Source organism: Dermacentor variabilis, unplaced genomic scaffold, assembly GCF_050947875.1.
Source record: "Dermacentor variabilis isolate Ectoservices unplaced genomic scaffold, ASM5094787v1 scaffold_17, whole genome shotgun sequence".
Classification (NCBI taxonomy): domain Eukaryota; kingdom Metazoa; phylum Arthropoda; class Arachnida; order Ixodida; family Ixodidae; genus Dermacentor; species Dermacentor variabilis.
In genome coordinates, this window is record NW_027460335.1 from 3,262,177 (window position 1) to 3,334,265 (window position 72,089).

General features: G+C 45.5%; 1 protein-coding gene across 1 annotated transcript; it reads left to right on the forward strand.

Annotated features, from left to right (window-relative positions):
- Positions 1 to 13,406: 13,406 nt before the first annotated feature.
- On the forward strand, positions 13,407 to 54,210 carry LOC142568174 (uncharacterized). The gene is made up of 2 exons (XM_075678234.1): positions 13,407 to 13,663; positions 53,977 to 54,210. Exons 1-2 carry the CDS (start codon positions 13,421 to 13,423, stop codon positions 54,208 to 54,210), a joined length of 477 nt encoding a protein of 158 aa, XP_075534349.1. The 5' UTR covers positions 13,407 to 13,420.
- Positions 54,211 to 72,089: the final 17,879 nt, after the last annotated feature.

Sequence of the window (72,089 nt, forward strand, 5' to 3'; positions counted from 1 at the left end):
CCTGATAACCAGGATTATAGCACGCCTGTGGAGCTGGTGGCGGAGACAGATCCGTCAGCCTAAACGTGCTATATTTGTCCACATGTCTCGATTATAATGCCAATATATTTGATAGAGAGGGTGTTGGATGGCTGATCTTTTTCGGAATTCTTGTAATGTTGAGGTGTACGTTAGGCTGTCGTAGGCACGCCAGGTGTAACGTTCGTTTTCCTGATAGTGTAAAGTCCGATGGGAGGAAGCCCTGATGTGTCAGAATAAGTTTTTAAAATGTGACTATAAGTTGCAAAGGCAAGGCATCGATACTGTGTATAGGGACGCGACAGAAATGTCGAATGTGGACTCTGAAGTTGTCACCTGTGATGTATGTACGAATCAGATGGTCTCTACGCGTCAATATTGTTGCATGAGTTGAGGCAGACCGCGGTAGCCGAAGACACCTGCGTACAGCCTGGCCTTGCTAACTTTAGAGAGTGTGGATATTTGTTTTGCGTGTGTTAACTAAAACCAGCAAGCTGTACCTTAAAAAATGCAATGTTCTGCACAGTTTGAGCGTGGACCGTACCTTAAAAAGAGCAATGTTCTGCACAGTTTGAGCGTGGACCGTACCGGTGTGCCGCAGGTTTTCCCGCGCAGGAACTTAATATATGCACAATCACAATTAGTCTCCAATTTAGGTAGATGCAGCGAGGACTCCATGAACTTTCATGCAACGTCGAGTATAAAGTGATAACTGAAGTATGTAGCTTCATGCTGAAAACTGCTGGATGAATATTTCTCTCTTTTACTGAACCTTCCGCCACCTTGCGGGCTTCCACATATTTCATGTGTCAATTTCATTGTCTCAGTGCTTCAAGTTGTCGATTAATTAGCCCTCGCTCTAGGATCTGTCAACGTCATAGCTTGCTCTAATAGTAGAGCGATCGCCCTGGAAAGGCACTGACCCCGGGTTTGGTCCAGCGACAAGAATAATGTTTCTTCAACTGTAAACCTTTTTTCTGAAGAACCCGTATTGTTTTCCTTTACATTCATGCAATAGTTGGGTGGCCGACAATTTCCCCTCACGAACCTTCTTCCTCATTTGGAGCTGTGGAAGAAGTGGTTTGTCACCTTCAGTATAAAGCAACACTATGCCTTCCAGGGCTCCATCTGCCTTGAGCCCAAGCACCTCGTCCAGCAAACTGTATCTTCAATTCGTACTCATTGTCTGCATAAATGGCCACAGCAATGCACGGTTTGAGTAAATGTGCAGCCTTGCGAGTGCAACCGGCACAATGAATGTTAGCAGCAGCAGCAAAACATTTGTAACGAGACGGATCACGCCGGTGCAATGCATATTGCTTAGGCGTCTAGGCAACAGTAAGCGTCTTTTGCTATTTCTTGGATTGTTCATTGTGCTTATGCAGCTCTGGTGGAATCAAACATGCAATAGGTGAATTTCACGTATACGATTTCACATATAAAATTTAGTTGAATTTTGACTAAATTTGTTTCAACTGACCTGTAAATGATGGGCCCTTTTTCTTAATATGTTTAATACTTATTCTACCCAAGCGGCTTCTGGTAGACAAAGTGACCTGGTCTTTGTTCACCCGAAGCGCCGAGCATGTGTTTCGTTTTTTTTCTGCGGCGTTTTGCGTTCTTTTGAAAGCCCCGCGGTATTCAGTCCCAAATTTTTGCTGCGCAATATCTAAAATCCTTTTATAGACAGGCTTATTTTACAGTTGGTGCGACAGCGGAACTAAGAGAACTAGCATAACTGTTTCGCAAACAAGCTTTACGGATAAGCGAGAACTATTATATTGTGATAGTAAAATGCTTACGTCCACGATTGTGCATCGTTATGACAAGTAATCATGATTCAAGCTGTTGGTCATTGACATCTCGCAAAAAAAAAAATATAGATCATGCTTCTTGATGTCAGGAGCCGTCGCTCGACTGATATCCATTTGTTTTGGGCTACGGTGTAAGAAATGTGGAATTCTGCACTGCTCATTGTCAGTAACAAAATGAATCCGGCTGCCAAAAATGCCACGGGGAATTCTACAAGGAGGTGGAACCTTTCAGTGTTGTAAATCATGACTGCGCAGCCGCCTAGCAGACTAAGACAAATGCGTTCAAAGCCAAACAACCGCTAAACTCCCCTGTCTTAGAGCATTCACGCCATATGTCAAGTTGCTTCACATATTAAAAGTGAACGAATACGAGCCACACACCGATAGCAAAAAAAAGTGTATGTTCCCGAATCGTTTATATAGTTTTCCTTCTTAGGGCCCGCAACTGTTCGAAATGACAAGCGCTGTCAAAAATTGTTCCATGTTATGCATATTACTGTGTCGCCGAAGCGGCTTGACGCTAAGCGGGAGCGGTTGTGGGGTATTGCGAAACTTTTGGTAACGAGGAACCTACTTTAGCAGTACTCTTCTATGGCTAGAAAAAATACTTACTTAGCTTCTTAATTACTTACAGCCTGGCTCTGCATGTTAGCTTTAGCGAGTTAAAATGTGCACTACCATATTTGTGCATATCAATCCATGTAGGCTTTGTTGATAGACAACTATTTCACTAGCCTTCTGCGTAGACTGCACCATATAAATATCAGAATCATATAACGCCAGCACCAGACAAATTTCCTGTTCCCGACTTCATCATTGGTAAGTGGTTGTTCGCTTCGGAGTGCAAGTCTGAGCTTTGTTTATGCTCATCTTTGCGCGTTGAAATTTGTCGTTGATCTCATGATTATATCTTGGGTCAACAATCTTCCATATTACTCGTAAAATAGATCACGTGGTGCGTTCATCAGTTAAAGACGTGGTACTCTTGAGTCCGCTTTGAAAACACCCTACAGCAATGTAGTTGATAGCTGGGGCAGTGAAGCATTGTTATAAAACCACGTGACCAGAACAGACACAAAGAAGAAAGCACCCAGCAAGCTCAGGCAGACTGCGCTCGCCAGTCCTCTTCTTTCCCTGTGTCCCGTCTGGTGTTTGGAATAAAATCTCCTAAAGAACATTTCTCCCGCGTAGAAACTCATACTTCGACTTCCGAACTGCTTGAAAACCCACACTGTCTCTGAGACTACTAGGATTTTATGTGGCACTAGTTGTCTCACTCGATGCGTCCATGTGGTGACGAGAGCTTCCTTGCATCCTCCAGGGAGGCTAATTGGCGCTTGCGGAAATGCCTTTCACCCTGGCAACATGGTGTGAGGCAGCCAAGCCAGCGCCCAGAGCCAAGGTTATCGTGATCAAGCGACTCCCTTCCGAAAGAAAAGAAATATGACACGAATAACGTCACCGCCCGCCGCGCCATTTAAAGATGGATTGGCCAATTCTTCGAATAGAGAGGCACCAACAATGCGCCCAGTCAATTTGGTGGGCTCTTAAGGCTGTTCGACAGCTTTATGTCAACTATTCGGCAGCTTTTTGGCAACTATGTACGACATGTAAAATTATGTAACTATGTGCGCCTCTTTTTCATCATATTCCAGACTCCGTGTTTATTGCCCTCAGAAATCCGAACGTTGGTCTCGGCCGTGAAGTTCAAATCAAATCAAATCAATCTTTATTTTTCAGTAAAAGAAACAGAAACTGGGTGGTCTTCTTGGGCTAAAAGCTACGAGAGTAGCTTGACGGGGCCCAAAAGACCTTACATGTCAACATCAACTTGGCACACGATCAAATACTGTAGTAGATACATACATATATGTGAAGCAAAAGAACATAATAGTCATGACTGCATTATAAATAATTATTCCATAGTGCACCGTAGTAATGACAGAAAATGCATATAGTTCGAAGAAAGACTCAGATTTCAACATTTGGTGGCAGCTTCAGGGACTCTAAATGAAAAGAAGGCGCACAAATATTGGATGTAGGTGAGACAGAAATGGGCGCGGATAACCTACGTGTCGATCTCATCAAAGATCGCTTGGCAGCGGTGCAGGCCTCTTAGCAGTGGTAGTGAAATAATTTTTCTTTTAGGCTGAAATAAAGGGTGAGGGCATGAGGGCATTTTGTTAGGGAGAGATACAAGAGGGTGGTATGTGGCTGATTCTGTATGAGAAAAGAGACCTGTTTTTTCATCGCCACTAATACCACTTTAGGGAACTGAGATCCTCAAGGGAGCTGAACGGGCGCAGTGTAGAACAGAAGCAAGCAAATTTGGACAACACAATCGTGGTCGCACTGAAGCCCTCTGTTTTCTGCTCAGGACACCTGCCAAACATTTATGTACAGTACGGACTTTTTCTGGAAGTAAAATATTTCAGACGGTCCCAAACTACAACAGTTCCCATTTGTCTTCCTTATTTTCTCTTGTTTCGCTTAACATCCCCTGCATTCGCTCTTGGTGCCGGCGGACAGCTTTACTTGAAGAAAAGCATGCTTGGTGCGATGCAAAAAATTGTGGAGAGTTATCTGGTTTGTGTGAACTTTAAAAGCGCAGTGAAAGACACCTTCATCGGAGTTGATTTTTTGCGTGGGGTAACCAATCAGTTCAACCTTATATTTTACTACCATTGTCATGATCCTTCCGCGCAGATTCCACTGCAAAATCGTGCAAGAATAAAGTGGCTTTGCTAAAGAGAGAACTGCCCGTTCCGAAGCACGAACAATACGTTTATAGCGGGCTTAACCAATCATAGCAGCAGTTCTCGCTTATTTGTTTCAGAAGGGAGGTGAGGCAGAGACAAGCGACTAATGGAGAGGTGACTAAACCCTCTCGCACCTTTTAAAGGTGCTTCTGTCGCTGTGAGTTTAACCTTTGGTGACCACATCGGTAATCGCGGTGCTTGATCGCAGCTTCATACAAAATCGAATTCCAGTTTTCCGATGCTGATACCTGGGTCGTGTGGACTAGGTTAAACAAAAGTCTCTACTGGCGTCGTACATGCTGCGTCCCCTCCTTGAGAAACAGGCTCTGTCGCAGGCAAGGATGAACAAATTCTGCTCTCCATGGTCAATTTTATTTTGCAATTTATTTATTTTTTAGGCCCACAGGCGGAAGGCATGAAAAAGTGGAGGGGTTACAACTAAAACATAAGAAAAACATTAGCGAAAGTACAGTGAAATAAAAAAAAAATAGGGCACGAAGGCGTCTGATAAATAATTTAGCGTTTTTTCACAATATACAAAATAATTTGTAGCAAAAAGTCGCAGTTTCGCCTAAAGGCGAAGCACCAATTGCGATAGCCAATTAGTGTATCGCTGTGCGAAGTAAGGATGGGTGCTTTAGCAGCCGTATATAAACTTGTGAACGTACGCTTACCAACTAATTTAACAATGCTAGAATGTGTAAGAGTGACTGAACAATGACGCAGGGACTGAGCATACACACAGACATAGCGCTGTCTTTGTCGGTCCGCTTCTTTCTACGTCCTTGTTCAGTCACGCTTACACATTCTATCATAGATTCAAACCAACAAGCCTACGAACGCGTTTTAACTAAATTGACAAACATGGTGCCACGCGCGTACAAGTAAACATGTACACGCCTCGCTCGATGAGGGCGGAAATTTGCAGTCGAAACGCTGGAGTGAGGAATCGCGGCAGCAGCGAGCGAATTGACCTTCGTGCATCCCTCGCTTCAACGCGAACAGAATGTCGAAAGCACAGCGCATACGAAGCTACCGGCACTACACGCACTCTGCAAACATCGCAGATCGCTTTGAAGGTAAGGCCCGTGCGGACGCGCACTTTGGCCACGTCGCAGATGATAGTGATCTAAAGAAACGAAAGACGCTTATCACTTTCAAGACACATAAGCGCCGGTAACGTGTCCCTACGGCATCCGCCAAAGGCGTATACTACGGCGTCAGCGATACGGCAGGCTAACGCCGTAGAAGACGCGGCGGTTGTTTCCACTCTCTACGGAGCGGTCGGCGAGGAGAACATCGAGGCACCCTAGCAGCCGCAGGAGAAGAACGCCCCTCCTCCCTAGCCAGACCTCCCTGCCTCGTGCGCGACAAGAGGGGGCACGCTTTCCAGCCGCGTTGCTCGCTCGCGCACGCCAGATTGAACCGCGTTCGCCGGCTCACCGACGCATGCTTTCACTCCCGCATACAGCATACGGTACGCGGCGACTGTTTTACCACCCTTGGGCTTTATACGAAATCTCACGGCGACGGCCACGGTGACGCCGACCGCAGTAATGCGCCTGGAGTATCCATATAAGAATTATCGTAATAAACGTACACTCTATATACACATTTGCAGTTGGTTATCTTAGAAAAAAAGAACAAGTTTGACTAGACTTTGCTGGCTAAAGCTACGCGAAGCAATCAGTTATCATTCAGAGATACTTCTTCAGAAATTTAAAATTTCATCGCTCCGTTTGTTCTTTTTGATGCAAAAGCATCAAATGGTCAACGGGCCGTTTGATGCAACGGGCCATTTGATAATGAGCTGGCGTCTGTAGCAGAGAAACGACTCCTCCATTCCAATTGGCTGCGACGCCACGTCAGGTGCGCGCCTCGACGGAATCAAGCAGGTGAAATGGTGTACCTGCTGCGGCGCTGGCGCGCCCCGTCCTGTGGGAGCGGAGAGGGCATCGCCGAGATTCCACCTCAGCCTCGCTCTCACAAGCCTGTGTGAGAGCGAGGCTGTGAGAGCGAGGCTGAAGCCTGAGCGAGGCTAAGCGAGGCTGTGAGCCTCGCAAACTCTCGCCTGCATTCAAATTTCGGTTCTGTAATCGCTATCAAGAAAGTAGTGTATAAAAAAACACAATAAATTCAAAAGGAAAAACTTTGGTTTCGAAACTACCACCCTGTGCTCAGAGGCCGAGTGCCTACGCCCTTGGCTAAACCAGCGCCTCCTTGATATCATGCCTGTGCCCTGTGCTTCCTGGCGAAATTCTACATGGACCGAAATTTCCATTGCCAACCTCGGCGTGACAAACGTGGTGAAATCAAAATCCCCGCGGCTTACTCTGGAGCGTCCCCGTTAGACTCGTTGGCAGTCGGGTAAAGTAGCATGACGTCACGGATCGAAATGCTATCGAAGTGCCTTGTGCTATCTGGGAGGCATTGGCCAAGCGTCTCAAGCGCTCGCTTGCCCACGAGGAATTCATAACTGAAAGGAAGGTCAGTGGCTTTCAATTGGACGTTATTGCTTTCGCATTCACAATTCATAAGAAGTGCTTAGGTTGGATCGGATTTTAACCTTTTGATCATGAACCAACTGGCTCAGCTTAGAACTGTTTAGCGAGCAAATGGCTCACGCCTAAGCAATGGCAATGGTAGAAGGTTTCAAGAAGGTCTCGTAGTCAGCAGTAAGTGATCTGTTATGGCTGTGTAAAGCTGAGATAACAGACACGTGTAATGAGTTCAAGCATAAGATTCCACACAATAACCCCATGTTAGCGAACGATTTTGGCTGAAGGCAATGGTACCTGCTTTCCTGCGCCCGATCTAAAGAGAGCGTGCATTACCTAAAAAATTTAACGCTCTAAATATTTAGTGTGGGGACAAGCACAGATAACCAGTTGGAAATAGTTAATAAGGAAGTGCTCGTAACTGACGTTTTCTAGACTACTTGAGACACTGCCGAAGAAACAAAAAAAGCTGCGGACGGTGGCTTCCTCTCGTAAATAAAAGGAATTGCTTTCCTGTAAAGAAATCCGCCAACATGTGATTCGCAGTCTTCATTGCAGGGTGTTTAATTTATAAGCAGCATGTGTCATAAAAGGTGTGATCGTAGCGAAGGTGACGGTATTGTAGAAGAGTTCCTAGGCGAGGTTGACATATTTTCTGGCTAATCACGTTCCTTTAACTATACTAATTAAAAGATTCAGTGTCATTCCACCCTTTGAAGGTCAATGACCATGAAGCTGTGCATGTGGTGATTGACAACAGTAACTTCATCATCATCATCAGCCTGGTTACGCCCACTGCAGGGCAAAGACCTCTCCCATACTTCTCCAACAACCCCGGTCATGTACTAATTGTGGCCATGCCATGCCTGCAAACTTCTTAATCTCATCCGCCCACCTAACTTTCTGCCGCCCCCTGCTACGCTTCCCTTCCCTTGGGATCCAGTCCGTAACCCTTAATGACCATCGGTTATCTTCCCTCCTCATTACATGTCCTGCCCATGCCCATTTCTTTTTCTTGATTTCAACTAAGATGTCATTAACTCGCGTTTGTTCCCTCACCCAATCCGCTCTTTTCTTATCCCTTAACGTTACACCTATCATTCTTCTTTCCATAGCTCGTTGCGTCGTCCTCAATTTGAGTAGAACCCTTTTCGTAAGCCTCCAGGTTTCTGCCCCGTAGGTGAGTACTGGTAAGACACAGCTATTAAATACTTTTCTCTTGAGGGATAATGGCAACCTGCTGTTCATGATCTGAGAATGCCTGCCAAACGCACCGCAGACCACTCTTATTCTTCTGATTATTTCCGTCTCATGATCCGGATCCGCCGTCACTACCTGCCCTAAGTAGATGTATTCCCTTACGACTTCCAGTGCCTCGCTGCCTATTGTAAATTGCTGTTCTCTTCCGAGAGTGTTAAGCATTACTTTAGTTTTCTGCAGATTAATTTATATACCCACTCTTCTGCTTTGCCTCTCCAGGTCAGTGAGCATGCATTGCAAGTGGTCCCCTGAGTTACTAAGCAAGGCAATATCACCAGCGAATCGCAAGTTACTAAGGTATTCTCCATTAACTTTTATCCCCAATTCTTCCCAATCCAGGTCTCTGAATACCTCCTGTAAATACGCTGTGTATAGCATTGGAGATATCGTATCTCCCTGCCTGACGCCTTTCTTTATTGGGATTTTGTTGCTTGCTTTATGGAGGACTACGGTGGCTGTGGAGCCGATATAGATATCTTTCAGTATTTTTACATACGGCTCGTCTACACCCTGATTCCGTAATGCCTCTATGACTGCTGAGGTTTCGAAAGAATCAAACGCTTTCTCCTAATCAATGAAAGCTATATATAAGGGTTGGTTATATTCCGCACATTTCTCTATCACCTGATTGATAGTGTGAATATGATCTATTGTTGAGTAGCCTTTACGGAATCCTGCCTGGTCCTTTGCTTGACAGAAGTCTAAGGTGTTCCTGATTCTATTTGCGATTACCTTAGTAAATAGTTTGTAGGCGACGGACAGTAAGCTGATCGGTCTATAATTTTTCAAGTCTTTGGCGTCCCCTTTCTTATGGATTAGGATTATGTTAGCGTTCTTCCAAGATTCCGGTACGCTCGAGGTCATTAGGCATTGTGTATACAGGGTGGCCAGTTTCTCTAGAACAATCTGTCCACCATCCTTCAACAAATCTGTTGTTACCTGATCCTCCCCAGCTGCCTTCCCCCTTTGCATATCTCCCAAGGCTTTCTTTACTTCTTCCGGCATTACCTTTGGGATTTCGAATGCCTCTGGACCAATTTCTCTTCCATTATCGTCGAGGGAGCCACTGGTACTGTATAAATCTCTATAGGAATCCTCAGCCACTTGAACTATCTCATCCATATTAGTAATGATATTGCCGGCTTTGTCTCTTGACGCATACATCTGATTCTTGCCAATTCCTAGTTTCTTCTTCACTGTTTTTAGGCTTCCTCCGTTCCTGAGAGCATGTTCAATTCTATCCATATTATACTTCCTTATGTCAGCTGTCTTACGCTTGTTGATTAACTTCGAAAGTTCTGCCAGTTCTATTCTAGCTGTAGGGTTAGATGCTTTGATACATTGGCGTTTCTTGATCAGATCTTTCGTCTCCTGCGATAGATTGCTGGTATTCTGCCTAACGGAGTTACCACCGACTTCCATTGCACACTCCTTAATGATGCCCACAAGATTGTCGTTCATTGCTTCAACACTAAGGTCCTCTTCTGGAGTTAAAGCCGAATACCTGTTCTGTAGCTTGACCTGGAATTCCTCTATTTTCCCTCTTACCGCTAACTCATTAATCGGCTTCTTATGTACCAGTTTCTTCCGTTCCCTCCTCAGGTCTAGGCTAATTCGAGTTCTTACCGTCCTGTGGTCACTGCAGCGCACCTTGGCGAGCACGTCCACATCTTGTATGATGCCAGGGTTAGCGCAGAGTATGAAGTCTATTTCATTTCTAGCCTCGCCGTTCGGGCTCCTCCAGGTCCACTTTCGGCTGTCCCGCTTGCGGAAGAAGGTATTCATTATCCTCATATTATTCTGTTCCGCAAACTCTACTAATAACTCTCCCCTGCTATTCCTAGTGCCTATGCCATATTCCCCCACTGCCTTGTCTCCAGCCTGCTTCTTGCCTACCTTGGCATTGAAGTCGCCCATTAGTATGGTGTATTTAGTTTTCACTCTACCTATCGCCGATTGCACGTCTTCATAGAAGCTTTCGACTTCCTGGTCATCATGACTGGATGGAGGGGCGTAGACCTGTACAATCTTCATTTTGTACCTCTTATTAAGTTTCACAACAAGACCTGCCACCCTCTCGTTAATGCTATAGAATTCCTGTATGTTACCGGCTATATTCTTATTAATCAGGAATCCGACTCCTAGTTCTCTTCTCTCCGCTAAGCCCCGGTAGCACAGGACGTGCCCGCTTTTTAGCACTGTATAGGCTTCTTTCGGCCTGCTACCTTCACTGAGCCTTATTATATCCCATTTACTGCCCTCTAATTCCTCCAATAGCACTTCTAGACTCGCCTCACTAGATAACGTTCTCCGGACAGGCCGCCATGGGAATATGAACCTGGTAACGTTTAACGCTAGAACAGTAACTTAATATAAGGTTATTCCTATATTGACTGAATATAGCCACATACGCGTGACTTCATGATTTTCTGCCGTCTTCTATTTTATTTTTTAGCAAGAGTAGGTTAGGAGAGTAACCGACGTGTCATACAACAGCAATACATCGACACCAATTGGTATAACCTAACACGAACAGACGTGCAGCACAATGCCGAAGACAAAGATTGGGTGTGGACGTCTGTATGCACACGTAATTTTTCGGAAATGTTACTACGTCTTTATAATAGCCCTTACAGGGTACTTCGCCGGTTAAGTTGTTTAAATTACGAGGTAATTTGTAGAGGTAAAGTGTGCTTCGCGACGCAGGACTCTCCCAGATGTCATACACGTAGTACGAATGAAACGTTCCTATGGAAGGCATTGCGTAACAGAACGACGAAACTGAGTTCTGTTATTGGTCTCTGCAGGCCTTCCCTATCGGTACGAAGTTTCATCGGGGGGCGGCAAATGCCGCCAGCAGTTGTAGAACCAAAAGAAACCCGCCGCGTCTTGTGTCCCAAAGAGACGTACTACTACAGGCACCAAGCAAGGTACCGGAAAGCGATGCTGGGCAGCGCGTGCCACCATACCACATGCTTCAGGTTCGGCACCTTGTGCGCGACATCCAGACGACTATATATAAACGTGATCTAGACGAGGTTCACGTTCTCGTGACGCCGGCGGCAAAAAGGACGTTCGACGTCCGCTGCCAAGGTCTGTGAGTGGCGGCGCTGGCTAACTCTCCCAGGGTTCTACGAGGACGATAAATACCCAAGAAAGAGGATGGGGAAACCGCGCCGTCGGTAGCTCAATTGGTAAAGCATCGCACGCGAACTGCGAAGGTTGTGGGTTCGGTTTCCACCTGCAGCAGGTTGTTTCTTCATCCACTTTAATTTCCATTATTTTATCGTTGCTTTATTTCATTTATTAAGCACAAGTAATTTCCCCTATATTGTCCTTGGTGTCAGTGTTTGTTGGTTTCTTATGATATAACTATATATATACATATATATATATATATATGTATATATATATATATATGTGTGTGTGTGTGTGTGTGTGTGTGTGTGTGTGTGTGTGTGCGTGTGCGTGCGTGCGTGCATGCGTGCGTACCTTGGCCTGTAGGCAATGAACGGTGTGCTTTAATAATGGTAACCTCCTGCAAATCCGAATATATACACACTACAACCAACTGCATACCGTGCTGGCTCGCTGAAATTCTTTAGCCCCAGGTTTGTCAATTCACTGCGGCCGCCACCGCTGCATTGTAGGACTGCTTAATGCAGAAGCGACAACCTATTTTGCCGGTGGTTCGCTGCAGCTGTAACATGCCTAAGACGAAAAAAAAAAACATTTGCCTCATTATAAAGTTATTCAGCCTAAATTGCGATACAAAGTTTTATTTGCCTCTGATAAGGGACTGTGCTGTATGTAGACAGGTTCCTGTGTCCCGCAGTTTGCGGCCTCTAAAGCAAGAAAATTGCATGGTGGGATTTGAGCCAGAAAACCCTAACAGTGAAACAATGTCATGTTTAACCTATTAGGCCTCAAGCGCATTTCTTGCACTACATTATCACAACCCTATTATACTTCCTCTAACGTGCAGCTACCGCTTTGAGTGTGAGGCGTCACACAGCGACATGTTTCTTCCTATGATCTAGCGCGTGCTGGTTTCCCCAATTCTTGCATTTGAGGCACTATTCTTGCAGTTAGCACTATGAGATAATTTATGTCATTTCAGCACCTTAGGAACTGTCTATTTTACACATTGCAATTCCTTAAGAATCGTTGCTCGTCGTTACAGTACAGACTTTAAAATGCCCCTTCCGGAGTAAAATAACGACGCCGTCATGTCATCCTTTTCACTGTCTTTCTAAAGCCATCATCATCAATATTGTCATGCTGTCGCTGCCCGATTGTCATCACACAGGCGAGACGAGCAGGATGGTTCACTTGATGATGAGGGTCGCTCTTGGCAACCCCTTCGAAACAGTGCGGCGACAAATACTCGCCCACCTGCTTGAGCTAATCAATTATTATGCGCATGCGTAGCAGTCTAGCATTTTGCCTATCTGTCCTTGATATTTCTCGCCTAATTAAAACCTATTGTCTATATTTTACAGCTACCTATAATTCCAGCGACTCCGGTTATATCAATTTCTTCTTTCTTTCCCCCAATGCACTAAATGTATTTTGCTTATCTGGACTGCTGACTAGTTAATGCTTCGATTCACTGCGCGGCGAAGTTGCGCCAACTGCTGGCACACTGCAGAATCGCAAGCTATGCTATAGACATCTAGTTACACACGAAATGCTTCCCGTAACATTGATCCCCAAGGTGCGTGCAATCTTCATAATTTCTTGCATTCAGATTATTAATAAGAATGATGTTTTCAGAACCGAAGTCATTCTTTATCGAGCTACTAATGTGTAATATGTAACTGAAGATACAGAAATAAGTTCCAGAGCAGAAAGCTGTAAGGGGACCTCCCGTCAGGTAGCAGAAAAATTAACATTATTAGGCTGCGTGGTAGAAATAACATTAAAAATAAATAATGAACGAAAAAAGTGAACCATGTGAAAGAATATCGTTCACACAGATATAATACAATATATTACCAACAAAGCAAACTTTGGGAGCGGCGGCACCAACACGACAATGTCGTATAGACACGTTTGGATTGCCTTACAGATGCTGCCGCTAATCGCCAGTGCCGTATCAACCAGCAACGACAGTCCACTTCAGCCCGATTCATCATGGCTTCAAGCAGGCGATGGTGACGTTCTCGGGATGAGCCAATGGAACCTTCCAGGCGGGAGCACGTCATCGACCGGCACCGAGCATATAAGGCACAACCCGTACATGACTGCCTTCAGTGGGAGCGGCGGCACCACAACGACAATGTCGTTTAGACACGTTTGGATTGCCTTGCAGGTTCGTTACTACTCCTATGTTTCGCAGTTACGATCAAACTGTTTGTGCCTTGTTGTGCTGCCGCTCCCAGTGAAGTGGCGTGATGTTTTGCACGTGCTATGGTCGCACCTGGAACTTCTTTTGGCCGGGGACATAGAAAGCAACCCGGGTCCTCCTATTGAAGAAATGCTTCAAAAAATCTTGGAAAAACAAACGCTACTAGAAGCACGGCTGACGCATGTTGAAGGGAAGCTTGATTTACTTGCCGAGCAAGGTGTGAAATTGGCAAATATCGAGGCTGCTGTTAAAACTCTCGAAAGCACTGTTCAGCGTCAACAACAAAAAATTTGAGATATTGAAGACAGAGCCTGGCGTAACAATATGATTGTGTTTGGTGTAAAGGAAAGTGTTAACGAGACGCGAGAAGACTTAGAACATAAGGTCATCAGGGACATATTTTTCACACGGCTTGGTGTCAAACCGACGTCTGTCGAAAGAATTCACAGACTTGGTAAAAGAAAAGATGACCGTGATTGACCCGTTATTTTACGCTTGTACGACTACAATGAAAAAAAAACAGCTATCTTCAAAAACTGTAAGAAACTGAAAGGCACGAGGATAAGCATCGCTGACGACTACTCGTACGAAACGCTTCAAAAAAGAAAGTTGCTCTGGCAGTCGGCTAAAACTGATAAAAATGAAGGATCTAAGGTAAGGCTTGTTCATGACAAGCTTTTCATTAACTAAATCCTCTACACATGGGACGCCCAGTCTAACTGTAGGGTGAGGATGCGCAGTAACGCCGAAGCGGGCCCCCGTGGCCAAGACTGACAAAGAAAGGAGCATGAACTCAGGCTGATAAACGTAAATGCTCGCAGCATTGTGAAAAAGGTTGACGAACTTGAATGCGTGTCGCTATTAGATGATCCACATATATTAGCAATAACTGAAACCTGGCTGCATGAGGGTATCGCGGACGATGAAGTTTTTCCCGGCGCATCTAACGTCCTGCGTACAGATAGGGCGTCGAGAGGCGGGAGCGTTGCACTGTTAGTTAAAAAATCACTTAGATATGTAGTTCTGCCATCAATTTATGCGCATGAAAGCGTGTGGTGTAAGTTCTTTTTTCATCATTTTGCGTTGGCTATCGGTGTAATTTATAGACCCCCGGGAAGCCTTATTGAGTTCGTTGAGAAGATTGATCAGCATTTAACAACAATAACTACAGATAGAAGTAAAGTTATTTTGATGGTTGATTTCAACTTACCGGGAGTAAATTGGGATGCAAGAATCCCTGGGACACTTGAGAGGCCACGTGCGGAACTTATGCTGGAAGTCATGGTGAAACATGGCTTGGTTAGAGTGGTCGAGAAACCTACGCGATTTCAAGGAAATTCCAGCGCCCTTTTAGACCTCTTATTCGTATCGGAGAGTATATTTGAATATAATACTGAAGTGGGGGGTGGACGGAATCTCGGACCATAAGGTGGTTGTAGCCACTCTAAAGAATATAAAATGTTTAAATAAAAACCGGATAGCTCATGTCTATAATTTTAACCGAGCCGATGATACGGCCGTCTTAGATTATTTAGAATTGGCTTTAGACCGTATGCCGGAAGAAAATGATGTAGATAAATTATGGAGGTATTTTACAGAAGTGGTGACCCGTTTATCATCTCTCTTTGTCCCAAAAAGAGCTAAGCGTTTACATAAAAGCAATCCATGGGTTTCTCGTGAGTTAATACATTTAAAACGTCAGCTACGTCGTGCGCGGCAACGAAAACCGAAAAATCCCGAGAGAATATCGGCCCTTAGCACTCAAGTTCGTCAGAAATTAAGAGCGTCTAAAACGTCGTTTTTTGCTACAACACTGACTAATTACCTTAAAACATCACCTCAAAAATTTTGGCGTTACGTTGCCCGATCAAAGCCTTCAATCAATGAAATAGTTGTTAATGATACCGTGTGCAACAATCCGCAAATTATTGCCCAAGAATTCAACACTTTTTTCGGTTCTGTATTCAGCCGAAGAGATGAGAGTGCTGCAATAGATTTAGAATGCGAGGACCATACTAATGATAGCATTTTTATCTCTAAAGAAGGTATAGTCGACATGTTGCTAAAATTGGACGTAGAAAAGTCTCCTGGTCCTGACAAAATACCGAATGAGTATTTAAAGCGATACTGTGAATGGATTGCATGCTTCTTGGTTAAAATCTTTTCTCTGTCATTAATAAATGGTGCATTACCAAGTCAATGGTTATTAGCGAGGATTGTGCCTGTTTATAAGGCTGGAGACAGGCTAGACATTAGGAACTACCGTCCGATTTCCATAACCTGTACGGCTTGCAAAATCTTAGAACACATAATTAGTAAACAGTTAGTAGAATATATTGAAAACAATAACATCTTTTACAACAAACAACATGGTTTTCGAAGGCGTCTGTCAACTGTCACGCAATTATTTGAAACGATACACAGTTTTGCAGAAGCCCTTAATTGTCGCGAACAAATTGATGTCATCGCTCTGGATTTATCAAAGGCATTTGATAGGGTTAGCCATAGCAACCTAATTGAAAAGCTTTATGGGTATAATGTAAATTCAAAAATTATTAAGTGGATTCAGGCCTACTTACACAACAGACAACAGTTTGTTGAAATAGATGGCGAGTGCTCCTCTTTCCTTCCTGTATCATCAGGTGTACCTCAGGGCTCGGTCTTGGGTCCAATTTTGTTCCTACTGTATATTAATGATATAGCAGCTGATGTACATCCTATGATTGAAGTGTGGTTGTTTGCCGATGACTGCCTCTTGTTTTGTCGCGTTAAACGTGTTTCTGATCAAGAACGACTAAATGATGCTTTATGTCGAATTTATAACTGGTGTGAAAAATGGCATATGCAAATCAATTTTGATAAATTTGTTTGCATGACAGTTACGAATAAGAAAACTCCGTTGATGTTTTCGTATGCTGTAAATAACAATGTCATTAAGCGTTCCACAAAGCTGAAATATCTTGGCGCAACTATCACTAGTAACCTCAACTGGAATGAACACGTCGAAAAAATATGTGGATCAGCCCAGCGCAAGCTTGGTTTGTTACGGCGTAAATTGAGAGATGCTGCACCAGATATTAAACTTAAGGCATACACTACCATTGTTAGACCAAATTTAGAGTATGCTTGCATAATTTGGGACCCTCATCAACAATACATAACAGATAAATTAGAGTGCATTCAGCGAATGGCGGTTAGGTTTATTTTTTCTGATTACGACAAAACGCACTCAGTAACCTCCATGCTCGCCAGGGCTGGTCTCATTACGTTGGCTGTGCGCAGGAAAATCGCGCGCCTTAAGTTTTTATATCAGCTCTATCACAATAAGCTGAACCTGAATTTTAGTTTGTATTTGAAGCCTCCTGGAAGGGTTTCACCACGAACTAACCACAATCACGCTATAATGCCTTATGTGCCGAGAGTTGATGTCTTTAAGCACTCTTTCATTGTCAAGACAATTGTTGAGTGGAATAAATTGAATTCTTGTGTGTTTCCGAGCAATAACAGGGTTGACTGTGTTGAAGAAAACTTCACTGCGTTCTTTGCGTGGGCTTTGTGCTCTGTATTCCCACCCTGTAACAGCCCGGCAGGGCTCACCAGTATTGGAAATAAAATAAATAAATAAAATAAGTGTCTTAAGAGTTATCTCTCACGTAGACCGGCACGTGTACCCGACTGACACGTGGTGATACCATTCCAGAGCTCGCGCAGAAGAGGTCAGTGCTCCCTTCAGTTTATTGTCGGCGTTCGTGTTGTCCACTTCTCTACTCTTGTGTCTTGTCTGCACGCCTCACCTTTTTTGCATAATAGATAACGTCATTCCAGTTCGCGAACTGGATTGTTCAGAAAGGCTGCCATTAATTTCAAGACAAGTCGAAACACGTATTCACATAGTCAAGAATATCAGTAATTACCTTTCCAATTAATTGCTTTACGGCACTATTAGATTAACGAGCTTTAGTCGATAAGCTCAAAAGGCGTATCCACTTGTATTGAATATCCAGTATAACACCAGTTTGCAGATAAGCGTCGTCACAATCGCTCTAAATATTCACTGCTGTTCCAGTTACTTTTTAAGCAAACTCTTGTTTTGTTCTTGGGGGGGGGGGGGGGGCTGAAGTACAGAAGTAACTGGAACACCCATGCTTTTCCGCAACACTCGAAACAGGTGTCACTCTGGAGCATAAATTCAAGTGAAAAATTCTTGCAAGCTCACTGCCTACAATTCGTAAATTGCAATCTGCCGTAAAGTAAATATTCAAAGTTAATTAGCAAATTCTTGTAAATTAGTTGAATATGTGTTTCGATTTCACGGGCTACTCGCGTCCGATTCTTTCAATAATCCACCTGAATAACAAGAATTATGCTACCTGCCAAAGAAAAGTTTTAAAAATTCCGAGTCACTTAAAAGTATCACCCTGCAGTGTATAATATTATAGCCAAGTGCACGATGTTGCGATGAGGGAGCTTCACTGAAAAGCTTCTTACTTTTGCGTCGTTTTATTTATGGCCTGTCTGTAGATAGGATTTCTTCCTTATATCGATCGTCATTGGTAACACTGTAAGCGTGTAATCATGTGCTATCGCTGTAATTTACACTCTTGATAATATAAATAGCATGAGTCATGAAATATTTGCTGCAAGGACGTAAGGAGACTGCTAGAACTCAGAATCAGACCCATAGCGTCTGCTAAAATTATCAGCCAGATACTCGATGCGTGTGAGCATGATGCTTCGCGTAGAAAATGTGTTTAAGATATTTCATCGCAAATAAATCAAAATGTAACATGCTAGGCTGAATTTCGTCTGCAAGGGCAAGTCAACCAGCTGGTTTTATAACCAACGTGGCTTTTATTATGTCGTTGGCATTCAGAAAATTTTGTTTTTTGTGTTTAGAAGAAAATTTTGCGTATAGAAGAAAATGTGCAACAGTAATACAAACATCCGTATCATTCGCCACTCTTTCGGCGATATCATTATTCAGACAAACAAAGCTGTCACAGCGTTAAAGGCATGGTGGGGCATTAAAGACAATATTTACATAAAATACATAAATGAATGCTTAAGTGTTATTATTTCTTGTTCACACGTTTGAAACAAAAACAGGAAACGGCAGTCTTTTTAATACAGTTTAGTAAATGACTTACTTTCATCAATAAGGCGAGGCGGCTCACTGTTGCATTATTAAGTATTTATTTTCTGAGTCAGAAGGAGCCCTTCACATCCCATTATCATTCTCACACCCTGCCATATCAGCCATCAACTATGTCTAAACTGCGTCTTCTAGGTTGTGGTCACTTCAACATAAAAAACATAATTCACGGCAGTTATCTAGCCCTGGCCATAATGCTCCTGTAACGGACTTTTTGTTTAGTATACCTTATCATTTACAATTTAAATATGCAAGAAATGTTATTTGCGCACAACTTGAAACGAGGACTAGGAAATAACAGATACAAGTGCACGTGTGTGGTATGTGTGCTTTATGGTTGGAATAATGCTTGCAAAAATTGCAGCGCAGCTAGAGTGCTTTAGATTGCTGTTTAGTGGCCGGTGTTCTTTGTGTGTGCGTGTGTGTGCCTGCGTCAAGAACTATCGAAGTATGTAGAAGCAATGTCGAGGTTTGCTTGAGTTACGGCTATACAGCCCTTTCAAATGTCTCTTTAGCAAAGAAGATGTGAATTTAGTCTGCAAAGCAAGTGGCCAAAAGCGTTTCTGTCGGCAATTTGCGAGGGCCTCGTTCTAGACAATGAAGTCTGTTCTTTCATCTGAAAGGGCCCTCGCCTATACGGGCCTAACGGTTATGACGAGGGGGGGGGGCGGTTGTAGGTTTTGAGTCTGTTCCTATGAAAGCAGTTACGAAAGCAGAATTTTAATGTTTCTTAAAGCAAATATTATAAAAAGTTATTGATGGTTCGCCCTGGAACTGCGCGTTCGTCAGCCTAATAGAGGTTAGCGTTAATTGTGTGTTTAGACTACACAATTATTTTGTAGTGTAGCACCCTCACGATACTTTTCTCAGTTTGGTCTAACTTTAAGTTTTAAAGGTGTGCGCAAGTGTTGCATTGTTTCCTTAAGAAACCAGATAAAAATTTTCAATATTAAACGTGAAGGTTTTTCGCAGAAGTTTGTAGCTGAATTTTGACCCCACACCTCCTGATAACAGAACGCCTAATGTAGTTTTCTGGATTTGCGTACAATTTCAAAGAAGTTTAGATTCTTTTACATAAATATTGTGCAGTATTGCTCTCTAATATGAGAAATGTGACTCCCCACAATTTTCTCCCCCCAATATTCAGAGTGATGAAACGAACCAAAATAATTTACCGGACCTCTACATCAATATTTTCCTGGTCCTCCCTTCGCTGCGCACAAGTCGTGGACATCACATCAGGCTACTTTTCGCAGATTTAGAAGAAAAATGATCATATATAATTAAAAATGTGTTCTTTTCTCTCTTTTCGTTAAGAATACAAGTGCACAAGTGTTTTTGCGTTCAGTAACACATCGATCTTCCATATGAATTTTAATTATCCGCCTATTTCTGTGTGAAGCCAATCTTTTTGAGCCATTTGCTACAATTCATAATTATGCGTCTAGAGGTATCAACAGTTCATCATGCAGAAAGTTCGGCACATTGTCTGATTCAATGTCTAACTAAAAACTAACACTTTGAACACGACTGCAGCAATATATTGGTTATATTTCCGAGGTGAGTGCCCAACACCGGAATTTATGCGAGCACTGCATCAGAAAGTTCACATATACGTCTGCCAACCTTTCCCTGCTAGCAATAATTCATGACTTTCACGGGAAAACTTTGGTATGCTTTGTAACCACTAAACTATTAGGAACATCATGGCTTAAATATATCAAGGATGTAGCCCCCTATATAGAAATAGGTGCTTGGGCATTTTTGACACATTAGCAGTAAAATAACATACGTGATAATTGAATCTGTATAGTAGCGCCTTTATGGCCTTAGCAGCTCATATTGAGACTGGGTGAGATAACTTACATGTGACTTAATACAAAACCTTTACACTACAACATCTGACACTCTTCATTTCAGGCGCACTATGTTTCACGAATGCATCATACATATTAAAGCGCATCTATACCTTAAAGGGACACTAAAGTGAAAAATGATTTCTTCTGCATCAGTAAATTACCGTTATAAAACACCAAAAGCACTACTCTTACAACAATAAGACGTTTGGTAAGCCAGAAAAAGGGCAAGAACGAAATACGGGTGGCGACGCCTACTTAAGTTCCTGCACCTGGGGGCTGTGACGTCTTGGATTTTGATGGCATCTTCAAGGGGCTACTAATTATATATAGCGGTACAGATTGACTACATTGTGTTCTAAATGAACCAAATATTAAGCATGGCAAGTTTCGGGAACCTTTATTAAGCCAACGCGGCCCAAATGTGAAAACATACTTTGGAATCCCTGACGTCACGCTGACATACCGGCACTGCGCTTTCGGCGTGAAATTCAAATACTGATACTTGGACCTTCATTTTATCATCTAATAATCAAACTATCTTTTTTTTTAAATTACTGCCTGCGTGGTTCTCAAACAACGCTTCATTAGTCTAAATTGCATTATTGTTTCGCTTTAGGTCCCATTAAGGTCTGTTTCTGCAGCGCCAGATTGTAGCGCAGGTTAGCCATTTACAAAAATGCTACTTTGATAAAGACATCTATGCCTCTACTGCAGGTTTCCAGTGGAACCCTATAAGTTCTTAATTCGCTTTGCGTAATCAATACTCCTCCAAACGACGATAATAGATTCACATGGCAACCTCTCAACCCTACTATATCACGGGAATATTAGAAGGCTGATAACACTTTGCCGAGAAGAAGCTAAACTTGAAAACGCGAACACGCTTTGAGTTACGCGAGGAGAGAACAAGCACAAATTGACAGGCACAAGAACGACTGACAGAACTTCTAACGAATAATCATATAGTTAGCGCGAGTACATTATCTTCAAGTGAATGGTAAGTGGAATAAATGAAGCTCAGCATGTCGTCTAATGGACCCATCGGTTATCGGGTGCCTAGCCATGCACCAAATGGCTTTCGAGAAAGACCAATCACCATAAATTTCGGTTTTCTTGCGAGACAATTAGTATACCGTCTGAAAAAGACCAATCAGGAAGCCGTGGGTTGACGGATTTCAGCGCCTTTACATGTCGAGAGCGTGCAACAAGATGATCTACCCTATAGGTGCCTCCAGTGCATAGATGGTGAAAGAACTGCGAACGACAAATTAATTGTATGTTATTAAAGTCTTCGCAATCCTTCGCAATCCGCACTGTATAAATCAACACGCATACATGTTCATCGAAAAGGAGCGCGCTCATAAAGCAAGGCAAAACGTTTCGAAGCAGTATCACAATTGCTCCTATTTCGGAGAATTACGTAGAAGCCGCAAGTTCATACCTCATAAGATTTGTTATAAGTGCTTTCCAAAATTACTAATCTTATTTGCATTTAGAATGTAACAGACATGAATACATCATCGAAAAAAATTTATGTGGACTGCGATTACACTATAAGCGAGGAGAAATATGTCAAATAAGCATGCGGGAAGACACATTTCCATACTATGTATAGAGTCTATAATAGCTTTAAATGTTTCTATTTTTAATGTGTGCGTAGTGGTTTCTCAATAGGCACTAAAGCACTTATTGCGGCACCAATGGCAACCAATATGACCGTAACGTCCGAAGAGCGAAGCATTCAAAGCTATATCAAAGTTTAGCGTGGTGGTGAACGTAGTCGGAGAGTGTTCTAACATTGCGCGGAGGGAACATATTGACGCGATGACCCGACAGCTGCTTCTGCGCCGCAGGAGCGGCACGCTGCTTCTAGCCGTCTCCCTACGCTGGCACAATCAGAAGTGGTGGCAACGGCCTTGGAGGCAGAGCACCTCCTTGGAGCATGAATTGAGACCGAAGAAATAAAGTCGACATTCGTACCTTGTAGTTTGGTGTCCAGTTTACTCAGAACAGCCGTGCTCCACGTTGCACACAGCTGCAAAGCAGGGATGCTATCCTCCACTTGGCGTCATAATTTTTGTAGGCAAATGCACTGTGAATCTGTCGAGTATCAAGGTGCGACCTCCGGACCATCCTAACGCGTCCCGTACCAGCAATGTTGATACCGCTTAAAGCACGGCGACGATGACGGCGATGGTTAAAATGCTCATGGAGTTTCCCAATAATTGCTAATTAACAAACTCGTAGAAGGAGTGGTTTGGCTTACATAGTTTCTACGAGCTATTGGCCATCCGCCTTTTAATATCGTTAGCACGTAAATCGCGATAACCCTGTGGTAGTAAGCATAAATGGCTACCTTCATCTCCATTTATTGATAACTCGTTACTCTGTTAACGTCGGAAAGACCATCCACGCTAATATTAAAAAGTACTGTCCGCACAATACAGCAATAGCGCACGAATTTTCTTATGGCGAGAACATCTCTAGGATGCTGATCTAGCCGCACGTACTCAGACTGCCAAATTAAAGGTAATATATCGAGCTTAATATTTCGCCCGCAAATGTTACAGGATTCAAGCTATGCGAAGATGATCCCGGGTTTCATTCTACATAGGCTTCTGTAGAAAATACAGAGATTAGGGTTCACACGTAAATGTCGGTTTTCTAAAACGGTCGACATAGGCACCACAGGACTCCATGAAGCCCTTGGATTCAGCGAGAGCAGTAGGAAAGTAAATATGTCCGCAATAGAGATTAGTAAGAGGCGATTAGAAGATTGGTGGAAGAAAAGTAGGGAAACGACACCCCCCCCCCCCCCCCCGCCAAAAAAAAAAACAGAAAAACAACGGAGTCGTACAAAACCAATGTACACATTACGGGGTCAGCAAATTTGGATATGGGAACTCATCGTGAGTTTTTTTTTCCTGTTTCTTTTTTACCTAGGTAGGACATTAGGCAGTATAATAGCAAGAGCTTGTGGCGCAACCCACCGCCCCGTTCGAAAGGGGATGCTCATAACAACCATCCATCCATCCAAGGTCAGTGGCGTACCAACTAGCTCTGGCGTATTTCTAGAGGGGGGGGGGGGGGCAAACCGCAGACTATCTGACCTCTCTCTCGCTCTGTCTCTCTCTCTCTCTCTCTCTCTCTCTCTATATATATATATATATATATATATATATATATATATATATATATATATATGTGTGTGTGTGTGTGTGTGTGTGTGTGTGTGTGTGTGTGTGTGTGTGTGTGTGTGTGTGTGTGTGTGTGTGTGTGTGTTGCTATTAAATAACTGATATAGGCTGGAAATGCTTCTGTCACTGGTATTAACATTTAACATGACACGGACCTATTCATCAGTCTCGCATGGTGTACCACACGTGGGCCCGAAAAATTATATGACTTAACATTTATCTTTTGCAACTATATAAAATCTCAACATGATATAGGGACAAAATGCAATGAGTGCCCCACAGTGTCCCGATCCACCAAATGTTATGGCGCTTCAAGAAACCAATATTTTTAGAAAAGAAGAATTCCGACTTCGGAGCTTCGTAGGCGTCCACAGGAACACTCGATGTACACTGCCAGCATGCGGTACTTTCCTATGCACGGACGTCACGCATCCACAAAATACTTCAAAATTATCGCTATACACGCAAGCTGACCTACATTTCGCAGTTATTAACACAGGTGACATCTGCGACGCCGATTTGGAATGTGCGGCTGTTGTTGTAAGTCTCCGAGATGCAGCGACGACTGTGGCAAGCACATATTATCGACCGATGCGCTCTTCAGACACCACGTTACTGGAGTGCTTAGCCTGTCGTTGCGGCCCATCATTTGTGCTGTGCGGAGACCTCAATGCTCACCATCCTCGCTGGTGTTCTCGTCCACAAGACAATTGTAGGCGTGGAGATCAATGAACTTATTGTTAGACATGTTCTACAAACCCTCAATGATGGGCTCAGCTACATTTGTCGGCCGAGGAAAAGAGCAATCCACCATCGACCTTGCGATATCAACGAGAGATGTGTACTTGGCCTGATCATGTGAAGCTGACCTCAGATCACCTATACCAATTTGGTTGGTTCCAGAAAATGCCCGTAGCCGCCAGACTGCCGCCTACGCTGTGAAAAATTGGGACAAGCTCCCTCAGCTAATTTCAAAGGCGCCATCACACGACAAGGTGTTCAAACTGGTGAGTGAGTGCCTACAACAAGCTACGGCATGACTACGGCTGCGCATAGATAAACTAAAGCCTGATCTTAAGCTTTTGAGGCTACGCGCCTGTCTACGGCGCACTTACATTAGGGTGGATCGATGTAAACCAATCTATGATTGGACAGTACATAACCGCCTCGTCGAAAGGGCTGGGCGGCCCTTTGTAGTTCACTGCATACGGCAAGTGGTTTCGGAAGTTTATGGCGCATACTGAAGGCTCTCCGAACTCCGGAGATGTGCGATAATCCAACTGCTGCTTTGTGCATAACGACAGACCGGTAGCCGAAAATTCTCGCGGAAGCATTTGCCGACCTTTTCATATCTGCTATGTCAGGAAACGACAACACAAACGGAGACATTAATTTTCTCACAAGTCACGGTATGATAACCACTTGTTATTGTCCTGCTTGCGAGGCAGATGAAGCAGACTTTATTCTCGAGGAGCTTAGCTGTGCGCTTAGCCTTTCTAAACACCGCACTGCCCCAGGCGAAAACGATGTCGCGTACCAAGCCTTACGAAACATCCATAAGGCCTTTCATCAGTTTATCGTCGACGAATACAATGGAGTGTGCCGAACGAGTCCAAGCACCAACGAATGGAAATCATCTGTGGTGATACCTGTCTTAAAGACCGGGGTCCTTGCAAAATCGCTCAAGTTATACCGGCCAATATCACCAGCATCTAATGTTATCAAGCTGATGGAACGAATGGTACTGTTTCGCCTAGATAGCAGATTACAGGAACTGAATTTCTTTCCTTATGTCATGAGCGGCTTTCAACGCCATCGTTCAGCCTTCGACAGTATTGGAGACCATAGATCATCGTTTGAATCCGCACGAGAAAACAAGCACTCTGTAAAAATACTGTTATTCCTAGACATACAGCAAGCATTTGATTCGGTACCCCATAGGGCGGTTGTTTTCGCACTTATGACTGCGGGAATTTCGGGTTGTTTGGTTCGTTTTGTGGGCCATTTTTATCGGAGTGCAAAATGAAAGTGCGCGTTGGAGAAGCAACAAGTGAAACTCGCACTCTTAAGTGTGGTGTCCCGCAAGGCCGCGTCTTATCGCCGCTTCTCTACAACAGCGTATTGGCTGGATTTCCAAGTGGATTGCCTGAAAATGTAAATGCCATGTCATCAGCATAGCAATCTATGCTGATGACATGGCACTGTGGATCAGCGGTCCTTCGCAACGCGGTCCATGTCTTCGTAGAATCTTGCAGAGAGCTCAGAATGTCACATCAGAGTACATACGTGAGCCGTGAGATACGTGAGCCGCAATTGCGTTTCATCCGAGACAACGCACTCGTCGAACCATGAGCCAGCTATACATAGGAGATACAGCGATAGATTGGGTACAGCAACACCGCTACCTTGGCGTAATTATCTATGATTGCCCATCCTGGCACCCTGCAGTCGCGTCTGTGCGGCGCAAATCGCCGTCCATTCTGAGGTATGTGGCCGCCTTGACTGCTAGTAGTGACGGCTGCGACCAGATGTCTGCACTAAACGTATATCAAGCATATGTACTTTCTGGAGTGATGTGCGCCTTGCCAGTGTTGAACGTGCCTCCTAGTTTGATGCCTCAATTGGAACGGGACCATCATGCTGCCACACGTGTCATTCTTGGCTTACCTTCTCAGGCGTCATCTGTTCGATTACTCACTGAAGCACACCAGCTGCCCCTGAAGCTGCAAGCATACCAGAGAGTGTTATATCATGCACAGCGTCTGCACCGAGCATCAGATGGACAAGCAGGTAATGACCGGCTGATTCAGCGGCCATTCTCCCGCATGATCAAAATGGCGTCCTTGTTCGTTGCTATTGCTAGCAGTTCAGAAGAAACTACCTCACTGACAACTCTGAAGGAACACAACAATAAATGCCGTCTTGAGGTATCTACAAACGCATCGTTAAGCAGCGACGCCCAAGGAGCTGCAACAGCTTTCTTCTGCCCTTCGACTGACATAAGAGGGGTGCCTCGAATATCTCATCCATCCTCATGAATAACTGCAGAGCTGGCAGCGATCGATGTTGCTCTCAAGTATGTACAGGAAGAAATAAGCACATCGAAGGTCGTCATCCTTACAGACTCCCGTGCCGCCGTTAGCAGGTTGTTGAGAAAGGATGTCAATAGCCCAAATCTACGCAGTGTAATAGAGTCCGCCGAGAAAATTGCTTCTCTTAGGGTGTCCCTCATCGTCCAGTAATTACCTTCGCGCGTGGGTACTGCTGGCAATGAAAAGGCTGATCACCTCGCTTCAACTTGTGGTCACAACGGGAGTGACTGCCCATAAATTTATTGTATGATTGACAACGCCCGTGTGTTAATCCGCCGATATCTCCAAAGCAGCACCCAGACGGCCGTGTTGCAAACGGCTTGTTCCCTCCCCGTGTTCGTGGTCTTGTCCCGTAGAGCACTTTTAGTGAGACTAAGAATTGGTTCTGTGTTGGTGCGCGAGCACTTGTATCACCAAGGACGAGTAGCAAGTCGGTCGTGCACGTCCTGTGGCTCCTGCGAGACACTTGAACACCTCATATTGCAATGTCCCGCATTCGTCACACAACGCGCCCTGCTAATTAAGGAATACGGGCTGATTGAATTAAGTGTATGACGCTTGACGACTGCCTGTTTCCGAGAAGGAGTGCTGCTCAGCGCGACCAGGCCCATAAAGCCTTGTTAACTTTCATGCAGAAAACTGCTGCTTTGGCCTCCCGTTTATAGACATTTTTTTCCGTGTTCCTGCTTTCTTTTGTCCGTGTCTCTGTCATTTGTTTATTTCCTATTTTCTTTCACATATATTTGTTTCCTATCTTCTCCTGTTCTTCTCTTTTCGTTCCCTCCTCTCGAAAGCGCAAGCAGGTGTTGTGCCCCTCTCGGAGGCAGTTGTTAGCTTGCTCCATCCCGATTTTGTTAGCGTGCTTGTATGTTTCCATCTCTATTAATATTATTATTAAAAATAATACAAACAATTTGAATAATTCAGCAAAGAATTGTACTTGTTTAAGCCTACAGCGTAAGTCTATCGCTAGTTTAGGTAATAGTATTGTCGCGGTTATAAGCAACGACGTACAATCAACATGACTTACTTCGAATAATTACCAAAAAATTTTACTCGCCATCCTGGCCCTGCGATAGTAGATGTCCAGCGGATCTACAGAAAACCACCACTACAATTGCAGAGGGGGGTATGGAATGCTTTATTGCTTTATAACGTCCTCAACCCCCTTCCAATTCAATTTCCGCTAGATGTGAAATCGGTTGAATGCATGTTTCCTCCAGGGCAACGGGATAACATTCCGCAAAACATTTGTAAAGCTCCGGCTAGCTCACATGCGTAATTTGCTACAAAGGTCATATTTAGTGCCCTATTTTCGCAGTTTACGTGCATATTGCCCCTAACGCGCCCTTTATTTTCGGCAAATATAAACGAACTATCCTGGTTAGTTCACTGAGGACATCGCTAAAACTAAGACGGAACCTGCTACGACGCCTCAAAATAGGGAAAGAAAAACGAACGGCGGAATCTGCAGCGCTTCTAACCGAACCAGGAACGTAAAAATTTTGTCGCACGTTGCATTTGCCATGTCTCTGCTCCCTTTTCCACAAAGTATAAACCTGTTTTAAATTATAGCTGTGTCCAGACACTGGAAGCACAGCTGACAGCTGCCATATCACACGCTACAACATCTTAATAAGAATTTTTTAGAAAGGCTGTGTTTGACCCAATTGCATTCAACTATGCATGCACAGAGAGTTTCCACAGTGTACCACAAATTTTCGCTAAATTTGGTCTTGGCGGCTTTTATAGTTCAGCCAGGGCAGCGGGCTCGGTTCTTCCCGCTCGTTAGAACGCTCAAACACCCTGGAATGCTTGCATACGTATTTCATTGCGAAAGACAAATTACCCATCTATTTGGAACTTCACCTCTACATCACACATTAACTTGTCCTTGCAGTCATCAAACATAACGAAGCTGCCTCGTTTAGTTCAGCGTGGACACCAGGCGAAACTTATATATCACTCATGAAGAGGTAAGAAGAAAGAAAGGTGAGGGTTCAATAATTATTCGTAACGCTCCCAAATAAGCCAGGAAGGTTAAAACTACTTGACGCATTGCACTTAGGATGCTGCCTATTCCTTCAAAGTATTAAATATCTGGTACGTAGACGTCTCTTGGGACTTTGGGAAACCCAGCTGATAGCTGTAGCATGATTCTTTCGAACACTTGTTTACAACTTTTTTAGCGCTTTATTTGATCAACACGTATTTACCATCGCACGTAAAACTGGCGTATTGTTGTCCTCATCTTTTGGAAAATTTGACTTCAGTTTGTGTTTAAATTGTGCCAGCGCAGCCGTCTAGGTCTTACACCGCTCGTAAAACAGGTTAATAACGCAATGGAAAGCTTGCGTACAGATACTACTGGAAAATGAGCATTTAAACCAACGATTCAAAACACTGCATACACCATATCCATACCATACCAACCTAGATATAAACAAGATGCCTTGTTTAGCTCACTGAGGACGCCGGAGAAACAAACTACGAATCTCGTAATATCCCCTTCAGTCACGGCGTACACGTTTGTGAACGCAACATATTTCTACCATTACTGTGCAGCGGTTGCAAGGAATAGACAACATTCAAATTTTAGTAAACTGAACATTTTTCACTCTTAAAGTACGCCCATTTAATTTCTGAGTGAAATGTATCGCTTCAAACGACCGCTTTCATGAAGGCACTACCATCTTTGAGGGGCCGTTTGAGTGGAGCGTTTCTGTAGTAATCGGGAAAGATTATTTCTTCCCTTTTTGTAATCCTTCTGCCCGATAATTAACGTGTGCATGTAATTCAAGCAGGTCATTCATTATATTTTATGAAGAAACGTAGCATGATTGACTGTACAATAAGCGAATATTTAATCACTGTGTAATTATGATGGGTTACTATAAAATTCACATTGTCATTGTCCCAATTTATGCAAATTTCACACATTTATTGACAGTCGATCGTACTTCGCGACTAAAGCTATTTCACGAAAACACATGAAAAAGGATGGTTTAGTGATTATCTGCGCCACTTGCATTTAAAGCAGGAAAGTGAGAGTTTCGCAACGCATTGCGCTTGAAATTCTCCTATTTCCATGGAATTTCACGTTCGTATCTCGTGCGTTGTTTTGGGAGCCTAGGAAACATCTAGATCAGCGGCAGTACGACAACCTGGAACGCTTCAACGAATACCTTTCTACAAAGGCTGTAACGTACCTACACAGGATAAACTGATATCACTCGTCACCCGGAACATTGTTTCATATAAGTCGAATAAATATAAACAACGTGCCCCGCATATTTTACCGAGGATACCAGGGGAAAACAACCAAACGCAGTGCGTTACGCATAAAAATTGGAAAAGGCGACGACACAGTTACTGTTTTCAGAGCACGTAAGCAACCTACACAGTGCAAATCTTCGGTACACATATCCAAAAAAGGCCCTCGTATTTTATTTTTTCAAAATACGGAATATCTACATATACTTTGGCCCTCCCCTTTCGACAGTGCCCCGCCACCCTTCCGGCAGATATGCCTATGTCCAAGATGGCCTCGCTGTGCGGCTAGCCTCAGCTGCTCTAAGTGAGCGGCTAGAACTTTGGCTGTTTCGATGGCGTGCCGATGACCTAAGGCTTCCGCAAGCTCAGCGGGTGTGAGCACCTCCTTCAGTCGAGGCATCGATGTGACATGGGTTTAGAAAGGAACCGAAACGATCCAGGATCTCTAATACACATCAGCCAAGGCGAGTGCAAATATTGCATGGAGGAGCAGTGATCTTCCATAACTTTCACAAGAATTCCCCTTGCTATGCACGCAAATTCGCAACTCCGCCGGACAGTAATATGAGAACTCACTTTCTAACATGCAACTCTGCAATTTCTTTTCCCGGCATATCTGCCGCGTAGACAGGGCTCTACCATGCACTACCACTGGTGGCTCGCAGCTTTCTAGAGATTCTGAATAAGTCACCTTTTCGAATATTGACGCAAGAAACTGCAGTTCACGTTTTGTACCGCAAGAGCACACCAGCATTTAAACAAGAAAAGTTATTAGAACATAAAATTGACCGACTCCTATTTGGCCCGTGCATTTAATAGTGTGTGCTGTGGTATGTCGAAGTGATGGTTTGCACAAACACGTAATTCGAATATTTACTTCATCAATCCTCACATTCCCTGCAATATCACAAAACTACCTGTTCCCTTTCGTCCAAACTTGTGGCCGAAAATTCCCCCATAAGAAGACGATTGCCTGCAAAAAAAAAAAAAAAAGAGATGAGGACGTCTACGTAGTGTGAATTTTTCCGCAGCAGTTGACGCGAGTCAGCCGCCTTTATGGCGTTTATATTCGTCTCCCACTTGAAACGGTGGCGCCGCTTCGTGTTAACTTCTTTGCGCTCGTAAACTACTCCTTCGCCGCAAGGTTGGTAGATGGCGCCACCATGCCGTTGAACTGGTTCGGGTTTAGCAGAAATATGTACGTACGAAAAAGTGCCTCCACCTCGACAAGAAAGCTTCGCGTTAAAGGATGCGCCACAGTAAATGACCCCATAAAAATAAGGCGTAAATACATACTAAAAAAAACCTCAGTACCCTTTCACTCAATGAAGAAGGATTACCCACGAAGCTGTGTATGTGGGCCCCGTAATGGCGAACTGCACATCCGCCGCGAGTTGGCCCGGCATTGCATTATCTTCGGGATCGGCCCACGTGTGGAGAGTGCTTAACACCCTCACCTCCGCCGCGGATCGGCCCGGCGTTGCACTAGCTTCGGTATCGGTCCACGTGTGGGCAGTGCTTAAACCCTGCTTCACCTCCGCCGCAATTTGGCCCGGCATTGCACTGTCTTCGGGATCGGCCCACGTGTGGGGAGTGCTTATCACCTGCTTCACCTCCGCCGCAATTTGGCCCGGCATCGCAGCAGCTTCGGGATCGGCCCTCGCAAGAATTTTCTGTCTACACACGGACATGATCCTGGGTGAACTAGACCTTCCCAGCTTCGCTGTAATTCGCTGTAAAATTGGTTACGTATTTGTGTTCCCTAACTAATTAATTTATGTTATTGTTAATAGACACATATATAATTAATAATTAATGGCGACGCCGAACGCTGGAGCAGTAGCACGAGCACGTTCGCGCAGTAGCGCCGAGGGGCACCATCGAGCCTGCTGTGGAAGACGACGACGCTGGAGCCATCGTGACGATGAACGTATTAAGGGAGCTTTAGCTGGGGTGCTCCTACCGAAACACATCTTAAGGAATTCGTTTTTCTCGGCAAACACTGCACCAAATTTGACGAGGTTTGTTGCATTTAAAGGACAAATTTTACATCTAGTGACAGTTTGCTTGGAAGTTTTTATTTAGGTCGTCAATTTCTTATTGAAAATTTGCAAAATTAAAAAATTTTCGGATATCGAAACTATCATGGTTACAACTATGTAACTCAGCAAGGAAACATAATATCACAATTGTGTGAATTTCACCTGATAGTAAATCTAAAGCGGACAAAATTGATGTGTTATACATGAATCTCAAAAAAATCCGTAATATGGAAATACAGCTTTTGCAGACAACGTAACTAATTCACATAAGATATAAAATGACATATTGAATCTGTCCGCTCTCAATGATCTAGCGAATACCGTTTACAAAACGGCGATATCTGTTTTGGATGCAGAGCTATAGTAAACATTTTCCGAACTTTCAAATTTTGGAAAATTCTTTCAACAAAATTCAGGCCCTAAGTCGAAATTCCGCTTCAAACAGTCACTAGAATTTAGCTTTCTCTCTAAACTGCAACAAGTTTCATTAAAATCGGTTCAGGGGTCACCTCAGAAAACAATACCTCAGAATACCTTTTACAGGTATTTGAACAGGCTGCGTCGGAGACGGGCCCGAGCTAAAGCTTCCTCTTAACACACGGACAAGATCCTGGGAGAAGTAGCCCTTAACAGCTTCGCTGCAAAAGAAATTAGCAGCTCACCTATTTTTTCCTATCACATTGAACAAATTTAGCGCTACATCAGCGTCTAAGGCAGCGTCCAAGGAGGCTGCCGCGCCGACAATTTGTTCTGTCGTGGTTCTCTCGCCAAATGGCGCGGATCATTGGGTAGCAAACGACAGAACCTGGCGTGGGACGCGGCGCTTCTCAAACACGGGGCTTCTCCTCAATAGAATCTCTAGTAAATTGTCCCGTATACCGAGTGTTTCAGCGAACACTTTCGAAAATCTTTAAAGGTTGCCTGTTCCAGATAGCACAATTGTTGTTCAGGAGCTGGTCTCCCCGTAGAGGCGGACATAACTTGCGCAAAAAATTGAAATACATGATAAAATTTCAGTACTTGGTTGCCTTATGGCCCGCATTGCAAATTTATAAATTGTAGCCGTGGAGCTCGCACGGCGGATCAACTTGGAACGGATTCTCAAGATGACCTCAGTCTCGAGAAATTAATTCACTAACTTTGCGGAGAAATGCATTGGCGTTCAAGCTACCTTTGTGCGTCAATGCGTAAAACGATGTTTTGTTAAGAAAGTACCAGGAACGCCAATGCATCTCTCCACAAAGTTCGCGAACTAATGCTCGGGAACTGGTGTCATCCTCAGAATTCGTTCCAAGTCTACCTTGCAAACTCTACAGCTACAATTTGAAAATTTCAATATGGGCCATAAGGTAATTAGTCAAAAGCATAATTTATGAATTTTTGTTAATTTGTCGAATATGCACTTCAATTTTTGTGCAAGTAACGCCGCTTCTTCGAATAGACCAGCTCATAAATTAGAATTCTGCTATCGGCCACAGGCAACCCATAAAAATTTTTGAAAGCGTTCGCTGTACGCTGAAAGCGTGTATGCCTCTGTAGAGTCTAAGCGTCTGACGAGCCTTTGGAAAACAATCTTAGATATATCCTCCTAAATTTTGCAACCTGCGCGCCTGTTGTTTTCTTTACCGCCCAGCCGCTTTGTAATCGCGTTTTTGTTGTAGTGCAACGATGCGCCACTGTTGATACGTCCTTCAGTGAGTGAGTGAGTGAGTGAGTGAGTGAGTGAGTGAGTGAGTGAGTGAGTGAGTGAGTGAGTGAGTGAGTGAGTGAGTGAAAAACTTTATTAGCTCTAGATTCGCTGGTCTTCTGCGGTCTTCGGATGGCTTCGTCCATCTTCTAGCACAACGGTCGGTTGCCCTTAGTCCAGGGCTCCACTGGACGCTGCTGCCAGTTCTGCTCGCCGAATCAGACCTTCTTGGTCGACCCGGCGATCGCTGCAGAGCACTCCCTCCCATTTCTCCGCACTCGGGTTTGGTATAACGGGTACCACGTCTATCTTCTGGCATGCCCACTTTATGTGATACAGCGTGGGTGTTTCGTGGCGCCAGGGGCATATTGTGATTGTATTGTGTGGGATACATTTTGCTGAGTACGTTTAGGTTCGGGTACGTGCCCGTTTGTAGCTGCCTCCATACGTCCTTGAACTTTCCTTAGACGGGCCCGTCAGATAAGTTTCACGCGCATGCTCTAAGGTTCTTGGAACAAGTTATATATAACGAAGGAGTGAGCTGTCACAGTGGGCTCGACGCCCGACGTTCAGTCATAGAGAAGGAAACTGAACAAGACGGGATACGCGGCGAAAACTGGCAACAAGAACTACGTCACGCTAGTATTAACATTGACCGTTTGCTGCCGCGAGCAGAGGAAAGAAAAATAATGTGAAATAAAGATAATAGACATTGTTTTTTTTAATTCTTTCCCAGCGAAACTAAAATATCCGCGTATTAATTAAGCTGTACTTTGCCACTTACTTTTCTTGCGTTACATAGCGACAGTCAAATGACGCGCCAGATGCATGCGCCTGATGCATACACGTCAGACTTGCCGCCAAAGCGAGCGTTGCCGGCTGCGCATGTGAGCTTTGGTCTGTTCGGCGACCCGTCTGCCTGCTTTTCTTTCCTTTTTTTATTTAGCCTGGTTTTTGGGCTACAGCCGTATTCTTGCGTTTGCTCTGCACTTCGAAACGACTCCACGGCACTTTTGGACTACGGCACGGTGCGAAATTTTGTTTGACAGTCTGCAATGCATTGCAAGCAAATAGGATTAAGGTGCGGAACCTCGACTTGTGGCGTAGTTAGCGAAAAACAGCTCAGCTGTCCTGGCGCAGTTATTTTGAGTTTATTTATTTATTTATTTATTTAGGAATACTGCAGGCCTTAGAAGGCCCAGGCAGGAGGGGAAAGGTACATACAAAAAGAAAACACAATAGATTGACGAAGGAGTAAAAAAAAAGCTCCGGAAAAATGTAATAGAAAGTACAATTACATAATGAGTAAAGCACCTCTAAATAATGCATACAGAGTGGCAGATACAAATGACATGTTCAGGGAGATCATTGCGATGCTTTCTGCGAGTCCCACATTATGGTAACTAATTTCGGCTCTAGATTTTGGGCGCGCTCGCCGCGCCTGGTGTTATGACGCTGTTAACGAAAAACAGTTCGGCCGTGGGACGCAGTTAGTTTCGCGTGCACAGAACCTTACTGACAAGTTCGTGACGGTTTCTCTGACTCCGAGAATTATTTTAATTAGGTTCGTTACTTGTTGGGATACTTTTGAGGCACGCTCGCCGCGCCTGGCGTTGTGACACAGTTAGCGGAAAGCGGCCCAGCCGTATGACGCATTTTCTTTCGCGTGTACTAAGTCTTACTGGGACAAGTTCACGACACTTTCTCTGAACCGCAACACGATTATAACTAATTTTGTTACATTTCGGGATAATTTTGAAGCGCACTCGCCGCGCCTGTCATGACGGAGCGAAAAGCCGCTCGCCCGTGGTGAGAGTTGCTTTGGCGTGTACTGAATCTTAGTGAGACAAGCTTGTGACGCTTTTTATGGTCCCGCAGCAACATATACCTTCTTTCGGTACTCACGCTTGTCGAAAACGCGACGAGCGACTGACAAAAGTGTTGCTTGCGCCGGCCGAATGCGCACAAGATGACGCCAAGGAGCTCAAACACCAGGAACTTGTAACTCGAAAATTCTTTGTTCTCAACGACTGACCCGCCGTGGTTGCTCAGTGGCTATGGTGTTGGGCTGCTGAGCACGAGGTCGCGGGATCGAATCCCGGCCACGGCGGCCGCATTTCGATGGGGGCGAAATGCGAAAACACCCGTGTGCTTAGATTTAGGTGCACGTTAAAGAACCCCATGTCGTCAAAATTTCCGGAGTCGTCCACTATACGGTGTGCCTCATAATCAGAAAATGGTTTTGGCACGTAAAACCCCAAATATTAAAAAAATTAAAATTCTCAACGACTGAAAACAGGCGTCCTGCATGATCTGGTTGAGAGCCTATGCTGTGGCCACCTCTGTGTATACGTAGCGCACTATCACCTCGGTTGAAGCCTAGTTCTTTTGGAAGCATGCAGTCGCTCGTGTATTTGTGCTCCTCAAGTTTAGGAAATAAGGCCCGGGAATGGCGAATTGCTTGGAAATCGCATGTTATCGTGATTTGTTATATGTACGGTATTGTTTGGGATGAGTCGGGTATTTTCTACGCCATGTACGTAAAAGCAGATTGTTATTCTTTGTAATGCCGTCCATTCACCACATTTGCACTTTTCGCCTGTACACGCATCATTCTTATAACGTATCCAGCTTTTCTGAACATGAAGGTTCCGTTCGCCGGAGCGCCACCACGTGGCTTAGTGACCTTAAACTTTTCAAGCTTCCCGCGACGACGCATTATGATGTCAACCAAACAAAGAGTTAAAAGCTATGCCTGCGCACTGAACTTCACCACAAAGCATGTGCTGCCGCCGTTATCAGTGTTCTTGATAAAGAGTGGCCGCTCGTCGGCTGCAAATTGACCTCTTAGGAAGGTTTATTCGCGACGAGGCAAGCCCAGCCGTGATTGATTCCGGGCGTTTCAGAGGCTTCCCAAAACGCAGCCACGGTTTCTTTCTTTCTCTTTTTTAAAAATGTTGCGGAGTCATCAGGCTAGCATAATCGTCGGAAGCACTTCGCGGCAGTTTTAGCTGGGCCTAACTCCGATGTCGCCTATTGAAATGCATGTAAAACGCAGACACGCTTTTCTTGGTTTTTTTGTTTGTTTGTTTATTGACAGGATACTGCCGGCCTTAGTCTTAGGCCTTGGGCAGGAGTGGACAGTGCGATATACAGATGAACAAAAAATTGAACAAAAGAAAAAAATGAACAGCAAGAATCATTACAAGAGTTCAATTCATTGCGTAGACATATTCCCTGATCCGCCCCAGCTGTACAGAGCATTTCAACGAAAAAGCTTTACAACATTTCCATATATTTTAAGATACAGATATCCGCTGAAGCGCACGAGCTGTACAGAGCATATTGATAACAGCGCAATATTGATAACAAGGAGTAAAAAAGTAGAAAAAATTACGTTTATACATACGTATACATACATACATACATACATACATACATACATACATACATACATACATACATACATACATACATACATACATACATACATACATACATACATACATACATATTCATACACATACATATACGGTAATATCACGTATATAGGCTATTCAGAATGTTGCAGAATGACTGCACAGTCGGTCATTCCATTGTACTGGCGGAGAGCGCATTCCAGTGACCTATCGTCCGAGGAAAAAAACGTGTTTTTAAATACGTTTGTTCTGCAAGAAAAGTCTTTTATTTTTTTCGGATGATTAGATCGTGTTGCACGCCTGGTAACTGAAGTAATATACATATCCTTATCTATTCCCAGCATATCATGATAAAGTAAATATATGTATTTCAGTCGGTTTCTAAATCGCCTTACTTTTAATGTTTCTAGGTTGTTGTTGTTAATAACAGTCGGAGATACGTGTCAGCTATAACATGTTAAATACAAATCTAACAGACTTTTCTTTGAATGTTTTCACCCCGCAGGTGCGTTTGCGTCAGCAGGCGTTTGGTGTGATGCGACACCACGTACCCGAGCACATGAGGGTTGAACCCTCTCGCGTGTAGCCGTGCGCGGCTTAGCCGTGTCCGGGGAAAGGGGGATCCTGGGGGTTGAGCCGATGCCGGGTGTTCGGACCTTTAAGGCCCCCCGGCGGAGGCAACACACCTCTTTGGCCTCTGCTTCACGCAGGCGGCACCTCCAGAATGACCCACCTGGGGGAAATTGGCAGTCGCCTTTTCCTTTTCCTGCCTCTCTCTCCTCAAATCTTCGTCTTTATCTCTCACTTGTTGACCTTTCCTGTCTTCTTCTCCCTTCCATTTACTTCCTTTCTCCACGGCGGCAAGGGTTAACCTTGTGTGGCTATCCTACCTTGGGTACATCATATTTGGTTATAGTGACGGCGTACGACTGGAGTCGTGCAGACTTGTACAAAAGCTCTGCCGCGTCCCCCGTCGGGATCCGTGCTGGGCGGTCGGCGCTGCTTCCGAACATACACATTTTTCTCATGGCAGCGCAAGCCTCTATTCTTTATGATCGGCGTCTGAAAAGATGCCGCACCGAAGCAACGTTCCAGTTCTCTTTTCAGAGCAATGCTCCATCATTTCCCAAGTTCTATGTACTGCACAGCGAAAACAGCGTACCAGTGAGAATGCTCTCTCCATTCCTAGTGGCCAAGTGTCTAAAAGAAAAAATCGGACCATCATACAAAGCCTCAAAAATGTCTAGCGGGGACCTCCTCCTAGAACTAAATGGCAAAGAACAAGCGCAAAAGCTCACAGAACATACCAGCATTGGTAAGGCAACAGTGACAATTTCACCGCACTGAACACTTAATACAAGCAGGGGTGTGATATCAGAGGAAGACTTTATTGGCTTGAGCGACGAAGAACTAATGGAAAGTTTCCAGGAACAAAATGTTACTAAAGTCCAAAGAATTGTCATCCACAAGAACGACCAAGATATCCCCACAAAACATGTTATAGTATAACATGTTCGGAACAAGTGTAATGCCTACCTCGCTGGATGCAGGTTATGTTAAGGTAAATGTTAGACCATATATCCAGAATCCCAGACGATGTTTCAAATGCCAAAGCTTTGGACATGCTTCGCATGCATGTCGAGGACGAACAACTTGTGCTAAGTGCAGTTTTAACGATCACCAAACGGACAATTGCACCTCTTCCCCACTTTGTGTTAACTGCAAGGGAGATCATCCAGCTTATTCGCGGTCCTGCCCTTGCTGGAAAAAAGAAAAAGAAGTAATTGCTCTGACTGTCAAAGAAAAACTCTCGTTCTATGAAGCCAGAAAGTGGCTATCGTACCTTCCGCCAAAAAGTTATGCCGATGCGACGAAGGTGGGGGCATCGTCACAGAGGCCTGAGGATTCCTGCGAGCCCACGCACAGTGGTCCCGTAGTGACGCTTCCCGCCCCCGTGGTGGAAGCAGCCAGTGCTGTTCCATCATTTTCGGAGGTCCTGCAGACACCAGTCCCGCAGGGCCCTAAGATCAAACGAACCCCAAGGCCCGAGACACGTGTTTCGGCGCCAAACTCTCGTTCCTCCAGCGCTTCAGAGAGAGCGATGGAGGTCGACACAAAAACCCCGGTGTCATTGACATCGAATGACAAGCGCTCTCTAGAGCGCGGTAAGAGGGACAAAATCCGAATAACCACTCAAAATAAGAAAGCGATAACCTAAAGGTTATCGCTTATTTGTATAAGCCTTTTTAAATCCATGTCGCCTAACATCTCTCCTCTTATCCTTTCCGTAGTGCCATTTCTTATCCTTGAATTTCAAAATGGCTTTTATTATCCATTGGAATTGTAGAGGTCTCATACACAATCTAGGCGACATCAAAGACATCATCAACACCTTTTCACCAGTTGCTGTATGTCTTCAGGAAACAAATCTCGGTCCGAAAAATAGTCAAATTCTCAAAGGTTTCACCGTTGTCCGAAGGGACCGCGAATATTCCAGCCGTTTGTCAGGCGGAGTGGCTATAGTCGTGCAGGGCGGCACTCCTACCCGAAATGTCCAATTGAATACATCTTTAGAAGTCGTAGCCGTCACCATTCTGTCTTACAAAATCATCACCATTTGCTCACTGTATATTCCACCCCACACCCACTTAACTACTAAACAATTGGACAATTTAACAGATCAATTACCGGAACCATTTGTTTCATAGGGGATTTTAATGCTCATTGTACTCTTTGGAGCAGCGTCAAAACTGACCAAAGAGGACAGCTGGTTGAAGATTTTATCTTATCCAATGATATCTGCCTTTTAAATTCAGGTGCCCAACGTACTTTTCACCAACTTCCCGCAGTTTTAGTTGTTTAGACTTAGCTTTTTGCTCACCATTTCTTTTTAATACTCTTAAGTGGGAGGCTCTCGACACGTCATATGGTAGTGATCATTTACCAGCAGTCATTAAACTCTTATCATCACCACCAACCTTAACCACCAGGCCACGCCGATGGAAACTAAAGCTCGCTAACTGGCTGTTCATTACGGAAAATTCGAAACTGGAAGATGTATTTTCGCCAGACCTAAGCGTTCATGGACATAACAAAAAAAAGTTCACTGAGGTAATAATCTCAGTGGCAGAAAAGGCGATACCCCAGTCATAGCGTATTGTGCCCAAAAAGTTATACCCCTGGTGGACAAAGGAGTGTACCAACGCTACACAAGAACAAAATAAGGCCTGGGGAATCCTACGGAGGTACCCCAGCTATTGCAACCTCTTAAACATTGAACAAGCCAAAGCCAAAGCACGATTCATTAAAAGACAGGCTGAAAAATCATGATGACAAAAATATTTATCTTCATTTAATAGTACGGTCACATCGACACGAATGTGGGACCAGGTGAGGAAATTTAGAGGACAGTACTCATCTTACACAATACCGTTACTTACAAGTCCAGGTACACTAACAACAATACAAGAACAGGCAGATATACTTGGAGAACATTTCCTCGATGTATCCAGTTGAGGGAATTACACAAAGGAATTTTTACAATACAAACAGTCTGCTGAAAAACAGAAGCTGCCCACTACTGGCGCATCAAATGAACCGTACAATTCCCCCCTCACACGACAAGAAATAAACAGAGTTCTTTCTGCAGGGAAAAACACAGCGCCAGGTCACGACCTTATTCACTACGCCATGCTGGCTCATCTATCTCAAGCATCTGTAGACGCTCTCCTCAAATTTTTTAACTTAATCTGGGAATCTGGAATAATGCCGGAAGAGTGGAAAAGGGCAATAGTAGTTGCATTTCTGAAAGCCGGTAAATCCCCAACATCCGCAAGCAGCTACAGACCTATTGCCCTCACAAGCTGTTTGGCAAAATCATATGAAAGCATTATCAATATAACACTCTCATTTATTTTAGAATCAATAAACCTTATTGGCCCCCACCAGTGTGGATATAAAAAGGGTTGTTCAACTACTGACCATCTTGTCCGTCTGGAATATGAAATTCAATATGCATTTTTACACAAAAGACACTGTCTTGCAGTTTTCTTCGATTTAGAAAAAGCCTACGATACCACATGGAGATGTGGAATTTAAAGAGGCCTGGCTGACCTCGGCATCCGCGGTAAAATGCTCAACTGCCTAGCTGATTTTATGTCTAATAGAACATTTCAGGTACGTCTGGGCTCAGTACTATCTCACACATTTAAACAGTAAAATGGTGTTCCACAAGGCTGTGTTCTCAGCACTACACTCTTTATAGTAAAAATGAACTCAGTTAATAAGGTCATACCGTCGTCTCTTATGCACTCTTTATACGTAGACGATTTTAAAGTGGCTTGCCGCGCCTCAAATTTGCTAACCTGTGAAAGGCAACTTCAACTCAGAATAAATAAACTTACACAATGGGTTAACAAAAATGGTTTCCGTTTCTCCACACAGAAAACAGTTACTGTTTTGTTCTCTCAGAAACGAGAGCTACACAGCGATCCAGCACTAAAATTGAATGACGTCATACTGCCGGTGAAACAAGACCATAAGCTTTAAGGAGTAACCTTTGACACCAAACTAAACTTCCTAGCCCACATTAAAACACTAAATATTAAGGGAAATAAAGCATTGAATATCCTCAGAGTTTTATCTCATAAGCACTGGAGTTCCGACCGAACCTGTCTTTTACGTATTTGCCGGTCTCTTGTGCGTAGCCTTTTAGACTACGGCTCCGTGGTTTACGGCTCAGCCAGGCAGTCCTACATCCAACGACTTGATCCAGTACATAACCTTAGACTGCGACTGGCAAGTGGTGCCTACAGAACTTCACCTATTCAAAGTTTTATGTCGAGTGTAATGAACCCTCCTTACAGCAGCGCAGAACATTACTAACTTTTTCCTACGTACTCAGAATTCAGTCATCACCGCAACACATATGCTACAATATCCTCACACAATGCAACTCACACTTACACTATACAAATAAACCGAACATGACTAGGCCACTTGTCCTGCGGTGTGAGCAATACTGTCTGGATTATGACATTCTCCACGAAGTCCTCTAGGTTGCCAAGAAACCACAATGGTTGGCCCCGTGGTACGATTTCACACAGTTGTTCGACTGGACATTAACACATTTAAGGAAAAGCGACACTCCACGCCAACACATTATACACGAATTCCATGCTCTTCAGGACAAATATCAGAATCGCATGGAATGCCACACTGATGGCTACAAAACAAAAGAACACGTGGGTGTAGGGGCCGTAACAGAAAATTGGGAAAGAAGTATTCGTCTACCAAAACATGCCTCTGTTTTCACTGCTGAAGTTTATGGTGTATCGGTTGTAGTGAAAAAGATTATCACTGGCAAGCACAAAAATAGTCATATACACTGATTCCTTACGTACACTGAAGGCTCTAAATCTGAACTCTGAGTGTGAACCCCTCTTAGGGAATATACTAATCATGGTCGCGCTTAACAAATACGCGAGATCAATCCGCATCTGCTGGGTACCAAGACATGTCGGGATACTGGGTAACGAAGCAGCCGATAGATGTGCATCGATGGCAGCGTACAAAGAGATAACAAACGCAACACTTCCATACAAAGATAGCATCCGTGCAATTAGAAAAGCCTTAACGGCAACATGGCAACGCGAATGGGACCGTTGTGCCGACAACAAGCTACATCTCACGAAACCCATAGTTGGCGAACGGAAGTCATGTTATCATCAGGAGCGGTTCATCGAAGTAGTTTTATGCCGACTACCCATTGGGCACAGACACCTCACACACAATTTTTACTTACGAAAGAAGACACACCAACATGCGTAAAATGTCAAGAACCACTAATAGTTACGCAAATATTACTGACATGTACGCACACTGAAACACACAAACGAGAACTTTTGCACAAATTATATCAACTACACATACCTTTACATCATGCTCTAATTTTAGGTGATGATCCGCTTGTGTGACGCTATGTGACGTCCGTAAATTTCTAGATGACACTGGCTTTTTACATAAAATATAAATTACTAACACAGCCTTTTCCTTCATAAACTAGATTTTAAAACACCTCGTGTTCGGCGCAGCATAGCCTTAGCCGCTTTTGCGCCATTAAACCCCATTTAACTAGCTAACTTGAATGTTTTTCAATTTTTTAATGTTCTTCAGGGTGCGTGGGTCCCATACTACTGACGCGTATTCAAGAATTGGTCTAATCTACGTTTGTACGTTAAAAGACGGATTTATTGTGCGGGCTGTCGTAGCGACCTTCTCAAGTAGGCGCATTGCCTTTTCTGTAATACATGTGTTCGTTCCATCTAAGGTCGGATGAAATTACGAGGCCTAAGTATTTGTGGCTGCTAACCGCAGCTAGATTATTACCACTGACATTGTAAGAAAATTTTAAGGCGTGGCGTTTTGGTGTTACATTGCAACCGTTTTCTTTGCATAATATTCATTTGCCATGTGGCGCACCCCGCTTCTCCTTGGCTAGTGAATAATTCGAACGGACCTCATCATTTATGCTATTAACTTCTTGATATAGTACACAGTCATCTGCAAATAATCGTATGTTCAAGTTCTCTTCTTTTATTAAGTCACTGACAAAAATTTGAAAGAAAAGAGGCCCAAGGACGGACCCCTGCGGAATGCCTGACCGAACCGGTGCTGATCCAGGACGCGTGCCGTCGATAAACACACTTTACTGCCTTAACAACAGATATGCAGAAATCCATGAAATTAAAGAATCATCTTTAAGTATCGTTTGTAATTTTAACAGCAGTTTAGTTTAAGACACACGGTCGAATGCTTTTTCGAAATCTGTGAATATTATATCAGTTTGGCTCTGTCTGTCTAGAATTGCTGCGAGTTCGTGAATAGTGTCGAGTAGCTGTGTTGTTGAAGAAAGTCTCTTCCAAGACCCATGCTGCCTGGAATCAATTATATTGTTGTCATTCATGAAGACCGAAATATGTTTAAATATGATGTGCTCAAGAAATTTTGCACATGGGTCTAACAATGAAGTCGAACTGTACGAAGTTATAAGCGACCTGTTTTCTGATTTGGGCATCGGGGCAATTTTAGCGTACTTCCAGTCATCCGGAACTTCTGCACACGACAAAGACTTACTAAATACGATGCGCAGATATTTCGAGCCCCACTCGGTATATCTCACGAGAAAAGCAGTAGGTGTGCCGTCCATTCCAGGCGATTTCTTTGTAATCAAATTTAACAGATAACCACTGGGCCAATTTTATTGACATTTGTTGCATTTGAAAGAGAATGTTCAGTTCTAGTGAATTTTGGGAGCGGAATGTCGAATGAGTTCTCGATGTTTTCAAAAGAAATTTTCAAAAACTAGTAAGCTTGAAAAAATACAAGCACGAAGCTTTCAACTTCGCGGCACTACCCCTACAATAGATATCGCAGTTCTGCAAACTGCATCCATGGTAGTATCGAGAGCAGACAAATTCCATATGTCGATTTATATCTTACATGAATTTGTTACAATATTTACAGGGGTTTCGCAAAAGTTCTACTCACAAATTAGGGGTATTTTTGAATCATGGGTAAGCACTGCTGTCCGAGTCAGTCTATGCACGGTCGTCTGTGTAAGTCTACGCACGGTCGGGGACTTCCCTCGCCGGGGGTTACCGGACCTTCCCACACATCGGCCGGGGCCGATGTGTGGGCATTCTTCTGATAATTCAGCGCGTAAGGCGAGATGCAGTACCACTCCGTTTGACGCCGCAGTTACGTCCCCCTGTAGAATATAGCGTGGGCCTGACGAATATCCAATACAAACTTCACGTAGCTTTGTTGCCACTAGTTATCTTGAATGTTTTAAAAGGAGATAAGGTGCCTCAGAAAGGCACCTTATCTCTGTTTATAATCTTCATCCCACACTGTACTACTCCATCTGTCAGCCCCGTTCTTGATTTTAGCTATCTTGAAGAAATGTGGATCAATAGAACGTATCCAAGTGACCACGTGCCTCAATGTTTTGCTTTAAGCGCAAAATATCTAGAGGAGGCGCTGTAGCACCTGTTAAGACATATCCAAAATATTTATTTCGGTGATAACTGTTGTAGTTTAAAGTTCAAATTATATCCGGTTATTTGTACCGGGAACGTAGCCGCAGGGAGCCACGTGAAACGCCTTGTGCGTGATGCTGAGGGTGTATATGTGGGAACTATGGTAGAAAGATTACTTGACCAAATACACAATTTGTATTTGTTCACGCATTACAATGCTTATGTGCCCAACTTAGATTACAGCTATTGGGGGTCCTGCAATCTAACCTTGCGAAATGGCTTCCGTCTGTCTGGCTTCCCGAGTCTCTGCAAGCAATTTATGCACCCTACGTGTGGAACAAGGGGGTGCCATATCTGAAGAATCGGTAAAGTTGAGAAACACATTGTACACTTGTAATCCTATAAATTCTGATAAGCACAGCTCTGAGGCCCAATTCACTATACCTGCTATGACTGAGGGAGCTCGCTCAAACGTCATCGCTACCGCTCGGATCTACGCAAGTACTGCCCAGCTTTGCCTCCCTGAACAGCGAGCGAAAGGCTAAATTTAGCCCTCTTTTTCGTCATGTGCGTGGAAATAATGGGGCCAACTGTGCACGCGACTCATGTATGACCAAGTAACGACTTCGTTACTTTATACAATGGCGCCAAAATAAGGCGCGTCAGTTGTACGGTTGCAAATATATAAGCGATTGTAGCATAACTTGTCTTAGGTACAGGCGGCTTTAACAAGGAACCACCTGTGGTAACAAAACTAAAAGACGTTTTCAGTAAAAACGCCTCACCGGCTCTAGCTCGTAGTTCAAAATATGGGCCGTCAAATAATTAAACGAAAGAGTTAGTATGTATAATTAGGCATTTTGATTTCTCGTAGAAGTAATGGCCGCTTAATCCAGGAATTTAGATCAAGGGTTAGAATTTCGCCACTTCCCACAGACAATTATTTTTAATTTGAATCTTCTAGAAAAAGGAAAAGCGCCCTCCTTACAGGGTGTCCAAACTATCATGTACCGACATATAAAAATATGCAAATGCCACCTATGTGGACAGACTCAAGGTAACGTTGTTTTCCGCTGCTTGGAGATATTACGATTATTTTTTTACATTTTGCCTAATTACACAATTAGTCTTAATTATTTATCCACACCTTTGTAATTATGATTAGATGGAAAGTGTCAATGAGAAAACTGTAGAGCAACATGAAAAACTCCCGATACAGCTTTCTGTTGCTGAATGCGTGCTACATAAACGTGTTTTTCCGAGCGTGAAAGAAGCTCGCGAATACACGCAAAATTGCCGCGCAACTGGCCGCTCGAGGCAATTTGCGCATATTCGCGGGCTTCTTTCATGCTCGGAAAAACGGTACATGCTCAGAGCACATGGTACGCATCGATCGAAGTGTACCATGTGGCCTGCTCACGTACAGCTTTTTTTTTTTTTTGGACTTCGTTTCCAATAATGCGTGTGGGAACCTCCTGACTAAAATACATATCAGTAGTGCATGTTAGCGCAGCGTTGTGGTGTTTCTTCCTTTTTTTCAGTATCCCTGTCCGCTGTTACCGAAAGTATGAGGAAATTAGATGCAGCTGACTAGTTTTCAATCTGTGTGAAACCAACAGTGTGCGTATGCAATAGTAACACCGAGGCCAACATGTAAATTAACTGATGTGAGAATGTGAGCTGCTACCTGTCTTCTCAAGCCAGCGCGCTTTGTGTTCTTTTTATTCTATCAGCACCCCCTCCCCCCGCAGCCCTTACGCAATGTTCTCAACCAGGCAGAGCAGTGTCTCGATTTCTTTAAGAATTACACTTAACGCGGGGGACTGGCCGATGTGTCGCGTACCCTCGAGACAGCTGTCGTGTGAAAACTGGAACGCGTCCCACATTGCAAGTGGAGAGCGACAAGTGAACCGCGGTGCGCCGTGTTGAACCGCCCACCATGTTTCCAGAGAGGCAGCGAAGCGTAACAGCGACTGGCTGAATGCGTCAATGGGTGTTGTGTTTATTGATATTGTCTTCCTGTCAAGAAACAGATGGTTTGCGAGACTGGCTACCGATGTAAGTTTGACCCCCTTTGTTTTCTACAACCGCATTCATAGGAGCAACCTTCACTCGCTCTTGCGGCAGTTACACTGGTGTGGCTGTCTCACCTGTGTCCCCTAAAGTCGGACTGCAAAGTTGCCATCGGTCACCTACTCTGCCACTGCTCCCGCTTCGACGAACAATGCCAGACTGACCAGTGCGTCTGGAGCGGACTGGACGAGCCGCCCCTCCGCAGAAGCAAAGATCCCGGTAGCCTGTCCTCACACTTCCTCAGCCCAGGAGGCCGCACTTGCTCTTCTGGAGTACATGAAGGCGGCAGTCTTGAGTGTCCGCAAAACTTTGGTTTGAGCTAGCTGGTTCATTCTGCAAGTCAAGGCAGGTCAATGGGCTAAAAACACCAAAGCGGCATTCCGCGCAGATGGCAAAGCAGACAAAGGTGAACGAAGCTATAGGACAGGGAACAAGTACTAACAAATAGTACCCAGAAATAGTGAGTACTAACAAGTACTAACAAGTAAGTTATCTTGGTAAGAAAAAAAACGAGCATTGTATTCGTTACGTCCAGTTTTCTCAAGGCATGTTCGTGCCATAGATCTGCGTGCAGCATTTCTCATTCGTTCGTAGCACATGTCGGAGTACGAATGTCGCGGCGTCTAAGCGCTCACTCACGTGCCACTTGACATCATATTTCTTTGCAACCTCCAGAAACTTCAACCACACCAGTTATTATCACGGATAGAAACGATGTAGACGTTTCTCAAGAAGCTCCACAACTCCCACGTGAAAGATTCTGCGTTTAAAGCAATACACTGACGCTAGTGGTCACTTGATCGACATGATACAAACGCAAGATAGCGTTATGTAAATTTTATACCACAAGACAAAAATATCACTATTCCCCCCTCACTTCGTAGTTGCGCGCTGTTTAATTTATTTGTTTGTTTTGTTCTCTTCGGGCGTCTCCTATAGGCTAAAAACAGAAAAACTAGAGCAAGCTCATCGTCTGTGCTGAGTGCAGTGGCGCGCATAATAAAGAGACAGGACCACGAAGCATGACACGCTCCTGATGAAGGAAATTAATAAAGGCACGAGCTGATTCCTAAAGTCTTCCTTTGTACTGGCGATAAAAACCTAAGAAAGCTACTTCGAAGATTTATCTACCATCAATATTGATCGCATCTAAGTGAGAAAGATATTCGTAGCATAAAGTTGTGCAGACAACGTGGCTGCATTTCAGGGTGCGTAACGCCCAAGGATATGAATGCGCGAAGGAACAATGCGATACAGGCGTGCGCGACGTTGTACACGAGAAAGCAAAATAATAATGATGAAAGCTGGAAGGCAATTCAACATCCGGTTGAAGTAGATGAAAGGCGAAGCGTTTCTAAGCTAACTGGCGCGGAAATGGGGTCACAGTCACTGAGCACTTAACCTAATCGCTTCGAGCGTCGCGTGAGTCGACTAGGAGGGGTGTCGGACTCGAAAATTTGTTCACTGCGCAATCTTTGGGACGGGTCAACAATGTTATGGTGCACTATATCTTCGGGATTGACTCACATTTCTAGACAGCACTATTACAACGTAAGCTCCTATGGGCTCATTCGAACAGCAGTTCCACGTGGCGATGATTTCCGCCGCCACTGCCGCAGGTGTCCCCCCCAGCGCTAGAAATGAGAAAAAAAAAAAGCTCACTTCCCGCCGGGATTAAACCTGGGCCCACTGCGTGGGAATCAATTACTCTGCCACCGAGCCACGCCAGCTTTCACTTTTTCTTTATTGCCGGCTTAGACATTATACACAAACGATACACAAAAGATAGAACGTGTCAAGAAGGGTTTTGCTGGCACGACAGATCACTTCTTTGACGCTGTAGTACGGTTCAGGGATGTCCATTTGGCGCTCCCTGAACAGCTAGCATCGATTGACATGCTAGATAAATTGGCAGCATTGAAAATACTTAGCGACGATAGCGTTTGCTTTCATGAGCGGCGTCGTCCTAGCACGCGATGAGACACGGGAAGGGACATGCGCGCCGCGTAGCTTCGACACGTGCATGTTTTGCATGGCAGTTGCACATTATTACACCAGGTAGAACACCATGTAGTAGATGCACAGGTACTGGTACAATGTAGATAAGCTTTGAGGAAGATAAGGAAGTTTATGGCGATGTAGAAATATTGCTGTAACGAAACATGTATGGAATACCTGAATAATTCACTCATGATAGCTTACTGTTTTTCCTCGTCCCGTTTCAAATGGAATGCCATTAAACAATAATAGTCGTCATTATCATCATATTGTGCCGTTTGATATGCGCGCCGCGTAGCGTCGATTTGTACAAACTTTGCGTTCCTGTTCGTTTCTATTCCGCCAGACGTCCCGAAATGTAGCAGCTTCATATAGGAGTTGTATGCTGCATGTATCTGGGCCTGGTTAACTGAAGAAGGATAGGTGACTACTTGTCACCATGCCATTTCGAAGGGGTGCCAATAAACCTTCGTTATCATCATCATAATCAGCAGGAACACACCGTGCCACGGGTGACGGGATATGACATGTGCGCGTTGACATACCTGTATTTACTCGTTAGTGCACGCTATGGCGCCTTCGCGCAAGGTACGAACCGCTGCTGAAGATGCGAACCGTGGAGCTACGCGCGCGACTGCGACCAGTCAACGTCGGGCTCAACAGTGCAGAGAGCCGGACAAGCAGCAGCACAAGCCGCAGCTTGCCGTTGACGCCGCGAAGACAGTTCAGATCGTTGTCGTGAAAACGTCGCGAAAAGACTTCGCCTCGTAGACCCTGCATTGCGTGGCGCCGAAAATGCAGCTCCATTGGAGCCGCTCGTCGAGCTCACGCTGTGACAGTGCTGCGCGTGTCGCGTAGGCCTGCGGCTTTCTGCGATAAAATCGCCATTTTTGCGAACATTGACGTGTTAAGAGATCTTAAATAATGTTCCAAGTTTTGCATACCAAAACGACGATGTGTTTATGACACACGCTGTTACGGTGGAAGAAAACGTCCATGGCATAATGTTTACACTATCGGGCTTCCTCGCTACAGGTTCTCTGTTCGAAACCGATCACTGGTCAATATTATCAATTTGATTATACAAGAAATCAAAATTTTTGCTATAAGGGCGAAGCAATGAATGCGATAGCAACGTGTTTAAATGCTATACACGATGTGTAAGGCTCGTAGCTGCAGTGGCCGTATGAATCACAGTGAATATAAGCTGACTGAGTTAAGACGAGGACTGTGGCGTGGTAGACACATAAACAGAGAGAACTAGATGGCCGCGAGCAGCATCGGTTTGAAGCATACACTGGTCCTATTGACGTCATCGTGTTGTGTTGGCCTCGCGTTCCCGTTCTGCGGCATGCTCACAGTGGGCATGATGCGTGCGCGCGCTTCGCACTTTCGAACTACAAGGTTTTGTCGACGTTCTTGCTTAGCCTCGGCCTCCTGCTCCTGAAGCGCCACATCTAGGCGCCTCCAGCGTTGAGCTGTAGCGTGCGCCGCAAACATTGCAGTATACATAAGCACGTATAGGCGCCATTTCCATAATGGTGAATTTTTGTACAAGCTTCCTTGCTTCTTTGCATTGTTTAACCTTATCGTAACCGCCCTCACGCAACACTCCATTTCGGAGCCGGTGAAGACCTTGAATAAATAAATAATAAATTATGTCTGCATATGGACCAGCGGAATGGTGTTGGCGTGTATGCAGGCCCACCTTGCTTCGGTGTGGTCAACTTTTTCGGGAGCTGTAAGTGCGAGGGCGGGGAAATGACATTTATGAAAAGCAATGTTTCGAGTGCCAAATCACAATTTTGCTTAACAAACAGTTCACTGCTAGCCGGAAATGTAATGATACCGTCCGAAGCTACTCAGTGCAGTTCACTATCACGAACCTCTCTTCACTCGGCAGCCATATGCGAAGTACTTGGGCGGTTTTCGAGTAGATCACTCACGGTGCGATGTCGTAGTGGCGCCAGGGAGGAGAAGCGCCTTGAAGTCGCAAAGGGAAGCACTTTACCGCCATACAAATGTTCTGGGTACAGTAGATAAGGCACATTCAATCATGTCACAATATTTGCATTTCGAAAGACCTTGCTCCAATTTATGAATGACGTACAACGAATGGGACATTTCATTGAAACGCATAGCGACCTATATTATATCACTGCGAAAAGCGCCCAGAAAAACATAGTATGATGTCATGAGCTATCAAGCGGAGAGAGTACCATGCACGTAAAGGGCCGTACGCACCACCAGTTGCCTTCGGGCACACGGGCGCTTGTAGCGATTCCCCGAGCCAACCAATGATTTGTTCCGCTCGGCTACCTTCACAAAAAGTGAAGGCGGCTTTGTAAGAAGCACGCTGTTAGGTAAGGGCATTTTTACTCTGGATCTGTCAGTCGTGTGCTGGTTTAGTTACGATTTGTCATCTGCGTCGCTGGAGTATATAAGAAGTGCGGCTCGCCGGAGTCAGAAATGAGCTTGTCCTTGCAGTGCCGAACAAGCAAGACCTCAGAGCTTCATCTCAGAATGAAGGCATTGGTGAGTGTTGAGCTTACTAAAAATGTCTGTGTTATAGCAACCTGACGTCGAAGATGGAAGTATGGAGAGTTGGAAATATCAATTGTGCTTGCCAACGAGAGTAATGACTAATATCGGTGAAAAGTAAGAATGGATGTATCGTTCTGGGATGACATAAGACAGGGTTATTTGGCTAAGGCTGAGCGGCAGTCTGCGTAACGGACATAAAAAATACGCTTATGAGGATGATTATGAAGATGACTTGTAAGAATGTTCATCCTGCCTTTATAGCATATTCTTATCGATGATTTGCGCAAAGTTATCTTCCTAAGTTCGTTTGCGAGGGCAGAGCTGCAGTAAATTGTGAAAAAAATAGCTTGTTTATTAATTATTTCAAACCACTAAACGTAAGTCTCGTATATAGTTAGTGTTGTATTCTGTACCCTGAAAAAAAAGGAGCACAACACATTTAGCCGTAACATTCCAAGTTACTCCCGCTTAATGGATATTTCCGGTATCGCGCTAACGCACGGTACACATACTGTGTCATCAGATTGTTGCATTTGTGCTGGCAAGTGTCGTGTCAGATTTGTGGCTTAGGCTGTTAGTGCTCCTATTGTTACAACACTCTCAGCTGTTAAGGCGCTCTTGCGTTCGACTTTCTTGCTTGCATAGCGAAAGGTCAGAGATTTCATTCCTCGCTTCGCAGTTCGCATATTATCGGACGTACTATGCAGGAGCTTTCTCGTTGTCGTGTTTTCAGCACGTTCAGGATTTTTTTGTAGTCAATGTTCCTCCGCCCATGCCTTCGCAGCCATGTCCGTGTTTGCCAATCGTCTTTTGGGAAAATAAAACCTAACGTACAAGTCTCTAAATAATTGATACTTTATACGATACATTAAATGGCATTATTATCAGCTGAAAATCATTTACATGCGCACTCTTCACATGATACCCATAGAACGTGTAAACTATACGACAATGGCAATTTAAACAGGCAGAATTGCTCACTCGCAGATAAAGCCGTTCCAATGAATATTTTGTGATATCAATCACGGTCTCAACAAGGCCACTTGTCGAAACGTTGGCTCCTGCCTTTGCCTTTTTACTCCTTTTGCTCATAAGGTCCACAGTAAGGGCTTTAATGGGCAGTGCTGCACTGAAAGATTACAAAAAAAAAGATATCATGGATTAAAACAGAGCCTTCCTGGCGGCACCTCAAGGACTGCTTTTCACAACTACTAAAACGGACACAGGCGTTATTTGTACTTCTAAAAGAAAATTGGCGATATCATGCCAGTGACAGTTTAGTCGAAAGCCTGAATGAGAACCGTTAACGACCTTTACTGTAAAATTGACTACTCTCCCAGCTTTGCAATTCTATACGCTTTAATCTGTGTAGTGCCGTGGACTGCATATTGCCAATTCGAAAACGATGTGTAAAATCAATATTCTTACACTGGCCGAAGCCTGTGGAAGTTGCACTGTCATAAAGGATGCTAATACTAAGGCAAAGGTTAGTTAAGGAAGGAGTAGGCTGCATTTAGTTGATGAACCGGTGTAATTGTTATTGATTTGGAAACATATCATGAATTTGCATTCTCACGCACAGGATTTGTGAAATACAAGCTTGTCACATTGAACGAAAGTGAGGCTTCTGCTCGGTCACGTTTTAGTTAATTCCGGCAGTTTTCCTCGAACTTTAAACCTGTGCAGGAAACGCAGGGAGATGGATCTGAGGTAGCTGTGCTCTAGCATGACACTCTGCTTGGAGAGAAAATGAGCAAAAAATATAATCAATATACGGCATGCTGACGCACTACGGGTGACCATCTGGTTCACGCTGTATCCCGTATCCGTCTGATTTGGAACGTAGTTTTGCTTTCGAATTTTTAATAATCTGCGGTCTTCTTTTTCTCCGTTAAAACACAGGTTGGTGTTCTGCTGCTGACAGTTGTACTTGCTGTGTCAAGTGTGGATGCGGGTCACCACTACGGAGGCTACGGTGGAGGTGGCGGTGGTGGAGGCGGCGGCGGCGGTGGATACGGTGGTCATGGAGGATACGGCAAGGTCATCGTGATTCACGGACATGGTGGAGGAGGCTATGGCGGTGGCGGAGGGGGAGGAGGAGGCGGTGGCGGCTACGGCGGCCACGGATGGTGGTAACATGGCCAGGCACAGTATGCCCCCCTTCGTGCCCACCACACTTCAGTCCTGTCAGGAATGAAAGGGTGAAATCGCGGGCTACAGAAACGAAAGAAAGGTCTACTTGTGTAGTACTGTTTCATGTTGTAAATAAAGAATCGTACTCGACGCAAGACCTCTTAATTGTACTGCAGTCATAGGCAATGTGCGCTGTTCCCCGTCTTTCATAAATCTACTGCAGTCAACGAAAACAATGTGTGGTAGGAAATTACCATTCACCCATGGATCGTATCCTGGACCTACCACGGAGCAGCGAGGTTTGCTGCCACTAGATTACAAAAGGTATCTCCTTTGGGTTGGTATACAACAGTACCAGAGGTAATCACTGACCTACTGGTTCATCAGCAACGGATGTCTCCAGAAAGAAAAAAGAACGCTTGAAAACAAAGTGCACTTTGCCAAGTGAGAACGTCAAAAAATTATTTTTAGGGTAGAATGAACAACTACAGCAGTAGGAAAATGCGAAATAGCTCAGTGCTCTTCACAATAGAGTTCTCTTTATTAGTATTGAAACTGAGTTGCTACCTTAAAACGATGAAAAAAGCAATACCATCTTAAGCACCTGAACATTATATTTTGTTACAACCCACTCAACTGAGCGCAATGCACAATTCCAAGATTTTAGTCACTGCAATTGTAAATATGCACTGATTTAACAGTGGGAAACAGCTGCCCCTGACATGTCCGCAAGCAATTACGCTAAATGCCACAGTAGCTGTATTTTTCTCCCAAAAGTGACAAGTAGGGGCCCTATAATGTAAAACTATTCCAATATATTCTTATTCCAGTCACCTGACGTCAAATTTACGTATCCGCCGACGCAACATCGTGTGGTGACCCGCAGTGCTGTCTGCACAACCCAACCAAACGCTCTCCTCGTTCAAACGAGATCACTTTCGTTTGCTTTCAAAACGAATAAAATTGCCTACATTGAGCAGTTTTTCTTATCTCATTGGTTGACAAGAGGTGAGGAGCACGCTCAAATGGAGAGGGTTTCGGTGGCCCCATGGCAGTGCAGTGAAAATAGATAACCGTATGAGAAGGGTGGTGCTGGCGTCTGCGATTAGTACTATGCTTCGCCTTACTTAGCTTTAGGTGGCTGGTTGAAAATTTTGAAGGCGTGCAACGGAAGGTTGAGAATGCCGCTAAAATGGATCCTCCGCAAAGAAGAGTTGGCAGAGCGATGTCGTATGCGTGCCGGAAGGCTTGATAATGTTATACTGCCACGGAAAAGTCTATTATACGCAAAGAAATCCACGCTGTCTGGCAGTTACGAATAGCCGGTGCCTGAGTGATCAGAAGGCAGGCATATTCTATTCATGTCAGAACGGGGCAGTCTCAGGCTACTTAGAAAAAAAAAAAGTTTTGTTCGGCATAATTTTGCATATTTAAATTTGTCACTTTGACACGGTGAGTTTGACACGGTGAGGACTGACAGGTGAATTGGGCGCAGCCCTAAAGCTTTTCACAAATAGCAGAGGGCTAATGGCTAGCGAATCACAAATAAACATTTTTTTATTCGGTCTGTTCATGCATAATGAATGTGTGCACGTGATATCAGATGGTGAGCTATCGCGGTTGTCGTGACCTCGCGTGAGAGAAATGCGAACTGGGGGTGGCCCTAACATTTTTTTGTTTTACCAATCGTGGAGGACTGATTGCAGAATTGGAATAGAAAAGCTTAAAATAGCTTTACGTTACAGCACCGTAGATGTAGCTAATTTGATAGGAGTTTCATTGTAGCCAAAGTGCACTCATTGCACATGCTAGACAGCTGTGTCGAATTGGGTTTGAAGTGGCAAATTGAATTTATTGCTGGAGTTTTGCGTGTCAATATCAAGATTTGATTTTGAGGCACGCCATAGTGAGAGACTGCGGATTAATTTTGACCACCTGGGGATACTTAAGACGCCCAAAATGCACGGAACACGCGCGTTCTTGCCTTGCGCCTGCATCGAAATGTGGCCTCCTTGGCCAGGCTTCGGTCCCAGGACTTCGTGCTTAGCATTCATAGGCACTAAGCGAGGCAGTGAAGTAGCAAAATGCTAGCCGCTGTTCCGTGATAAAGGAGTCAGCCATGCCTGGTGACTACAGGACGAAACCCCAGAAGCGCTTGCAAAAAAAAAGAGAAAGAAACCTCAGTTTCGCCCGAAAAGCGAAGCATTGATTTCGATGAAGCTGATACAGCTATACGAGACAGCTATACGAAGTAAGGATAGGAGTTTTATCGGCCATATAAACTTGGAAACATTCGCTGAAAAAATGAATTACCAGGCATTGCGTCAGCGCGAACAAGCAAACATGAACACATTGCACTCAATGAGTGCGGACACTCGCTGTCAAAGCGCTGGTGTGAGCAAGCGCGGCAGCAGCTGCGAGCGAAGTGACCTTCGCACCGTCTATCGTTTCAAAGCAAGAGCGGCTAGAATGCAGTGCGCAAAAATGTGTGAGCTGTTTGCAGATCCCTTTCATGATATGGCGCGCGACCGCTCGCGGCTGGGCAAAGCACGCACTTGGCGGAGTCGAAGCCGGTGCCCTCCCTCTCGCGCTGCATCCTCGTTTTACTCCATATATGGCGCGTGAGACAGCTGCGGTCGTCAGTGTCAGTTCTCTTTGCGCCGGGTTGCGAAATGCGCAATTTAATTGCTGCCGAAGTACAACGCCACCGCCCCCCCCCTACCCTCCCTCCCATCCCCCTACGGCCTTTCGCGCGCCGGAAGACGGGGCGTTTGCTCTTCGCTTTCTCCTTCGTGCACGTCATATTAAGCCGCGATTGTCGGATTCTCTAGGGTGCTTTCGCTCGAACATACAGCATACGACGCGTGGCGACAGTCTTATGGGCTTGGACTTTATACGGAACATCAGGACGACACCTACGGCAAGAATGCGCGCGGAGTCTCCGTATAATTGCTATCGCAGTAAAATAACAAGGTGTGGAAATCCATGGGCAGTTCTCATTGCACTAGAAATTCACTTACTAGCTAAACAACCATAGTATCGCGCGCGCGCCAGCACACATAAAGATGATAGCAAGTAATCACTGCTACAAGGCTGGCGTGATGATGAAACTCGGCAGCGGGGAGAGAACTCCTCGTTCTGCCTCTCATTTCAATCATTTTAACGATGCCGTGGCTCCGCGACTCCGATTACGTGACCTGCGACACTAGGTGCACGGAAAGAAAACGCGTAGAAAGGCTCCAGGAACCTCAAAAAACGCTTGTCGCTGTTTATACTGTTGAACGCAGAAACTTCAAAAACACACAAGCGTAAAACAAGCGTATCTCACCTTCTGTAGACTGCTTTGCTGTCTGTGGTTTTGGAAGTTTCTGCACTAAACAGAAGGAAGGGTTTACCAACAAGGCTCAAACCCAAAGGAAGAGGCTGCGCACGGTTGCACTGCACATGGGTTCCGCCTTTACATCGCTAAACCCTGGATAATTGACGTCAGCGCCGCCACAACCAGCCTCACTCGACTCCTTACGTCGAGAGGAACACGTGGACACCCAAAGCAATACTGTGAGTCGCTTGCTTCACGAATTACCGGACTCTGAACTTCGCAAGAGGCGCCCGCCCAGCTAAGCCTTACGACGGGTACGGTCTAGCCGACGACCTTGGCCCAGTTCGGCGCACCAATGGCCACCAATGATTGCACCGAGATGAATCTCGAGCACGCGCAAATCCCACTTCCTGATGAACCTGCCGGCGGAGACTGGCTGACTGTTAAGTACGGTCGGAAGAAAACATCGACTCCCACCAATCCACCTCTCCAACCCCGACACACATCGGTTCCCCGACAAGCCCGACTCCCACCGCTACCCCGAAATGACCTCAAGGTAATCATCCGCCCCCGAGAAGGACTCAACCTTGCCACCTGGACCACGCCACAGGTTGCTGAAGGCATCAAGCTGGCATGTCAGCACCCCACTACTGAGCACGTACGGACCCTTACTGTAAGAATTGACCCAGTACAAAACATCGCTATTGCTAGCACACCAAACGAAGAGCTAGCTATGAGCATCCGTCGCATCACTACAATTCACCTGGGCGGTCGAGAATTCGCAGTCACGGCATACGTGGCGGCACCCGACAGCTCCGTCAAAGGGGTCATTCATGGCATTCCCGCAGGAACTCCCACAGAAGTCCTCCTTAACGGACTCTATGCACCTGGCCGAGAAATCTTACATGCCCGTATGCTCGGACAAACCGCTACGGTAGTGATCACATTCACTGGCAAGGCTGTACCCTTCTACGTGCGATACTACAGCGGTGAAGTGCGATGCAAACCATACCGACCAACCACGCATTTCTGCCGCATCTGCCACCAAGTCGGCCACCGGACCGATGTATGCCCAACTCCAGAAGCAAACGTATGCCCCCAGTGTGGTACACGAAACCCAACTCAGGACCACCCCTGTCACCTCCGGTGCGCCTTATGCCAGGGGCCTCATCCTACGGCTTCCAAGGAGTGCCCTGATCGACTGAAGAAGGCATCTTCAGCATCCCGAAGGACCAGCCGCCGGGACTACTCAAGGTCGAAGTCTCAGTCACGTACAGACCAGCAACGGAGGCGTTCCCGCTCCAGGTCTCGCTCCTGCTCGCGGAACCAACAAGGAGGGACACGGAACCTCAACGGACCTGCTGTACCGGGATCACAAGCGGTGAGCTGGTCAGCACGGCTTTTCCCCTCTCACACAACCCACCAAGACAACACCCTGTCATCGCGTCTACACACAGCACCCACCCTACACAATTCTTCACCCATAAACAATACTGACGTTCAACTGCAAATTCTAGCTGAGCTAAAGGCCATCAGAGAAGAAAACAAACGCATTCATGAAGAAAACAACAAACTTCGCACGCAGATTGCAGAACTATACGCCACTCGTACTGCCACTCAGCATTCCACACTAATGACCGCACCCTCAATGCCATCATCTTCGGAACGTTCTGAACCGATGATTCTCGCGGAATCAGCAAAACCGAAAGAAATCGCACAAGTCGAGGAGAAAGTTGATGTACTGCAACGGCAGCTCCTAGCAATGCAACAAAGCATCCAGCAACTGGCAAGTGTTATTGAAGAAACACGGCTCGCAAAAGATCAGCGACGCAAGAAAGTTAGAACACTAGTACAACAGGAAGTAGAGCAGGGACACCCTGCCGATCCACCCGTCAGCCAGGACGAATAGCAAAACCAAGCACAGGAACGAAAACCCACTCATAATCTGGCAATGGAATTGTCGCAGCTACAAACGCAAGCAAGGGTCACTGAGACAGTACATAAGTAACGCCAAAATGAGACCAAGCGTAATCGCACTACAGGAAACAGGCACACACCCAACTCAAACTGGCTACAACACACATACCACCACGCCTGACAGCCGCGTGGCCACACTTACAGCTAAAACGCTCACAACCACACAACACACTATAGACGGCAGTGATGTCGATCATAACCTAATTGAGATCCTGCCGCTCCAACGAGGCCGAAAGAGCCTTTTCATACTGAATATATACAGCCCACCCAAGCAGAAGCAGGCCAAGTTCGACTACTTGATGACTAAAGCGATTGGCATAGCCAAAAATAATAGTCTGCTGATTGTAGGCGACTTCAACGCGGCTCACCAGGCATGGGGCTACACGACAACCACATCAAAAGGCACTGCACTCCAGTACACGATACAGCAGCACCGTCTCACCATCCTCACAGACCCCGCATACCCCACACGTCTAGGAAACAGCGTCTCCCGAGATACATGCCCTGACCTCACCCTCACTAAAGGGATACAGCAAGCTTCCTGGCACAACACGGAGGAAACTCTGGGCAGTGACCACTGCATACTTGCCACCACATTGAACGTTACGCATGCACGACACCCGATAAAAAAGACAACACTCACAGATTGGACAGCTTTTCGCAAAGAGCGAGCGGATGACTCCTCAACCAGTATTACGGATCTCGAGCAGTGGGTACGAGAGCTCCAACAAGACGTAGCCAGACATTCAAAACAGATCACACTCACCACAGACATACCGGCCGTAGACCCGCACCTTCTTCATCTCTGGGAAGCACGTCGAGGCCTTGTTAGGAGATGGAAGCGCCAAAAACATAATCGTAAATTGAAACTACGTATAGCGAAACTCACGGCAACCGCGGAATGTTATGCTGAGGAGCTCACCCGTCACAACTGGCGACAACTATGCAACAAGTTGCAGGGTAATCTTAGCACGGCCAAAACATGGTCGCTGCTACGCCATCTTCTTGACCCCACACAAAGCAAGGCAATTAGCCAGCAAACAATTCAACGTATCCTGCACAACCATCCGGGTTCTGATGACGAAATCCTGGAGGAGTTGCGGGCGCGGTACATAGGCGATTTCGAACCCGCACAAGGACAACCTCCAACCTACAGCGGGAGCGACAATTACGACCTCGACAAGCCGATCACCATCACTGAGGTGCAACAAGCACTCCATGCACTCACACGAAACACCACCCCAGGCAAGGACAAAATAAATAACAAGCTCCTGCGCAATCTGGATGATGGCACCATTCAATCTCTTACTGACCTCTTCAATCATCACTGGGAAGCGGGTACGCTACCAGCAGACTGGAAGCACGCGGACATCATACTCATTCCGAAGCCAGGCAAACTCTCCAGCTTAGAAAATATGAGACCAATCTCACTGACCTCATGCCTAGGCAAGCTTCTGGAACATGTCATTCTGAACCGGCTTCAACCTTACCTAGAATCCAGCGACCTCTTTCCCGACACAATGTTCGGTTTCCGGCCCCATCTTTCTACCCACGACATCCTTCTTCAGCTGAAGGAACAAGTCCTTGAACACATCTCACCGCACAACACCGGAGCGATTTTAGCACTCGATCTCAAAGGCGCTTTTGACAATGTGGCTCACCATACCATCCTTACAAACCTAAGCCTCACGAACTGTGGTCGTAATACTTACAATTATATACGCGCCTTTCTAAGCAACCGCATGGCCACAATAGGCATTGGCTCACTCAGAACCCCGACGTTACCTACTCGCAACAAAGGAACCCCACAAGGTGCCGTTCTATCACCCACCCTTTTCAATATTGCTATGATGAAATTACCTGAGAAACTCAACGCAATACCAGGAATCAGGCATGCAATATACGCCGATGACATCACTATCTGGACCACCACTGGTTCCGAAGGAGAGAAACAAGACGCCCTTCAACAAGCGACCGACGCCGTCCAGCAATATGCAAAAACAAGTGGTCTCCGGTGCTCCCCCGAGAAGTCAGAACTATTAGTCGTTCGACAGAAATCACGAAGAAAACTCACTGAACTACCCCAAATCACACTCACCCTCGACGACAAAGAAATACCCACAGTAAACCGCGTCCGCATTCTAGGACTCCACATACAACAGGACGGCGGAGGCGCATACACCATTCAACGTCTCAAGCAGACCACCTTCCAAATCATGCGAATGGTCAGCCGTATCACCACCAGACAATACGGACTGAAAGAAGACGACATAATACAGCTCGTCCGGGCCCTGATAATCAGCCGCATTGCCTACGCTGCCCCGTACTTGCCCCTCACTCCCAAGGAACTTGATCAATTAGACGTACTTCTTCGGAAAGCCTACAAGCAAGCGCTCGGCCTACCACCAGGAACAGCGACACTCAAGCTTGAAGCCCTAGGAGTCCATAATACTATAAGAGAAATTATAGACGCCCACCTCACAAGCCAACGAGAACGACTAGCCCTCACACCAACAGGAAGGACAGTCCTAGCGCGCCTAGGCTACGCCACACACGGCAAAGGCCACGAACAAGCAATTCATCTGGCCCCCAACTTCCGGGAACACATCAAGGTAGCCCCTATCCCCAGAAGCATGCACCCGGAACATCATGCCGATCGTCGCCAAGCTCGCGCAAAAACTCTACAGACAAAATATGGCAGTCTCCCCACCACACTATACACAGATGCCGCGCAGTACCCCCAAAAGGCAGCCATGACGGCCAGCGTTGTCGACTGTAACCTACAAGAGGTGGTCTCGATGACGGTCCGCACTGCCAGCGCCCTCGTAGCGGAGGAGACAGCCATCGCCTTGGCCATCACCTCTAGTCCGACCAACGAGTACGTCACAATCATTACTGACTCCCAGGCAGCTTGCCGTAGCTACGCGAGAGGCAGAATATCTTCAATAGCCCACCGACTCCTCAAACAAGCCTCCCAATTGCCGGACGTTGAAATAGTGTGGACTCCAGGACACGAGTCCCTCCGTGGAAATCAGCGTGCGCACGCTGTAGCCCGAGCTCATGCCTCCCGGGCGCCACAAGAGAGGGATACGGCCGCCTCCATGGAGCCCGTACCTTTACAATACAACGCCATACTACAACACCACAGATTGAACAGACGACAATACCCGCCTCCACACAAGACCCTCTCACGTGAAGACGCCGTAACATGGCGACAACTACAAACCAACACATACCCCCATCTAAGCAGACTACACGCAATACACCCTACACTATATTCATACAAATGTCCCCTTTGTAATGATTACGCCTCCCTATATCACACCACATGGGCGTGCCCCAACGTGAAGGCGGCCCCGCAAATACCAAACCCCACACCCGAGCAGTGGGAGGCCGTGCTGACTAGTTCGGACCCTCGTAACCAGCAGCAACTGGTGCGGCGGGCCCGGGAGACAGCAAGAGCCGCAGGAGCCCTGGACTAAGGGCGCCTCCCGCACAAGCAGAAAGACACCTGCTTGTCCTTTCTTTTTAATAAATGTTTCTCCTCCTCCTCCTCCTCAAACCCAAATCTTATTATACATGGCATCCGCCGCAAATTACCTCTAACATAGAGAACATGGCCGCATTTTTGCTGAGCCGATCACATAGACTTGCGCGAAGACGGTCAGGCTAGAAGAGGAGATGCGTAGTATCCTCCCCGAGTGTGCGCAAGGTGACGCAGTCTCACGCAGCAGCTGAAGCAAGAAATGTGGACACCGGGCGGAAAATTACCGGTGGAATGGACTACCGCTCACATAGTCCTTATAGCCAAACCGGGAAAACCGTGCAGGCTCGATCAACTACGACCGATCTCGCTCACGTCTTGCCTGGGCGAACTTCTTGAACGAATTGTGCTCGCTCGAATAGAACAACACATGGAGGAACATGGACTACACCCCAATTGCATGTACGGATGTTCCGGAAAGGTATGTCAGCACAGGATGTCTTCCTCCTCCTCAAGGAAGAAGTCCTCAACCCACAACCAGGTAGCCACAATAACATACTCTTAGCCCCTGACGTGGAAAAAGCCTTTGATTATATAGTACACGAAACCATCCTAGATGGCCTCGCCGTCATATAGGATACGGAGAGCGGGTATATCAGTATACCGTGGCTTTTCTCAGTCACCGCAAAGCCCGCATCGGCATAGCAGGCATGTAGTCACACATATATGGTCTAACGCAGAAGGTTGCTCCGCAAGGATCAATAATATCTCCTTTTCTCTTCAACATTGGCCTTACAAAACTTGCATTACAAATGGAAATCATCCGAAAACTCGGATGTGCCTTCTATGCCGACGATATCACCTTATGGGCAACCAAGGGTTCATATGGCGACAGAGAAAACACATTACTCACAGCTATCGGACACATCGAGTCATACCTAACCACAGCAGGAATGAGGTGTGCCCCACACAAGTCGGAGTACATTCAAGTCGGCCAAAGCAAGCTAAGAAACATCGAGCCCCGCCAGTACATCTCGAGATTGCTGGGCAACCTATAAAGCGCGTCCCGACAACACGCTTACAAGGTATGCACGTCCAGGAGAACAATGGCATAAAGGTGGCCTCAGACAAATTAAATCACGCTATAAGAAGCGTCGGATCACTCATCGCCAGAATGGCGTGCAGCAAAGATGGTTTCACAAGGGAAGAAGCCTTAAGACTGATACAAGCCCTCGTTTATCAGCCGTGTCCCGTACGCACTCCCATATCAAGTCAAGCGCAAAAGCAAGACCGAGCGCATGGACAGTCTTATAAGAACGGCGTACAAAACAACCTTACAGCTACAGGCAAGCACAAAGAAATTACTAGCGCTAGGGGTATACAACACCTTTGAGGATCTAGTATACGATCTCATAGCGCAGAGGGAGCGCCTCAGCAATTCACAACAGGGAAAGCACCATCTTCAACTGCTAGAGTACCCGCTGACACCCCAGTAAAACACAACTCATGCCTAACCACATTAGAGAGAACATTGTAGTGGACCCTACCCCCAAAAACATGCACCCTACGCACAATCAAGAGAGGAGAGCAGCGCGTGCCCGCATGTTGCACAAACGCTGTTTCAGAGACCCAGATGCATACTACACGGACGCTAGCCCGTATCCCTCATCGCCACGTCGTGGGCCCAAATACACAATCGCGGTCGTCAATCAGCGGAACCTGGTAGCCTCTGCCTCCATCCGCGCCACATGCAGTGCAGCAGCAGAAGCAGCACCGATCGCTGTCGCACTTCGCGACGCCGAGAGCAAGCGAACGTCCGCACGCGTCCTTACGGACTCGCAAGCGGCGTGTCGATTATAGATGAATGGAACACTCCCTATACAAGCTATTCGAAACCTGCGCCGCTCACTAGAATAGACCCACGGTATCGTCTGGTGCCCCGGGCACGAAGGCCTGCGGGGCAACGAAGAGGCGGACTGTGCAGCTCGAGGTATCACTAGCCGAGCGACAGACCACACCATTCTTCAGCCCCCGACAGACGGACGAGCGACCCACGAGTTATTAACCACAAGTCAACAAATACTGCAGCCCCAACGTCTCGAAGGAACACAATACGCTCCCCCACACAAAGCTCTAAATAAACTCTAGGCAAGGAACTGGCACCGCCTGCAAACTAACACATACCCACACTTGTCTCGTCTACACGCAATCTCCCCAGACAGTTATACGTCCCGGACATGTCCCTGGGGTAGAAACCACACAGCGACACTCGCGCACTTAACACACGAATGCACCGACCGTCCGGGCGATGCAATTTCGCCACGAGTCACAGCACGCACACTCGCTACGTGGTCTTTGGAGGCGAGACTCTCCGAACTGGACCTGGGAAGCCAACTGGCGACCCTCGACCAGGCCCGGCGAGCTGCGTTCGCCAGTGGAGCCCTGTCAGAAGGAACCACCCCGGAATAAACGGCGCAACGATTTCTGCAATAATAAAGTTCCATCCTTCTCCTCCTCCTCACGCGATCCCAAACAAATGGTGCACGGGAACGCAGCGTGCATCATTCCATCACCCTTCTCGGATAACCTTTCTCGATTCACCCTTCTCGGCTCTTGCTCTTGCACACGCAGTATGATGGACGCGGGCCACACATCAACCTTGCACTTGGGCTTCGTGCGAATCACCATGGCAACGGTGAAGTCTCTTTTTTGTTCAGTATTCTGGTAATTGCTAACAGAATAAATAAATCTCTGAGGTGCTTCATCGTAACGAATGCAATGAGCCGATGCAACAGGAGGCCACGAAATACGAGTTGACTGTCGTAATCGCTGAATGACAGCAGTGACTGGCTACCGTTACACATATTGTTTAAAGAGATGTGACCCGTCTACTTAGACTTAGGTGCGCGTTGAAACACCGTTGGCGGTCTAAATTATACAGGAGTCCCTGACTATGGCGTGCGTCGTAATTGGATCGTGGTTTCGGCGCGAAAACCCCAATAATTGTTCTTTTTTATTTAAGGGACGCGATTTTCGTGAGATTCGGTAAAGAGCGAAACGCCTTGTTGAACTGCAGACAATACCTGCAGCATAAGCTCATTAAAGGAAGGCATTCAGAATAAATGAGAGCGAAATATTCAGTAGAAGTTATTCCGCCTCGTTCATTCGATGAGGAACAGGCGCCGCTGCGCTACAACAGCGCCAGTCGTGCAGCAAAAGCATTCGAAAATGTTCTCACTGTAAGAAATCTAACATCCTCGAGACTTTGATACGCTGTTGTTCCTTATAATCAAGCACGAGTGTATACTCCGCCATTTCGAATAGCGAATTCTTGAAATGAAGGGTAAGTATTTTATTTGAAAAGCGATGAAGTTGGCGAAAGGTTCACGATTACGCCGCGCTGAATTTTTACACTGGCAAAAAAGCTTGTTGCCGATGTAAAACTCAGTGCAACGTAATCACGTCATTTGTAGTTAAAGCTTATCACACCAATATATTTGCTGCTTCGCTGACGCAGTATATGTTCTTAGAGCACTGAAAAAAACAATAGTTTTTTTCGCTAATGTGAGGAATACAAGAGCGGATGAGGCGGCTAGCGCAGAGAACAGGAAGAAGAGAAGATGAATAGGAATCAGGTGCTTCTGCGAACAAATTAACTGATGGAATTATTTAAGATAGGACGCAGTAGGCTATGTCAATTGAAGGTGTCTTAAGTTCAATCCGTCTAAGCGGCAGCTCGAACTTTAAAATGACTTGAGCAAACGAAAACAGCGGAGGGAGCCGCAGCAGTACCGTCGTACAAACTGGACGGCGAATTGACAGCGAATTTTGAAGAAACACGGACTTCGTCGTGGATACTTGCCCTATTGGTCCAGAAGGCACAGGTGACGGAGGTTGCAGATATCGAACGCACAAGGTTTTCTGAGTATCTCTGTTGTTCGTATGAATTCCAAACGATATTGTCGATATATCCCCAATACACTGGCATGCTTGATCTCACGATTACAGCAGTAGCAGGCCTTACAGTAAGTGCTGCTACAGCAATTTATGAAACTCGCTTGTGGCGCCAGAATTCATTAGCTGAGGATCCATCAGCAGATTACTTTGACGGTACGTCAAGTTCAGCATAAGTAGGGATACAGTTCTACGAATATGCAACATCAAGGAATCAATGCCCATTATCAGAGATGAAATAAGTGGACGTGACACGTTTTAATGCGAATAGCATTCTTCGAATAACTCAACCGTCTTGAGTCTATCTATCTATCTATCTATCTATCTATCTATCTATCTATCTATCTATCTATCTATCTATCTATCTATCTATCTATCTATCTATCTATCTATCTATCTATCTATCTATCTATCTATCTATCTATCTATCTATCTATCTATCTATCTATCTATCTATCTATCTATCTATCTATCTATCTATCTATCTATGCTCTCACTGTCATCGTCACGTCTACTCCGACACAGTGGTCCCAAATACCTTGAGCCATAAGAAGTTCGTTCGAGGGCGTGATGCCGTTGTGATCGTTGTACCCTCGTCATTCCAACTTTGCCATCGGATTCCCGTAATGTCGTCAACACAGCTCTGCCGTCACAAAGTCATCGGCATACCTACTCGCCGTCGCGCTGCCGTTTATCATTGTCATCATTTAAGTAACGTCATGCCATTGTCGTCATGCAGTCGTCGTCATAGCGCCTTTTTCGTTCCATTGACATCAATCTTTCCTCACCATTGTATTGTAATCATACTGTCGCCATTCAATCGCGATTATGCCGGCCCTTGTCATGACGTCATCGTCAGACAGTCGCTACCATGTTTTCATTGTGAGACCGTCGTCATAGTGCTGCCGTGGTCGTGTCATTGTCAATCTAGCATTGTCATCTGACTCTCGCGATGCCGTCGTCGCCATCCCATCACCGTCATACAGGTATCGTATAGTCATCACCCCGTAATTGTCATCATCCCATTGTCCTCAAGCATTTCCTATGTGATCGTCGTCACAGCATCGTCGTCATGCATTTGTTGTCATACAGTCGTAGGGATGCCGTCGCGGTCGTTCTATAGTCATGTATAACTTCTACAACCAACTTTCGTCATGCCGTCGTCATCATACTGTTGTCATGCCACCGTCGTCACACTGTATTTTCACCATCCTCATCACTTCGGTATCACCGTCCAATTGTGCTCATGTAGTCACCATCATACCACCTTCGTCAATTCATCGACGTCATTCCTTGTCCGTACTTCTATCGCTAATATTACTGTCCCCAAATCACGGCAATTATGCCGCCGTTGCCATTCAGTCGTCATCTTAGCGTCGTCGTCACCCAGCCGATACCGTGCATTTGTTGTCATACCATCGGCGTCATGCTGCCTTAGTCGTGCCATCCTCTTTATTCCCGCTTCTTCATCCTGTTGTCATCATACCGTCATCTTCACGCCATCGTCGTCATACAGTCTTCGTCATCCCATTGTCTTCATATCCTCAATGTCCTCTTTACTATATCGTCATACTTTAGGATTCGAAATCTCATTGTCATGCCGTCGTCGATATACGCCATCGCCATTTTGTCGATATAGTTCCTTCTTCGTCATTCCATCATCACTGCGCCAGCGTCATACAGTCGTCGTTATGCTTCCATGCTCATGAACATGATTGGCTAGCGCGTACTATTGCAAATTGGGATGATATCGAAGTAAACGGCAAATTGCCGCAGCAATGAAGTCTCATAATTAATACTACACGTGTAAAAAAAAAGAAACGTGACTTCAGGAATGTGGTCTGTCGCTACATTGCTCGACTGCTAATCGCACTACCGTCGACAGTGATGGTGAGGTGAGTTCTGCCGTAATATTATTTTACTTGAATGACCCCCAAAATGGTTCGACTTGTGAATCCTTAGTCGAGCCAATGACGCAAGAAACCAGCAAATGAAAGCTTTTTAACCACTTTAAACTGCAATCTAGCACAGTTGGGGTAAGCAAAAAAAAATAAAGAAAATAGGGCTGCTTGAATAAAATTTGAGAACATTAGTATACAAGGTGTCCCAGCTAAATTTAGCCAAAATTTACAAATATGCGAATGCCGCGTAGCTTGACAGAACCAATGTAATGTTGTTTGCCGTCGCTTGGAGATACCCAATTTCTTTATTTCGCCTAATTAAATAGCTTTTTCAACTAATCAACTTTTCAAATATTATAATTCCATAAAAAATGTCCATGAAAAAATTGTAGAGCGACATGAAAAACTCCCGATACAGCTTTCTGTTGCTCAATACGTGCTGCTAAAAGTGCTTTTCCGAGTGTGAAAGGAGCCCGCAAATGCACGCAATATTGGCGCGCGACTGGGCGCTCGAGGCTCGAACACTCCAATAAAATGTAAACTTGATGACGCTTGTCCTCAGAGTTCCAGTTGTTGAAGTTCGAAACATTTTCGGATGTATCGAGCCAGAATTCTGCGCCATCGGAAGACGTTCCATGAAAAATAGGTGGTTCCCTGGGATTTGACAGTACGATGGCTGCAGGTGAGGCTCAGTCTGTCATGGTGGTACTTGACTTGGCTTCGCTATTGGTCGTATCCGGTAAAAGCCCGTGCTACGGAGGCCATATTTGTAGCCTGTGGCTAGATCTATCGTTCGCGGCGGCTTTGGCGTCCTGTTCACGCTTCGTGCAAGGCTCGCGGTTGGACGGGGGCGTCCGCTACATGGACACAGAAGCACTTCCACAAGATGACACGTTGCAGTGACGGTGAAGAACGCAGTAGCGACAACTGTGAGTCACGTCACTGACAACATACTCGTTATTGTGGCAACTTGCGCTAAAAAAAGGCCAGTAACACTCAGGCACAATGATAGCGGCGAGCGAAGTCGGCGATTGTCTCAAATCTGATCTGCGGGCTAAGCGCGTCCGCTTTTATACATGACTCAACGAAGTTTCCAGCGTAATCGCTGGCGCCCGCGTGCCTTTAAGAAAATACTACATAATTCGCGTCGCGCATACAATCAGATTACATAAGTTTCAGTGACAACAGACAACAAGTAGAACCGTGGATAACTTTCAAGAAACTTCCGATAAATGCGGAAGCGTCCTTCTCCGAGCGATGACGTTTACCATTTCTCAGCCGGTGTTACGGTTGACTTTGTGCGGCAATGTATGCAAAAAATGCATGGGGCACGGCGTGCCGAATCATCACGCTCGTCAACATTTACAGAGTGGTCCGTCTAGTTTATGTGACGAGAGTACACACAGAATGTGCTAATTCTACTCTCCTCCTTACGACGTTCAACCCCTCTACTCCAAGGGGTGGATTCTCTCTCGTGCTCCTCCGTCTGGGTTGCCCCCACGTGTCCTAACAAGGCCCTCTACCAGGGGCAGCAGGGAATGAGGATGCCCGGATGGTGGTGGGTATAAGAAGGCCAGCAAGCCGCCACGTGTGGTGCACCTGCCCCCAATGGGCAAGTGCACGTAAACTGAACGTTTTTATAGTTTTTTTTTCTTGGAGCGCACCACTCAACTGCGACGATGTATTAAACTTCTGTTATTTGTATTTACATCCCCCTCGTCTTACCCGCCGAATGGCCGTCCCATGGTCAACCTGGATCGAGCTCCAAGCAGGCGCTGTTAAAGGCTCACAAAAACCCATCGCCTCAACACCGGTGAATAGCGGCCACCGCAGAAAGAGAAAAAAAGTACACGTGTCAAGATTACACGAAGTACTACCACTACCGCTCGTAGCGGTAGTGGTAGTATGAATCGCAATAAACGTAAGCCGATCAACTAAAAACGCCTGGTGTGATATGCATGCGTACACACATGAACAGATAAAACTCGATAACCGTGATCAGCGTCGGTTAGAACTAGAGGGCCTTGTCGGCGTGTCGCCTTCTGTTGAACCCCACGTTACCGTACTGCGGCATGCTCACGACGGGCACGATGGAGGCGTCCGATTAGCGCCTTTCAACTGCAGCGCTTTTTCTACGTTGTCGCTCAGCTTCGGCCTCGTGTTCCCGCAGTACCGCGTCTGTGCCCCTCTGACCTAGAGCTGCAGCATGCGCCGCACGCGGACCAGTGGATTCTTTCTACATCTGAACTACGGAATGGTTTTGCACATATGGGCGGGCCTACCTTGCTTCATTGCGATTAGAGTTTCACTAGGGCTTCTAGGCTAGCTCAGGCCGATCACTCTGCCGTTCTCAAGAATTAAATTCCCCCCACCCCCCCACACACAACTCCCACCGTGCGTGCAGCTTCTCGGCCAGTATTACGACAACACAAGGGGCCGTGATTTCCGCGATGTGAGGTACGCGGTCTTTGCTGCGGTAACCACGCACCGGCAGGCACAATTCTAGTCACCCTACCTCGGCTACTACGCCTGGGAGGATGATGGCACAAGCCGACAAGGTCTGAATAATCCGCGTAGGCTATTTTAACACACGTTCCAGCAAGCAAAGTGATATAGGCTGAGATCTTAGGTTACAGCTTCTTCTGTGCAACAGCCTCTGCAATTGGAACACGAACAGGCTTTAACATATTTCGCCACTTGGCGTTATAATTTTGGCGCATAGGGAAGTCGTGCGGTTAATATGAGTAATGGTCTACAGAAAACTTAATATAACTAAAGGAAGCAGTACTTTTATGTGCAATTATTGATGTCGGGTAAAGATAGCGCGGAGTGTTAATAAAATCCGCCAATCTTCTGAACACGCTAGCTTGCACACGGGGAATTCTTCACGACATTGTTTACAGTTTACGGAGGTATGCGCCCGTGGCCTAATGGTTAGAGGATTGAGCTATTGTGCTAGTGGTCCTGTGTTCACATCCTACCTTGGCGCAATTTCATTTACGTTTGTTTATTACAGACAAAATCTTTCTTAATCACATAGCACCACATTTCCGTACGGTTACGTTCCGAATCTTTTTCATGGACAGATCCCTGAGATTGTGCAGCCTAAAAAATGCGTGCCATAAAAGATTACATAATTTTCAGGTTTGAGCACTGATGTTGTTGCGCAATTTTATTATCTAATAGTCTGAGATTATTTAAGATAAAAGGCAAGCCCTGTCAGTGTTCACTTTCATGACATTTGTTT

Excerpts from the sequence above, each read along its gene's own strand:
- LOC142568174 (XM_075678234.1), top strand. The coding sequence starts at position 13,421 with ATGCTGCCGCTAATCGCCAGTGCCGTATCAACCAGCAACGACAGTCCA. Across the intron at positions 13,664-53,976 it reads ACGTTTGGATTGCCTTGCAG|GTTGGTGTTCTGCTGCTGAC; the intron begins GTTCGTTACTAC and ends GTTAAAACACAG.